The 72089-nt window shown below is 37.9% G+C and overlaps 1 protein-coding gene across 1 annotated transcript; it reads left to right on the top strand.

Moving 5' to 3' along the window:
• Positions 1 to 12582: 12582 nt before the first annotated feature.
• TFEC (transcription factor EC) lies at positions 12583 to 48410 on the top strand. The gene is made up of 8 exons (XM_009887085.1): positions 12583 to 12615; positions 13124 to 13375; positions 15640 to 15735; positions 33615 to 33729; positions 34594 to 34650; positions 38973 to 39048; positions 47148 to 47295; positions 47782 to 48410. The coding sequence occupies exons 1-8, from the start codon at positions 12583 to 12585 to the stop codon at positions 48160 to 48162; spliced, it is 1158 nt and encodes a 385-aa protein (XP_009885387.1). The 3' UTR covers positions 48163 to 48410.
• The last annotated feature ends 23679 nt before the right edge of the window (positions 48411 to 72089 follow it).

The following is a 72089-nucleotide window of genomic DNA, read 5'->3' as shown; positions in this document are numbered from 1 at the left end:
TGTTGGTTTTCTGTAAGAAAGCCTTCCTCATTCTGGCAAGCATTTCTGCACCTGTTAATTCAGTGGGGTGGTCCTGAGTGACACCAATGTACGGAAAAATCTGGACTTGATTGAGAAAAATAGCGGTGTTACCAAAGTGTAACCATCTTACATATATGCTCTGCACACAGCTGAGGAAAAGGTGATGAGTCCAAGTAAATCTCAACAAATTGTGTTGTTAAACTACTTTGAAACAGTGCTGAATAAACTGGGACTGTAAACTGGGTTGAGAGTTACCCTAGTGTTTGATGTTGAAGATAATTAGCTCATTCTAGATTATGATAATAGAAGACTGTAATAGGGAGAGTTCTGCCTCTGTGTTTGGGCTTTGTGGCCTTTTGAATGGACACAGTGATGACAGGCTGACAAAATGATTGAAGGAAACTACTTACATGGCCATACTATTATGCTATAGATTTCTTTCAGCATCTATTCTTCAGTTAATAATACATTTAAGACTCAGATAGGAAGTTTCTTTCCTTAAAAGTGCTGTATCATTTCTTCTTCTTTAACTGAAATTCCACCTTAAAAGTGCTGTATCATTTCTTCTTTAACTGAAATTCCTGCCAGAGTTAAGGAAATACCCTTGTGAACCACTTCTTGTTTTTGTCCCTCAAACCAACTGGATGTACACAAACAGTGACATACATTATCCATGGCCAGATTTATACTGGTCTTTTCTTGTGTGCTCTGCTGTGTTTGGGTACCTGGGCTCTGAGGTGATGCTGTTTTGTAGAGGTGATAAAACTGATAGAAATCCAGCTGCTGCTGCCGGTACGTAACTATGCTGGCAAACCAATGTTTCTGCACTTTAACTGTGTGACGAAAATCAGGCTAATCGGTTCCTACTTTATTTTGCACGTGTGGCAGAATCACAGTTTTATCTGCCGTCTTCTTAACGCAGAACAAAGAGACTACCGCTTGCCTTCTTTTCATAACATGGCCTACTGATTATGCTAGTAAATGATAATTAACTCACTTGATAATTAAATAAATTTCTTAATACTAATAAACTCACTTACTATATCTTTATGTTAATTTTCCCAGAACACCACTTTGTTGCAGTACAAACACTGTGACATGTTTTCCTGGTGCAAGTTCTGTAGCAACATACTGAAGACTCTTTAAAATACCGTCATCATTTTTAAATATTCTTACTTTCAGCTAAAACAATTAATTTGGGGGGCAGAAAGATTTCACACAGATAAATATCTATGACAATCATTTTTCTAAGCAATCCTAACTTAACTTATTTTTAACTTGTACATTCCTTTCCACATTAGGACTGTTGCATTTGAAAGACTTGCTCTGTACAATACAGCTTATAATTAATGCTCTTAATAATGACTTACCAGTACTAATCTTTAATTCCATATTCACACAGAACTCTCATTTAAACTGAGTGGGAGTTTCTCTTGATTAATCCCAGAAAAAATCAATCATCTTTTGTTAATTAACATGTTTTTATTTAGTGGATATTGGCTGAAAGCTGTTGAGTAGTTTGAGCTTACCCTAACATCACTCCTCCAGCTCCTATTCTGTACTGTCTTCTAAGTGCACAAGTGTTTGTTGTACCCGAATTGAAATGGAAATGCTGTAAAGCACAACTCTAACACTGAAGGACATGTACTCGTTTCTGCTAGGCTGTCTTTTGATTCTATTAATGCTGTTTTTACAGCAGTTCTTGTTCTAAAGGTTTTTAAAGGCTGATTTCAGAATTGAAGCAATTATAAAAAGAACTGAATTTTGATCTGTTGTACAGTAAAATTGGTATTAATATCTTCTCTTGTGGTTTTGTTTTTTTGGCCAATTTAGTTACTGCTGACTGGAGCATGTTGTGGACTAAGGTTAGTTTAAATACATGTCAAAAGGCAGGGGTGCTTGCTCGGTTCAGTACTGAAAGTACCAATTACGCTATTTTTGTGAGATTTCCAGTCAACTGCGGAGTACAGCAAAACATGTGTCTGGAACCTTGCACTCTCTAAGTGTTCCTTGAATGAATTCTCGGCTTACCTTCTCTTTAGTAGATATTTGTCTGTTAGGCTGAAAAGTATCTTTTCAGACTCAAACAGGCAAAACTATAGTTCATAAAAAATTCATCAAAATAAGTTATAAAATTGTAAGTAAAAATTTATATTCATTATAATTTCTGGTCATAGTTGATGTTTTCTCACTAATGGCTAGGCTTTTTATTTAAATCTTATTTGTAAGAATAGCGGCAAAAATAAAGCCTACAAAATTATTAAAATATTTCAAGAACCACATGATAACTGCAGTGTAAATGCACTGTTACTACTCTCAGAACGTAAGTGTAAGGGTATTGCCGAGAGAATATACTGATTTGTAGCTGGTGTTCAAGTACTGAACTTGGACAAGTTGGCTAACCCCATGAACAGCATGCCGACAGCATCCTGAAGCATGAGCATGGTCAGGCTCATTGCCACTTACATCCATAAAACATATTTGAAGACAAAATGGACCAGGTGGATTTAAAAAAAATGCTTGTAACAACTGATATGAAATATTTTTTGTTACTTTTTTTTTTCTTCATATAGCTGTCCTTGATGTGCCGTTCCTGTTTTTGACGGAAAATGTCACCTACTGCTGTCAGCTAACCCAATCTGCTCACCTTGTATGAAAGCACACTTTGTGGCCAGATCCTAAGCTGGCTCAAAAATGATGTTGCTGCCTTGATTTCACAAAAATCGTGTTGTGAAGCTGAACCTAAGATGCCTACTTTGAAAGCTTCCCCCCTTGCCCTCTATATCATTCTGAGATGGAGGAAAGCAATAGAAAGCACATTTCTTAGGCTGAAGCTGGTTTTGTCTGTGTCTTTACAGAAGCTGTCACCCTTCTCAGACTTAAAATAACTTGTCAAACAGATTAGCCTCCCTGATGTGACTACCTCACCAAACCACTTTTATGCCACCAGCTTTGTTTCCTCCATTCTTGCAGTGCCTGGGCCGGAGGGTGCACACCTCAGTATGGTTTGTTTTCAAAACGAGGGAGGACTGAAACACACAAAAAGGGGTTAGGAATAAACAGAGCAGTCATCTGGTGGTGAAATCGTTACCACTTTTAACAAATGGATCGTGCTTTTCAACCAATGGGTTTCATTTTTAGGGGGAAGTTGATGTTGGCATACAGTCATGACTCTTTCATATTAGAAATAGGCAAAACCAATGGTTTTATCCAAAATCACTAAACTTTTTGAACTTACTCTATTCTTGAAGAAGAATAGCATGCCAGAGGTAGGCTTGCTGTGTTCAGGTGTCATTTTCTTCTTTAGCTTGTGCTGCCAAAAACATGTCAAAGTTATTGGAAAGCACATTATAAATGTGATTATTTGTGTCCAGACACTACTTGTCCAATGGAATGAAGAAGTAAGGACAAAAAGACATGTCCCCCCTAACCCAAAATATCAGTTATACCCAAATGCCAAAGTACTATTTTCTCTTACAATTTTACCTTTAGTACTTTTTTCCACATTATATTTGATGTCCATATCCATACATTACAGGAAAATGCACTTTCTAGCTCTAGCTTCTAAGACTGTTTTGCTGTCTGTAACTGAACAGGAGGGATACTACTGCCATCATTGAATCTCAAATGATACGGCATCTGCTCACCTGGGGAGCCAGACAAAATGTGTAACAAACAATGAAAAACTTGTTACGTCATGCTCCCTCTTCACAGTTTTAAAGGCTGACTTCTCTCTGAGTTCTCTTAAACTTTACAGTGAGATACAAGTAAGAAAACGATAGTTGTCACATGAAAACAATTAGAAATCAAAGAAAAAAATGAGAGTCTTTTGAAACTATTAAGGAATTTACTAAAGTAGCTGTGATTTTTCCTCTTTTGATTCATTGATTTTGAAGTTCAGTCACCGGACTTTCTCATCTGCATATAAAGATAGTACACATACCTACTGGTTCTCTCCAATGTTAGACCTATATTCCAGACTTTATTTACGGATAACAAAATAGACTATATGGATCTTCCTAATACAGTTATCTTTTGTCTATTCTGAGTGCTTTCGTCTGAAGTTAAATAGTTAAAAATGCTGACATTAAAATATAAACTTTCACATCTGCAACCATTTTCATTATTCCCAATCCCTGTATCAGCCTGTGTTACATGAATTTTGGAGTAGATTTCTTTTTCATGTATGGTATTTTTCAGAAAACCTTGAACCTCTGAATGAAATACATCGTTCTAGTTACGGATTTCCCTTGCTGCTATAAGTGTAATTTTTATGGATCTGTGTTAATTGTTGCAGCTGACAAATGCAGAAGAATTTTTAATGCTGGTGTTTTGTTTCTTCTACATGGACCGAACAAACTGCACTGGTGAAAGTTCATTAGCAGATGATTTTTTAACTAAAAACCAGATAATTGTACTTTCCATATTCAAAACTGCGTTTCCTTGAATACGTATGTGATAGCCTCTTACTAAAAACCAGATAATTGTACTTTCCAATTTGTACTCCGTTGTTAAATCATCTTATTATCTTATCATCGTTAAAGCATCTTATTCACTGACCTAATTTGAATGAGTTCTGGAGATGGAGACAAGTAGTTAAGTAAAGGTATCAGGTCTTAGTTCTTTCAACATAGCTAAGCCGTACAAAAAGTTTCTTTCCATTCTTCAAATGCAAGAGTCACATTCGTTGTCCTTTAATAACACCAACAATAAAGAGGAACTGGAACAGTAAAGTTTTATTATATTCACAGATCTCATGAATCCATGAGAGCATGGACAAGGTCACTGTGCAGAGTCAAAATAAAGATATTAGCTGGGGTTTCATAATTTGATTGTGGTCCGCTGTTATGCTTGTGTGGCCTGTTAACTGTAGTGGTTGGTTTTATTCACAGTTTAGATTTTCAGCTTAAATTCTAACTTAAATCAAAGGGATAGTTTTGTAAAAATACTTCCTGTAGTTTGCTTTGCTTAACTTTATAGGCTGTTTTTGTAGTGCAATGTTAAAAACTTGAGTCTTTTCTGCCAGCAAAGACCACAAAGTCATCGAGACTCATTGTTATTTTAAAACATGACAAGCTGACCTTAAGACCTTAGGGGTCCTTTCTTCAGAAGTCAAGCTGGTGATGGATAAGGAGCCATCAGAGCTGTGTGTATCTTAACTGCAGGAGTTCAATTAAGAAGCCAAGAGTGTCTCAGGTATACTGGCGCAAATGGAAGTGCTTGCTTTGATAATGTTTCTGTAGCTGCTTAGTGAAGGTAGTTGGCTTCCCCCAACTCATTTCTGATTGCACAAGGAGGTTAGCACAGAAGAATACCTGAAAGGGCTGAGCTCCATCAATGCTCAGTGAGTGCTAGAGAATACCACAATGGGGAAATGCTATCAAAATCCCTGCGTCTGCACGGGGATTTGACAGCAAATGGCAAGCTGTAAGATCCAGCCTCTAATAGCCCCAGCCCTGGGAGCTCTGCTGCCTTTCTCTCCCTGAGAGAAACGCTGTTCTGCTGCCTACGCTGTGCACAGAAAGTTTCCTTACCCAGCACTGGTTTCTGCAAAGTCTGTTCTGCAGTTCTTTTGGTCCCGCATTCCTCTTGCTTTTCATAAGGCTTGCCAGTGTGATGGAGAATTTCCGATTGCTCCCACCCTACCCAACATTTATAATTAGCAGCTATTTTTAGTCATTGAGATACCAAAATACAGAAGCAGTAGTCATTGTTGAAGACACGGCCTTTGTCAAAGAACTTTAAAATGTTTCTTCTTCAGTCCCTTCACCCTTGAAAGAACATTCACAAGTTCCTGACGAATATGATGTCAAAGGTTAAAGAAGATGAAAAATAGTGCATTAGAGTCACATGAGAATTTTTTCTTAACTTGAAAGCTACTGTAAGGCATCAACTAAACACAGCTGTGAGTTGGAGACTGGATGTCTTTTGCTTTATATTCTCTCTTCATGCATATTAATGGAGAAGGTCTCATCTAGTCAGATCAAAGTTCCAATAAGAAAAATATTCACATTAAAAAGTTAATTACTGTGTTTAGCTTAAGTTATTAATTGACATAATCACACATGCTTTTATAAACTAAACATTAAAGTGAAGAGCTACATTATTTGGTGATAGTTTTTAAGATAGAACAGAAATGTATAATTGCTAAGTTAAATTGAAATTTCATTTTATTATGAAATCATTTCACAAATACGCTTTTCTCAAAAAGTTTAATAGAGAGAGTAGGACAAACAAACAACTGATGTTCATTTGTAATAGAAGTTAAAAAGGATTACTTAATCACTAAAAATGTGTTTTCTCCTAACCCTCAAAATCCATTTGAAATTCCTCAGAAATAGAGCTAAAATAGTCTGTGTTGTAACTGTGTTTCTTATCTTAAAATGGAATTAGACTTTTTGGGTACTTACAGAACATTTTAATAATTAAAAAGTTCATAATTACATGCTTATTTTCTGGTACAGTGGCTGAAAAGAACATGAAGCCCCATAACTCAAACAGTTTCAGAGAGGTGTTGCGTTCAGGACTAATGATAAATTGTGTGATCCCATCAGAGAGAGAAATTTTACTTCAAAAGCTATTAAAAACACTGGAACAAATTAACATCCAGCATAAATGGCAAACCGTAATGAAGTCCACTGAGTTCTGTCCAGTATACTATGACCCTATTTAAGCATTTATTTTTTTTTGTAGCAGACATTTCAACATTTATTAAATTCAGAGTGAATTTTCATCAAAGAAAAGGTTTCTGTTATAATAGCTGGTTCTCAGATCCAAACCCCCATAAAATTTAAACACAGAAAGGGCTATTAGACCACTCCTTCTAATTCCTCTAAAATCACAGGCTTTTGTATTCCATTGTTATTATCCTAGTAGTCAGCTTTGAGTCCAAGAACGTCTTTGATAAAAACATATCTTGGATTTGGCTAAGGCATCTCTTCCAGAAAGTCATCGACCCTTAGTTTGAAGGAAACAGCAGTTGCAGCATTTCCTTTTGAGTTTTTCGCTGTTTACTCACATAATTTCCGATATGAGCTTGCCTAACATCAGCTTGTGGCCAGTGGCTCTTGGCATGCTTTCTGTGTTAGCTAAAAGACCCTGTCACATTCAGCGTCTCCCACAAATCTCACAATTTTCAATTTGACATCAAGAATATAGCTGAGGTTTTTTAAACTTTCATTTAAACACCCTTTTCTTGGTCTTCAATTACTTCCATAGTTCTTTTCTGCATCCTTTCAATTTTTTCAACAATGTTTTAAAAATGTTTGAGGTAGAAATATTTTTAGGATTCCATTATTGATCTCTCCTGAGCCATAAATAAAAGCAGAGTAAAGCCAGGCTCCTATTCACTACTTCCTTTATGCCGTTTTCTCTTTCTTCCTGTAGCATCACCTGGACACTCCTGCTGAGTTGCTGTTTTATTATGACCTCAAATTCTTTACAGGCTTGTTGCTTCCAGTGCTTTCTCCATTCAGTTTTCTCCATTGTTGCACCCCGTGTTTCTTCCTCCAGCATATGCAGATGTGTATTTGACTGACTGCAAACACATTTTCTTTCAATGGGGTCACTACTCTAAAAAAGATTTACTCTTTTTTAGTCGGTTTTACTTTTCATTAGTCCCAAATCACTGAGGGAAATGTTGGGTAGAACAAGACTGAAGAGCCCCTCTTTCTGACGCCGAGCCTTTGCTGATTACTTTCTTATGCATGTTCGTTAGCCAATTCTTAATCCAGTTAAAACATGCTTTATTGATATTGTGTAGTGCTATATTTTTAATTAGAATATTGAATGATACTAAGTCAAAAGGCACACAAAAGTTGAAGTGTATTATACCTACATCGTTACCTTTGGCAACCTGACTTGAAATCTCATCAAAGAACAGAAGTAGATTTGTTTGACAAGGCTTATTTTGCACAGAACTATGTTGACTAGCATTAATTATATTCCTACCCTTTAATAATTTATTAATTGAATCTCTTTCCAGTTTTCCTATTATTTCTCCCAGGACTGATGTTGGGCTAAGCAGCCTGGGAGTACAGGTATCACCTGCTCGCCCTCAGCAGAATATCAATACAAGATGTAGCACTGCTACTTACTGGAATATCATTGACATTGTTCATGGCTCTTTTACATCCCTTAAATATACCCTCTTTCTTACTTTTGACATGCTAGGTATTCTTTTACTAATGGAAAAAAAATCTCATCAGCAAATGTGGAAATAAAATAATTTATGGAAATAAACTACTGAAGGTCTAGTTACGCCATTGTGCAATATATCAGAAATGAAAGTAAAATTAGTGTGAATGTGGGAAAAGATGTTACACAACTCTACCGCAGTTTTTCAACATGATGATATGCACTCAAATTAGAAAGAGCAACTGAAAAACTTTGAATATGCAACTGTAATTCTGAAAGGCTGTTATGTTCTTGTTCTCAGAACTGGCTTGTCAGTGAGATATAAAATAGAAATAGGTACAGTCAGTTACATGTGCATTGGGATCTTTTCTGGATTAAAAAATCCGTCTCAAAGTATTCATTTCTCTTCTAGCTTTGTTCTGGTGGAATTATAATATTTGAGTTTGGGCGGAATGCTTTTGGCTCCCTGCATGCTTGATGTTTCTGGTTCTGAGTAGGCTTCAATTTCACCTTGATTAGGAAAGCCAGATAATAGATAAAAGCGGTGCCTAGGAGGGAGCAGATAATCTGTGTTCTGTTGAACTTTATGCTGTCCTTCACTCCTCAAGTAATCTCAAATAATTAGCATTTAAAGTAGATGGGCACAGCCACTGCAAGAGAATGCCTGGGAGGAGAACCAGCACTTCATCTGCACAAATTCATCACCTTGTTACCTCTTGCACACACAATCATCAAAAGAGACTATATAACTTCAGGAGCATTTGGCAGGAAGGGTCAGGTCACTGACTATACTGAGAGCTAGAAAAGATGTGCCAGTAGGACAACACTAAGTCCTGAGCTGTGTCCGAGGCTTGTCTGAGTCAGGATCTGGTGCCTGTTTCTGCTAGGGATTCTCAAAATCAGGCATGTCGACAAGTAAGGTCATGCATTTCACAAAAAAATAGGAAGGCAGAGAGACATTTAATAGAAAACAGTCTGCTGAGAGCTGGAAGATATGCTTTATTAAATCACACTCTCTACTTTGTGTCAGAGGTGAGAACCCAGGTTCTACAGAGCCTCCAGCTTTTTGGGTGCTCTACCCTGAAAACCATCTCAGGGTCTTCCTTTGAAGCTGTTCTGCTTTAAACAAATGGTTGACCCAGAGAAAAAAAGAAGGAAACCCTATATTCAGACTGTTGTGGCAGTAAAGGGTGTGTCAGCATCAACATTGCAGGTCCCTGGTCCAAAGAAGCTTTAATGATTTTATATATGGCAGGACTCCTAGACTGGAAAGATTCAGAGACCCCCACCTTAAAATTTCACATAGTCTCTGACAAAATGTTCTCACAGACACTATGTCAACTCCTAAAAAGATGAGGAATTGAAAAATTAGTGTCCCGACACTGTCGTAGGGTACCATACTGGGATTATTGAGGAAAATAAGGATGCTTCTACTCTGAATTTTTTTTTTTTTTTAATTTCTGTGGAAAGACCTTATCTGGTGAATCTAAGACATGCACACAGTGCAAGTCTCTAAGCACCTAAGTGCAGGTTGATCTGCACTGTTTTGTTTGTGGGATTACTTAAGTGTGGGGGTGATCTTTCAGTTCTTTTGCTTTCTACATTTATTTCACTGAACTCCTAACCTGATATCTTTTTTTTTTTTCACAGATTTAGTAATGATTATCCAGAGTTTCAATATTTAGACTACCAATTCAAATTTCCCTCACTATTTCTAGTTTTCTTTTGCTTCCTCAGGTGCTCAGGTCCTTGTCCAGTCAAGTTTTGAAAATCTCCAAGGATGGAGATTCTGCAACCTCTCTGGGCAACTTGTGCCAGTGCTTAGCCACTCTTTTTACATGGTTAAGAAGAAGATCAAAACAAAGTCCATGTTTAATGTTTGTAATTATGGTAATAGCCATTCACAAGAGTTTACATCATCTAAAAATTTCAGAAAACCTAAATTGAAACTTAGCTTAATACTACTGGTATAAGATAACAGAAGTCATCTAGCATCCCAGTGGAGAATAAAGCAATCATACTTGGTATTTGACACTGGACTATTTGGTTTCATAAAATTATTAAGTTTTGAGTTTCTGCTCCTATTTCACACATGTTGCATGGGCAGTTTTAACAGTAATTTCTAATTTTTGAGGTCTTGACTTGCGATCTTACCATTCCGTTAGCATAGCATGACTTTTTTTCCCCCCATTTATCATACAGTAGCCATATGATTATAAAAATAGGATTCCAGCTCTGCTTTGTCTTTACATAGTGGTTTGACTTTCAAAAATGCTTTACTTCTTATTATTAGCATTGACTTGTAAGACTTATTTAGATACATAAAGGTGATCGGGGATTGCAACTTTAGCTACTTGTTGAAAATCAGGACATAGATTCATTTTTAGCCTCAATGGTTCTGCTTGTAATGACTGGCACAGTAAAGGGGATGGAGAGGTTTGCAAAACCATAGCAACAGATCTCATCAGTGAGGCTTTAAATTCTTTTCCTGTTCGTGGAAGTTCAGGACAGTACTGACACAATATAAGCACTGGAAGAATATCATACAAAATAAGCACTCGTGACAAACTTGTTTTTTGACGTAGTCAACAGTTAGCTGATTGTCTTTCACAGATCCTCCCCTCACCCCCAGTGGGATGGTCCTGTGGTGGTTTACTACGAAATAGGGCTGCACAGTGGTTTCAGTCTGCCACTGGCAATCTGAAGTCCAGAGAAAGCAAAAAGCAAGCCATTGACTTTTCAGCAATATTCTTGTGGCAGAAACCACTTCCTTATTAAAATTCCTTATTAAAAACAAACTTTAAAATGAGGTAGTATAGACTTTGGACACTGTAAATTTCTTACATTTCCCATTTAATTTGAAGATATTTGATATTCTGGATTTCATGCTTCAGGTAGACCTGTAGAATTTCTAAGACAATAATTTGTTGCTCATTACAGAGTGATCATTGGCTTCATTTAAAAGAAAAAACTAGCTGGGCTGAAATGCAGTAGATGCATTTGTAGCCTGTGCATTGATCCCACTCTCATTTATGCCACGCAAAGAAACTGTGCCTTCAAAGCTGTTGACTGCAGTGCTCTGCATTGCTGGAAAGAGATCTTCATCAGTTTAGGCAGTGCAGGGGTGCAAAAGGTACAAGCATGAAGTGTCTTTGGGTGCCCTGAAACAGCAGCAGAAAACAAGGGAGCACAACAAATCCCTGCTCCAACCATTAAATGGGACATATTTTCCTTCCCTCAACACATGGCATTTCGCTTACGATCGATGCTCTTGTTAAACCGGCATGCAGTAGATTTCATGTGTGGATTCTAATTTAAGAAACTGCTTCAGTGTCTGACTTTCAATATGAGCTTAAGTCTTACTGAAGCTGAAGGAGTAAATAGATGCATAAGAATCTGAATTATTTGGGATGGTTTTACATGTATCCGTACACATGATAAATCAGAGCTTAATTTAATAGTACATTGTACACTTTCTAAAACAAACACAAAAATCTCAGTTAAGACAAGTAATGTCGTGGTTTAAGCAAATCCCAAATACACGTGTAGTTTTTAAAACCTTATATGGGTTGCATACCTTCCTAATATAAACCAGGGGAAAATCTACACAGTGTATTTAAGATTTTATATCAATATTTTAATGCAATATTATTTAATAACTTTAAGGCTTACATTAAAAAAATTAATATTATATTTATTACTGCATGGCTTATTCTTTTTTATATGACTAGAAAATTAGTTTAAAGAAACATAATTAAAATAATTCTAGACATGCCACCATAACATGATTAAAAATAAAGTAGCTACTGCAATATTGTACAAAAATATAGCTAATTTAAATGCAAACCCCCTTTATGGGCTATTTATCTCTGCTTATGTATGTTAGGGGAATTAAAAGAAGTTTGTTTAAATGACTGATTTTTTTTGATTTTTTTTTTTTGAGAAAAAAGGGCTGCAAAGCAAGTCTTGCTATTATTTAACATATATTAATCATGCTTACACAGAGGCCACTTGAGAAAAATTTATTACAAGAAATTTGTGACCAGTCATGCTATAGGAAGAGGAGAAAGCCACAGGGCTGAAATGACAGTAAGGTTTGTGTATGCAGTGCTCCTCTGGTAGTTAAATTGCAGGAATGTGACATTGATCTGAAATGGGAGCTGTTTGAAGTAGCAACTCTCAATCTCTGTAATCAAAGGATGGCCCAAAGTCTTACTCAATTAGCCATTTTGGCATGACCACTCAGTTTATAAAGTCCTACCAACTCCAAAAGTGATCTGTCCTCAAGAGGCACTTCGAGAAGACTGCGTGGTTTGAGCACAGTGAACAGTCATCCAGGATTATAGTTTGGACTCTTTATTTTTGGTGGTTTTGTTGGTTTGTTTTTGTGTTGTGTTTTTTTTTAATTTTTACGAAAGTGCAGCAATGCCTCATTTAACTGACTGTGCTTATTACAAGGTGAGCCAAATGTGGATTTAGGTATGAGTGACTGCTGCTGTTGATATTACTTGAAGTTAGCTGGATTATGTTTTTCTTTATACATTTAGTTACTCTTTCAATTACAAAAGAGTAAATATATTGTGATGTTAATTTTAGAGTACTTATATATTTATAGATTTGATTTTAATGATCAGTGATTTCAACAGAGATCATTCTTAAGTGAGAAGAGAAAAATGTGTAGCATAGTTCTGGTCTTTCCTCAGGATCGTGTTTATCTTTTCTAATTCTATTTTTCTTTGATAATTATTCAGAAGGTTTATTCAGCTGTGTTAGGGGAAAATGGTAAACAAGTAAGAAGTGTGTAAGTGTGCAAAAGTGGGAAAAAAAAAAGAATTAAGGTCAATAATATACCTATCCAAGTGTTATTAAAGCTGAATGTATTGTTCTGAAGTTTTTGAAGTGAACGTATGGGCAAATACTTGTACGAGTTACTTGAAACTTAGCAATTATTTCCATTCCTTCCCAGGTACAAACACACTTGGAAAATCAGTCTAGATACCACATACAGCAAAGCCAGAGGCACCAGGTGAAGCAGTACCTGACCCTCGATACCAAGCTGTCCAGCCAGACGCTCTCCCTGTCCCACTCCCACACAATCCAGCCCACGGGAGTGACCTCCATTTTAAGAAACGGACACATGCCTCCTGTCAGTGATATTGGCACACCAGAAAGCCCCGTTACCAAGCTGCTGGCCCTTGGAGGAGAACATGAAAATGCGGTAGGGCCGGGATGGTGAAAGGAATGGGGAAATGGGCTTCTTGTGCTTCTACAAAAGCGTTTCATGACCCACACTGTGTTGGTAGTGAGCAAGAGATGACTTTCTTTACTTTCATGGGGCCTCTGGTTGCAGCACTTGCACCCTGAATCCTTTCAGATTACGTGGGTGATTCCCTTGAATGCCTGTGAATAGCTTATTGCATGATCAGGCTTCTAAATTACTGCCAGTTAAAATGTACTGTTGCATCTTTTTATCTATGTGTCATATATTGCTGTACATTTTTTGAATATGTACTTTGCAATGCAAATTCTTTTTTTTCAGAGGAGAGTTATTTCTGTCTAAAAGTATTATCCTAGCTGCATAACAAAGTTAAATACGGATTACCTTAAAGACGTAACTGAAAGAATCTCTCATTCATTTTTCAGTTAGCTGATATATTTATATATGGGTTATCTTGGGTAAATTGGTGTAGATATGCTAACTTTAGTGCCACCATCGATTTTAATAGAGGTACAGCTATTATACAGTGTCAGATTCTCAGCCAGTGTGAGATGTAGATCATTATGGCCTTTAATACTTCAATAGATTTCAAGAGAGAGTGCTTATTAGGTAAAGGGGAATTCCTAAAGAAATAAAAAATGGAGATGCTGTATAATATCCTGGGCTTTAACAGAACAGAGGAATCTTACAAATACACTGTGACCCATTTGAGCATTTGGACATTACAGGGGAAACTGAAAAAAATAAATCCAACAAAACTTCTTGGAGAGCTCATCTGAGGCTCCTCTATTCCTTATGCATTGATAACTGACATTTTATGTCAGGTTTATCGATTATTGGTGCCACTAGTATGCAAAGACTGTTTTAGATGGCTTTATGGAGGCCTCTGTGGTCACCTCTGTGCTGGCAAGTACCATGTGTTGGAACCATTCTCAGACACTTTGGGTGTCTGACCAGGAACAACCGATGCCCGCCCTAGTACCACTCTGTCCTCGAGAGTGAGACGGCTGCTTGTAAACCACTATCCTCAACTGTGCATGGTGATGACTGGGAGAGTGATAGTTGGCACAGGCCAAAGTCTTTGTAGGCATCACTCTTGGATAATCCCATCCCAGAGCCTCAGGGAGATGCCTGGCACAGTGCGATTTCCTAGTTGCGGATGTGCCCTGTGGTTCAGTGTAGGCTGTAGGTATATTAGCAGATAACACAGAGCCAACGCACAGGTTGGTGCACTGAACTGTATTAATTCATAGTGACTAATTGCTGGTGCTTCCTGGCATCCTTTTGGCCCAGAAAGCATTTTCCTAAATAAGTGTGGGCACAAGTCCTTGGACAGCACGTGTCTGGTTTTTGGAGAGGGAGAGGAGCACGTGTATGAGCTGTGCTGGGCCACATGGCTGCATCAAAAGGTCCCTGCCCCGTGTGATGCTTTCTTTCATTGCATAGGACGCTCTGCATTTCCCTCAGCTACAGCCCTTCAGACAGCTCCCAAGAGATGCTTGAAAAGCCTCAGAGCATGATTCAACTGCTCCTGCAGATCGTAGAGTTAACAATGACAGGTTCATCATGAGATCTGTCCCAGAGTTATTTTGTGAATGGAACCAGACCAAAATTGTCATTGAACACTCATGCTGTATCTTGTCCAAATCTGTATATGTCTATATGTTGGCAAAGTCTTCACTGTTTCATCCCAAGTAAATAATTAGTGATTCCACCTGCTTCAGTAGCTTTTGATTCAGATTAGAACAAAAGCAGGACCAGAAGGCTGGCTGGAGAAGTGTCCACTGTACTGCCAAATGCAACACAAACCTCTGCCTGCTGAATCTCGGGGGCAGTGTGTAACACCAAATCTTGAGTGACTCATGCTCTTGTGGAACCACAGGTTCCTTTCAGCCTTCCTGCACCGAGGCAACAATACACTGTGGATATGACAGACCTGATGAAGGTGATAGATCACAGTTACAACTTAGCAAAGCACTCCTGTCATCTGATCTTGGTGTTCCAATAAGGGATTAAAAAAGGGGAATGGGCCAGTGTTTGGCAGGGAGGAAGTGACTTGCTAAACCACTACTGTTTTCACAAGAAGTAAAAAAAAGTGAATATTGTGTAAAAGTGCTTGAATTATTTCAACTGTCAGATGTAAACTTCTGAAATTCAGTTTTACTTATGTAATTAATAGTCAAGATTATTTCCCCTGTATTTTCAGAGTAACGTTTTTTCCATTATGATTTGTAACGTTTTGTCTTAAAATATTTTTTTATCAGATGGAAGAGGTGATTGAAGACATAATCAATATGGAATCAAGTTTTAATGATGAAGGGATAGGTTGTTCTGAAACTCCTCTACTTATGCAAAGAACTGTAAGTATTATGTGGAATTCCATCTTGCTGTTTGTAACAGAGAATTTCATTGAGTGATTCAAGCACACGTCACACTTCAGAAGCTAAAACAATACTATCAGTGGATTATTCTCCTTACTCTTCAGTTGCTTGTCTTTTTGTCAAGAAATGTTACAGGAAAGGGTTCCATGTGATGGGATACAGCTGATTTAAGTGGTCTGAATAGCATTTGGGATTCTGGCCCAGCATCAGGTCTGGTGCATAACCCAGTGGAGGTACTAATTCCCATACAGGACTATGGATATGAGGAGTAACAAACTGTTATAATTTTGTAAGATCTTTTTGTAAAGATATTATTATTGTAAAGAAATGACAGAGGATTAACAAAGGCTACTTACATTTCCATATAAGTTACATGTTTGAAGAGGAAGGATGGACCTTTTCTGGACACAACACCACATAAAGCATTATTATTTGTGAAAATAACACCTATCAATAACTGTAATGCAGCACACTTTATAGAAGGGATGCTCTTTATTCTCTCAACCCTGATTTATACTAGAAACATTTTTCCCACGGATTTTGTCCTTAAAATGGGTGCTGATAAAGGCAGAATTCACGCTGGTGCAGGCTGCAGGGTTTTCACAGGCTTTGACAATCTACAAAGTTCATTTCAGAATACAGAATCAGGTGCTTGCTCATAATCACCCACTGGAGGAACATCTTTTTCTGACTACAGAACATCACTGGCTACAAAAATACATTAGGAGATAAGTTCTCTACGCCCCTGTGTTGCCCACTACACAGTCCAGTGTTAATGGCAATTAATAGTTCCATGAATACCTGGCATTTGCATGCCAGCTACAGAACTAATACAGTCAGTCTGATTTATACATATCTCAGTACAGAACATAGCAAAGAAATGCTCCCTGGGGAGTGAATTAATATTTTGGCTCAAATTAAGAGGAGGCAGGGGAGGATCCTTTCAGATGTGGTACCGTGGGATGGCGATGAGAGGCATGAATTCTGGGTTTTGGATTAGACTCACACTCCCTCAACACCTTTTAAAACTGGATGATGTTAATCTATGCTAATTCCAGCCTCATTAGCCTTTATCTTCAGCCATGAAGGACATATCTTTCTAAAATGTATTGAATACCCTGGCAAGCATGGAAATATGTAGTGACTTTTAGGCCTAGCTGGTGTCTTACTTGCAAGGACTTGAGACTCCTGCAAGGCCTGTGGGCCAGGTAATTGCATTTAGATTTTTGTTTGTTCGGAGGAAATCACCAGGCTGCTAGGCAAGCCAGGGAATAACATGTATTTCCAAATCTCTCTGTGGGATATTATGGCAAAATGAAGCCTGACTTCAGCAAGGCATGCGAACTGTGCCAGTGTGGAAGCAATCAAGCAGTGTCTCTGTCTCTTCCGTCATCTCTTTTGGCAATGTGTACTCCAAAAATATATGAAAGAAATAGGCAGACGGAGGTAGTTTCAGGCAGTTAGCTTGTGACTCAGGGGTTTACGGCATTTTTCAAGCAACATCCTAAGCCTGTTTGCGAAATTTTGGCCATAAGCTGTGCAGTAGAGAAAGACAGAGAGGCAGGTAGAAAATATGTTCTTTAGATCCAGTTTTTCATCATCACATTAAACATAATGATATTTTGTTTATCTGAGTTTAAAATGTATATATTGCAACAGTGTTGCACTAGGAGACATGATCAGGAATGAGAGAACATCTAATTCCCCTGAGAAGAGGAACTGGGGTTTTGCTGTACTTAAACAGAGATTCATATTACTTCTGCACAAGGTGCCTGGCTATGGTGGCCACCATCAGCACAGCATAAGTGAGATCTCAAATGGGTCTGAGTTGCCCATGTGCCTGGCTGACTTGGTGTTTGCTTCCTCCTTACACTTCTCCAGTGTAATGCTTAAGTATTTTTAGGATTGTATCTTAGGTTATTCCCTTCTTGGCATTGCCCTGAATTTGTCCAAAGTGTGCAAAGTTGTCTCTCTAAAATTCTGAAAAAAATCTCAGTCTTCTGTTTTTCTGAAAATGGTATAAGGCTTGGAGTTTTTTCAGCAAAATCTTTTCTTGAACAAGCCAAATTCATGAAGCCATTTTCTTCTCTCATTTTTCTCAATAGTTAGTGGCTGAGATTAGAGACTTTACAGGGCTACCTGTTGTGTGTTGCAGTGAATTAATGTTTGCTTTAGTTAGATGCATCCATGTACCATTTCAATGGCACATTAAATGAGGACATTGAATTCTGTGTGAGACTACTCATGTGAATAATTGCTCAGAGGCTCATTGTCTGACCCTGAATTAATGAATTACAGTAATGTATTAGTAGAATCAGAGAAGTGAAAACAAGAACATCTCTCCATCTCTCATTAAAATTATTACAGGTTCTGAAGAGTGGATTGTCTGGGTTTTTGTGTGTTTGGCCCCAAATTCATAATTTTTTAAAACTCTCTGCTTCTGGGTGGCAACTTAAGAATTGCTTAAAGTAGGAAATTCTCTGGCTGTGTTTCTATTGCTCTTAACAGTACCGTAATTGTAGAAACCTACTTATTATAATTATTTTTTAGAAGTTGAGTTAAAATTTAAGACTAGGTCCTCCCTATATGCAAGATGTTCTGATTCTTCTGAAAGTATTTTTAAACTCAGTTATATACTTGTCCAGAAAGCATAGCTGAAATCAAATCATAACTATACTTATGAACTATCACTTGATGAAAATTATTGGTTCACCATGGAGAAAGTAGGATTTAATATCGAAAACTTGAAGATGACACCAATTTAAAGTAATTTTTTCTTGTCACAATAATTTAGTCTTATGAAACTCTTTATTAAGGGAGAGCAACATATTTATCTGTATTGCAAGAAATCAGTTTCTTCTCCTAGCATATCAGGAGTGACAAGTTTCTTCCTGACCTTATAGGAATCATTGAAAAAATGAAACAAATATATGAGTGAATATGAGCTAAATAATGCTAGGTATGTCAGATATGGTGACAGACATTTGAAAAGTAAACATTTTTCATTTTTATCAGACTTTCATTCTTATTCAAAATCCTCACAGTCTATTTAGCATTCTGTAATGAATTTAAAGTTTATTAACTTCCAAATGCTCAGAACGTAGGAAATGTAGATGTGCAGGTCTGTTAATGTAAAACACATATGACAGCAACATTAAAAGTTTGAGGCAAGTTCTGAAAAGCTATGGTTTACGTTCCTTTAAATATCTGAGAAAATGAAGTTTAAGAAATATGCTGTATCAAAGGAGACGTGGAGAACATTAGTCAAAGTGAAGAGAACCAGAAAAAAACGGAGTTAGAAAATAGGATCTCTGTGCTTTTTAGGGTTGGATTTGACAGTGTGTGACCTAGTGAACCTCTGCTTGCTACTGAATGTTGTTTTGTTTTGCTAATATATGTATACAGCCCTAGGACTCACCATAAAACCCAGTAATTTAGCAAGCACAACAGTGATCTCTGTGAAAACATTTGGCATTTTACCAGTACTTTCATTCAGAAATAACTGCTGTAGCCCAAATAATCACTGTACAGCTACTGGGATAATGTCCTCTGCTTGACATGCAGTCCACTAAAACTTACATCGAAAGCATTAGGAGATTAACTAGCTTGGAATGAGAATAAAATGAGAGGATATTACTGTTCTGCAAGGGCACAGGTTTTTCTTGCACCGTGCTGGTTGGAACAGGCCAGAAAATAATTTGATTTTGTAAACATTTCCAAAGATTCTAAGTTGTCTTTTGTTCTGGGGCAAAAGAAAACAGGAGCTTTCAGAAGTATTCTTGAAGAAACCCAGGGAGAAAAACTCTGTAGCCACTAGATGGCTGGTGGTGAAAACTAAGGGGTAGTGCCGAGTAATGCTTAGGGCAGACCACTACCATAAAACTGGACTTCAAAAAATCCACTGCAATGGCCCAACTGGTGATCTGTTGAACTGGGTGGACTCACTGTCACTGGAGTAGTAGCTACGGAATGACTAAATACAATGGAGCAGTTACTTTCAGTTTTCTAGGGAGAAAATGTAATGCTTCTCTATGGAAAACCTATTCATTGTGGTTTTGGTTTTGGTTGTTTTTTTTTTTTTTTACCATGTCCAGTAATAAACAGAGCCAAGAAAAAATGTTTCTATCTTGATTTATTCATAATATTTAAGAAACGTTTTCTTCAATTATTCCCCTGAATGCGCTTGCCAGCAGGAAAAATTCCTGAAAGCAATGGCTTCTAACCAATGGAAAGCACAGATTTTATTATTATATATGGATAAATGTACCATAAGCGTGATCTGAAGAATTATTCTCACTCAGGGAATAGAATAGCCTTGGTAGTCCTAGACGAAGCTGGAAAAATAGCTGTTAAAACAAGTTATTTAAAAAAAAAAAATCTGCAAAACATTTTCCAAAATTGCTCTTTGCTTTAAAGGAAAGAAATACTTAAAGATTTGAAACAGCGTTAGTTCCTTCAGCAGCTCCAGCTCTAACTGCATACTGAAATCATTATGGTGTCATTGGCGCTTTGAAGTTCACATCACCTCGGAGATTTAGCGCTGTCACATGCAATGAATCTGCTGTTGGGAACTTTCTCTATTGTGCATCCAACCAAATTTCTTCAGTCCTTTGAATGTGACTTGATGTATGTGGTATTTATATGCTGGGAAAAAGAAAAATTAAAACAACAAACTAAACATTATTGCTGTTTGTACCTTTTTAATGAAATGGTACTGCACCTCACTTGAAACTTGGTTTAATATCAGGTGATCAAAAGATAGGTACATAACATTAAAACATTATATCAGATAATAATCTATTATTATTTGTTCTGGTTAGAAGCAACAGCTAAGGGGCAGCAGATCACACAGATCCCATTGCTAATCATCTCCTGGTTGGGTGGTGTAGGAAGAAACAGAACAGCAGAGGTCTGGCTTGTCTTGTACTTCTGGGTTTGAATAACGGTAAAAAGAAAGAATGAACTACCTGTCGTGGTTTGTCGGTTTGCTGGGCCCTCTCCATACAACTCTGAATCCCAGACAGCCACTCTTTTCCTCTGCATGCTAAGGAGCTCCCTGTTGCCCACCAATGTAACGAGGGAAGGTGTAGAGAGATTCTTCTCAGCTTTCTCATCTACTTTGCTCCCTCTCCAAGAACTCAAGTGGCTGTCTGTAAGATAAAGGGGCCTCTAGTGAAATCATTAAAAGGCCTCTGTAACTGGCTGGGTGTAAAGACTGGGAGAGAGAGGAGTCGCTAACGGAGAGGGGAAGAAAAGCAGCTGGGCATGCTGAAAGGCAGGGCTTTTGCTGGGTGCTGGATGTCAGGGCTGAGCCGGTGGGCCAGCTGGGCATGGGGAACGGCAGCTGCCATGCAACGGGTCCCCTCTCAAGGGGTCCTGCGAGGCCTCGCCGCTTCACTTGCGTCACTTCATTTTAGATGTTCACAGCTCACTATGTCACTGAGATTGGGAGCTATGGGCTGCTTCCAGTCCACTTTGGAGTCAATTCCATTGGGATTGCTCCACTTACGTCACTCTTGCAGGAAAACAGCTTATGGAGAAAATCCTGTTGCCCTATGGTTCACTTGTATTTGGTCGGCTCCTTTGGCATTTGAAAAAAAACCTTGTGTTGTACAGGCATGGACTAGAGGTTAGATCAGGACAGGACAGGATAGATGTTTTCCTTCTCTAATCTTCATGATTCTGTTAACTACAGCTGGTATAAAGTTCTGATTAAATCTGTTAACTCTGCATTTCATTTCATGGAGACACTATTTATTGATAAAAGGACAGTGCAGTCTGTCTGAGAAATCTCACTGCTATTACAAGGTCTTTGAGGTCACGGTTTCTCATCATGGCATTAATAATTTGTATTTGTATTAATTATTTGTCAAATACTGATGGTTACCATCTGGATGGATTACAAAAACTGCTGTCTGCCCCATTCCCAGAAATCATACAGAAAAAAGAAATTCAATAGGTATCCTCCAAAGTATTTTATTCAATAATTGCTGTGATTATTCAATCATGAAGTAAAACCAGGTTTCCATTAGAGGTGCATATAGTATTGCTGATCTAGGCAGCCCCCTGCTGCATAATCATAAGCATTTTTTATTTAGCGAATACCAATCCCATTTGGCAACCTTCATAAGTTTATAAAACCTGCTAAAGTTCAAAACCATTTTAGAGAAAGGGCCAGAGTAAACATTAACAACCTCATTTGCTTAGGTTGGGTAACTTGAAAAGGCTGCATAACATCAATGAAAATGCTTTGTCAATCACATTCTACACTAGATTAGTCTTAAAGTCCAAGGAAGAATCAAAGTTCACCTAAGTATATAAACTTCTGTCTAGCACTCCCTGGTATCGTTTCCAAGTTTAACGAAAAAGAAAAATGAAGGAGAAAGAACAGTCGGTAGCTATTGAGGAAATAATTGACTCCTCAAAAATAAAACTGGTGAGCAAATATTTTCTTTGTCTTTTTTTCGATAGTATAAAAGTGCTAGATAGGAAATTTTGTCTTTCAGTTGTAGAGAGCTAACAATGAAATGCACAAACTGACAACTCCTCAGGTCTGTTTTCTGCAGCTGGAGGTGTCTCTTGGTATCACTGCCACTACCATTTTGGATCATACAGATGCCAGATGAAGGTTTGTTATAAGTATTTCACACAAAATAGTAGTTTGAGGCTGAAATGGGCAGTGTACAGCTCTCTATCATGCTCTAAGTACTCCAAATAGACTGGGTATGAGTGTTTGCAATTTACCCCATGCTGTAGGAAAGGACTTCATAGCACAGAGCATGCAATACTTTGGGTCAGCAGGACTGTGGTCCACTTTTAGATAGCTGCGCAAAATGCCCAGATAGCTCAGCTCTATCTTTAACACTGTGACTGCACAATGTCTAATAACCTGTCTCTATTTTGAAGGTAGACCTCTCAGGCTTCATGCAACTGGAGTAAATTTTTTCATAATTATGAAATGAAGGAAAGGTTCCTTTTTTCCTCTTTGGTTTTCTCTTTTGGAAAGGTAAATAGACATAAATGGAAGTATTATTCTACAATATACAGTCGTTTGTATATTGTAGAATATATGGTCAGTACCTCTTACAAACATGATCTTCATCTCAGAGCTTCACACATGTTGAACAGAGGTAGGAGAAGAGGATAGATAAAACACATTTCTAATTCTCCTAACATGCTCATTTATTTTTAGTAAGAATGTTCTTTGATAACATATCCTGATCTTTTAGATACACTGAATATCTCTGAAAGCCTTTGTAGACTCTCCACATTGGAAACAACTCATAAGCAAATTTTAATGCTCTTTAGCGTTATACTAACTTTGAAATCAATATTGGCTTATGTGGTCCCTCGTTGAAAGAACTAGCTGGGCCTGAGGAAACGTGGCAGTGATATTTTATTGCAGAAATACAAACCCAGGATCTGTTACTCTTACAGAAATCAATGATTTATCAACATTTGATTAATTTTATCTCATTATTAACTGGTAGTCCAACAAATGAGGATGCATTCATCTCACCTAACCCACTCACATTTAGTTGCCTCTTCTGCAACTGAACGCCTCAACTCTTATCTCAATTACTATACAGAGGCAACTTCAGCCTGCAATTTATCTCACTGATTTTAGATGTAACATTTAGTATGAAATGAGTAGCACCGAAGAAGCCTATATTTCCCTCCTTGAATACAAAACAGAGGTTTCTGTCTTCTTCACTATAGGTAACCTCAGTTTCCTCAAGAAATCACAGTACCTAAGAATATAAAAATCAGCATTTTGGAGTAGATTCTGAAGTGGTGGACAAAGGAAAGGATTTTGAATGTGTGTTGTCATATTACAGTTTGCTTTTGTTGATGGGTAATAAGTTTTTTCAATGATGTCTGAGCACTCCTCGCTAATCCTATGCTCCTGTGCAGCAGGATCTGCAAGTAAATTCCTGCTCTTTGGGGCCACCAGGTAGATTCTGTCTTACCCCAAAGCCCTGATGCACAGCCTCTGCAGCATGTCTTGTGTTGTTGTATGTATGAAGCAATGCAAGATCTGAAGTCCATAACAGATGACAGATAATAGAGAAGGTTACATTAAGCTCCTTCAGGTCTGTAAGGTATAGGTTATGATCACTTCTGGAGCTAAACTTTATGAATTTCTTTTAATGGCATTTACATAGGTAGAATAAAAGACTTGTGAGCTCAGAGGGAACAGCACTGGCCACTTTGTTTTCCAGGCACAGTCAAGCATCTTACTGCAAAAAAAAAAAAAAAGTTGTTGTTGGAAGCAGGAATTAGTGCATTAGCCGGTGTTACTAGTGAAATAATCTTAGTAAAACAGCTAACAGTGTTGTCATGTAATTGCTATCTCTGAGTTTTGGACCCTGGAGATTAGTGGGGCAGTACTCTTGTGACATTTGATTTCCAGCTGCCAGCTGGATAATGACAGTATCACGACAGCACTTCGCTTTTGGTCTGTGTCTGTTATGTTAGTTTTGTAGCCAGAAAAAAACAAGAAAAGATAAAAACATGCAGTTAAGAGATGATAACTGAAAGAACAGAACTCGTCAGCAAAAGGCTGATTCTCCAGAAAATTCGTTTGCTTGGTCATATTTGATCAGACATTTATCTAGACAATGGACTTCTATGTATATGATCAGGGCAGGAATGTACTGTAACTGCGAATATGAACAGAGTTCATTTTTCTCTGATGAATAATGAACCAGCTTGATGATCATTATTTGAAGATAAAAAATGAACCAGTTTTCATGCATAATATATAATATGTATTATAATATATCTGAACATTAAGTCCCTGGTTGAGCAGTGTGTAATTATGAACCATGTTAAAGATAAATATAGAAGGAGATACAATTTGTTCTAAGGAAAACAAGTCTGAAAAGGGAAGCATTTGCTTTTCTCCTGTTCTTTTTAGATAATAAAAAGATGAAGTGGAACATTTGGGTGTTAGTTGTTACTAAAGACCATCTATTTTCAAACATGGGTATTTTGCCTTGCAATTACAAAAGGACCTAAAATATATAGCTGTGAATGGGATCTTCTTGTTCCAGACTCTGAAAACAGTATACTATGACTTTTTTGATAGTTGAGAGTGTAAACACACCTTCACAAAGAAAAAGGATATCATGGTTTCTGTTGTTCACCTTTCTTCAAGCAACACAGCAATTGTAAAAGAAAGCCAGAGGTTCAACCCCAGTCTTCTGAGTACAGGACTGGTATTGACCCACAAGATTAGTCATCCTGTCTGCAATACCTGTGAATTAGATGAAAAGTCCCAATTCACTAAAACATACATTGAAGACACAAGAATTACCTCAGTTTCCCCATTGTCAAAAGTTGGAAATACCAGATATTACAATGTAGAAAATGGTTTTGGGTTATTATACACTTATTGATCTACTCCTTATTTGGCCAAATTCAAGGCACATTTTGGAGTTCATCTGTGAACTTCAAAGACTGCAAAATAATTTTATTTACCTGTCCTGAATAAACAGGGAAGGAATGACAGGGAAATAAGTATGTGTTTTTTATTTTTTTTGTATCCCAGTAATACAAATACGGAACAAACTGAATTTTACTTAATATGTAAAATGAACTGTGGAAGCGGTTCCAAATGTAGATTTCTACATTTGGGATGCATATGATATTAGTATAAAAACTTTGTAAAATCCCTGCTTTGATTTTTTAATTAAAATGAATAAGCAAGAGCCACATTGAAATGGATGGGTGCTGACATATTTTTTGTGTCTAAGAGGGAGAAGTAGCCTCATTTTACAAAACTGTTCTTTGAAGTGATGCTATCAATTAGGTTCATGAGAGCGTTATTTAAGTGGGTTATATTGAGGGGTGGGAAAGAATAAAGTATTGTACTAATATTTCACATGTGAACACTTTAATCCAGATGCAGTCTGTGTGGGTACGGATTTTTACCAAGCACCAAAAGAAATTTGCTCTTGCAGATATAGTACCCGATCTTTCAGGTTCTATATAGTATCTTCTTGTGACAAGTAAAGCAGCATGTGCTATGCTTCTCTATTATTATTGAGTTTGCCAAGTCTGTAGGTGCAGTACAAGCAATCTGACAATGTGTAATAGGGCCAGTGACGATCCTCAGAATGGTCTCTAATCCACATCAGCTACTCTGGATATGTGCCATACTTCTGCAACATGCAGAAAATAAAGGCATGTAGACAATCTTGGTGAGTTACATGTCTGCAATTATTAACCCTGGAAAAGAGGATAGCAAAGGAAGTTTCTGCTAGCAGGACTATCCCTGCAGCTTGCTTCCCGCTTGCCCTCTTTTCATGGACTCTTCCAACTGGGGCAGAATGAAGACCTCTGGCAGAGGCAGTCTGATCCTGACCCCTGTATTTTCTGGGCACAATTTCTGGTCATAAAATTGGGCTTGCGAGTGTGACTGGGGAACTAAGACCCTGGGAGAAATGGTAGCTGGAAATAAACCTCCACCAACAGGACAGTCCATGCTGATGCCTGTTCTCAGGTCCCTCAAGGGAAAGCTTGCTAGCTGATGCATTGTTCTGACCTGCCAGGACCGTCCAGATGCCTTTGGTGAAAAGCTCTTGCTATCCTAGGATTTAGCCATTTTAGGTAACTAGAACATGTAAGGCTTCTGCTCTGTAAAAATGTACATACCCTCTGTCACTTCCATGATCAGTGACATCCTTTTGGATGTATGGAGAGCTCTTTGCTACTGTAATTAGTCTTTCTAGCTAGTCCTGCATATCCAGGGTTTGTTGATTGTAGCCTTCTTTTATGAATGCATATTAGTAAAACGCAATACAGATTGTATAGAAAGAAACTGAACAGGATTCTTTTCAGGTTAAGGGGCAAGCTAAAGAGATGACAAAGATATTGTTAAAAAAGAAGATATTAATGAAGGGCTTCAAGAATCAATCCTCAGTCTCAGTTTATTTAATATTTTCATTAGTGACCTTGGTACAAAAAATATGTTTATGCTGATGAAATTTACTGAGGTAGCAAAAGTAGAAAGTATTGCCAATACAAAGGAAGATGAGGATATTGTAGAGGAAGAATTATATGACTGTGATGACAGAATAGTATAAATGGAAGGAATGTAATAGTACTGAGTGCAAGGTCATTCATTTAAATACTAATAACAGGAATGTCTGCAGTAAGCTGAGAGCTCATTAACTGAAGATGACAGAGAAAGATCTGGTTACATTAGTTGCTCAGAGAATGACTATAAGCCATCAAAATGATGGGGCTTCAAAAAGGAGATAAATATGATCTTGGGATCCATCACGAAAGAGATTTCCAAGAGATGCAAGGAAATATCCACTGTGGAATTCACTGGTTACACAACTTTGAGAATGTTGCAGATAAATAAAGTTGTCCACCCATCAGAAACACTAATTCAAAGCAGGAAAGGTAGGGAGAGGCCTGTTAGGACAAATCATAACATAGGAAGTCTGGCTAAAAAAACAGGGCCTGTTCAACTTGGCAAACCAAAGGCTAAGGGAGCTATGGTCACTCACAGTAATTACATGGAGAAGTTAAAGATGAACTTCATACATTAAAGGAACCCAAAACCAAAATAAAATTTGTCTAGGAATGGAAATAAAGAGAAAGCTTTTTAACAATAGTTTGCTATCATTCAACCTTTGGAACACACTCCAAATAGAAATACTGGAGATGTGAAACTTAATTGATTTTAAGACAGAGCATTATTGGTTTATGAAATGGATTATGTGATGATATGTTAAATGAGCCCAATATCCAGGAAATGCTTTCTAGTCCGGGGTCTCTGTGTCTGCGCATTACCACATTCAGCAGAATTTTTAAATGAAGAAAAATCTTGTTGACTTTGCAACAGGGTGAGCTGTTATTTTCTATCTGTGCAACATTGACTGTGATAGAGCCATGATCCTTACAGACTTGAATGCTAGTGTAATATAAATACAGCATGCAAAGATTAGCCAAAGTGGAAAAATACTTAAATAGTATGTGATCATGTAAGGGAACTCTATCGTGACATAGAGCTGTCTAGGGACTACAGGTGAACAGGCACAGACAACCCTATCCACGTATTTTATTACCATATTAAGAATCCTCCTCTTTCATTGATGGAAGATATGGAAATGTTGCTTGGTTTAACCCTTCCTTGAAATTACATGACATTTGCCAATAGCTGCCGTGCTATGGGATTTGGAACACCACATCACTTCCCTTAACAAGGTGATGTTTTTCCTGGCTTAGTAATGTTTTCCTTTAAAAAGAAGGATGATTTGGTATTAGAGACTGCAGATTGTGATCACAGCTGTCCACGGCTAGACATCCATGTGGGTAACGGACCCTTAATATTTGCCACACAATCCTGCCCGCATAGCAGTTCAGACCCAAGTATTGACTATAACAAGCTCCTCTGGATGAGGCCTTTCAGTAGTTGTCTTGGACACTGCCAGCAAGCACGAGGTCACAGGCTCCTGCGAGGTGCGGCAGTGCTTGAGCCAGGCACTTGCTCAGGTGCTTCAGCTGAAGTTTGCTTTTATAATTGGTCTACGCTTCAAAGTTGAGCATCTTTCAGGACTGAGCCCTGTGAATGGAAATTCTCATGTTCCAGTCTTTGCACACAGGCATTGAAGATCCCCTGACACTTCATACAAAAGGAAGAACGTTAACCCCAATGTCCTTGCCAAATGCTAACTTCGTTAATTACAGCCTGCTTTCTTTAATTCTCCTTGCAGTTTTAATTAGATATGGTATTGTTCTCTTCCTGTACCACATTGTCACTGGTTATTCCCACTTAACCATTTGCTGTGTTAAAGGTTGTTAATCTTTTGTCCAAAGCTGGCTGCATTTTAGAAGCAGGAAAAAATGGCTAATTATATACTGCTATTTTTACTGTGTGTGCTCACCCCTTACGAGCCACTTGCATCTAAATTCTCAGACACACATACATAAATATGTGTATCATGAATGGAAAGGTTGGAAATTATGTGACTTACCAGGACTTCTCAGAACAACACAGGTGTGAAACGATATAGCTCATGACACCTGCAGGATAAATAGATTCTTTCCTGGGACTTATGAATTTTCATACCCAAATGTCTGTGTTTCCACCTCCCTAAACAGAAAGGAAGAAGATGCTTTTGCTGCAGTGTAATCAGCTGGAGTTTTAAAGTGCTTTGGGATTCATCAGATTTGACAGTGCTGTGTAATTGTAAGATCATCATTGTACACATATCATGTAATTATGCCATTGCAAATGATTTGTACTTTTAGTAAGACTGCATTGGATTTTTGTAAGATTATGTCAATGTATATATTTATCTTGTAATGTAGAACTGGAAGCTATTTGAAGCCTCAGTACTGAAAAAAACTTTCCCTGCTTGCATGACATAAAGAAATAAATTGTGTTATGGTGTATGGAGTTTTAGAGCATATCCGAACAAGTAGATGTATTTTGACACACAATTTCTATAATATATTGCACTAAATATTTTAGTTTTGACTTTGTAATTTAAGAATCAGTTTTTTCCCAGACTTTTAAATTTCTAAAATAGCTTCCCACTTTGATGGACAAAAAAAAAAACACCCTAGCTTTTCTCACGTTATATCAAAATTGGCAAATTTGTATTTTAAGATTTTTCTCACTTTTCAGTAACATCAGCAAGGAAATTCCTTGGGATTTTCCATGCTTGATATCAATGCAGTGCCAATTCGGGTAGTGAGTTTCAACAAAATACTTTGATACATTCTTGATTTGTATTTTTCAAACTCCCCCATAATCAGAAATGTGAATATGTATCAAGAAAGATCCAGTGTGGTTTGCTTTGTTGTTCTAATGTGATTTTTAAAGTAAGACTTTATTTGGAAATTTTCACATTAGGAGCACAGTTAGGTTCCTTGAGAAGGTACATACAGAAAGTCTGCAACAGTCACCCCAGGCTTTCTTTAGAGTCAATAAGAAGAAACAGAGGTGTTACAGTTCACTCTAAGTGTCCAAGACAGGACAGATTAATCACCCCCTATTTCTTCTCCTGATCCTGAATCCTGACATTGAGAGTTATTCCTCGCACACTAACTCATAGCAGATTTTTCCACGTGTCACCATTTCTGTAGGAACAAAGCGACTGTCAAAGGTAGTCTAATTTACTGGTGCTTTGTACCCACTTTGTCCTACTTTAAGTGTGAAAATGCTGTGCTGGTTAACTGAGAATGAAGGCAGTGTGTCAAAGGGAGATCATCAGTGGTTCTGTCCACAAAGAAGTCACATATCCATCATAGTGGCCAATACAATGTACTTGAGATTTCTACTAAATGCACAGGAAGAAAGAGGCAGTTGATAGTGTGATTGGCACAACTGCTTTTGTACTGAGCAGGATCACCCAGACAAATGCTGAAGGGAGACAGCAAACTTCAGTCTGGATGGGGTGCAGGTATGAAGAAAAGAACCTTTTTTGTATGTGTCCTTCCCATGGCCAGATGAGTCAGCTGTTTCTTATTTAATCCTTCAGCACACTGAGTGAGATGATGGCAGACTTAAGGAGGGCTAAACCTACCTTTTTCTATTCCCCAAAAGTAACGTACTTGTGGATTGTTAAAAATGGTTGTATTTTTCACACCTGTTAATGTTTCAATCAGAAAGACAGATTCTGAGGCCCAGAAATTAGTGCTTTCAGATAGGTAAATGAGTGATAATTTTGTAGGCTCTCGGTGGCAGTGCTGTTGAACAGGGTTATTCTCTGATGTCCATGTTCTGGAGAATAATTTAGGACAGTTAACATTAAATCAAAGTTTCTCTTTAATGGCATGACAGAACGCTGGTTTTGACACTTAGTGATTAACATATGTGTGAATCATTCTAATTCGTGAGGTTATAGGATTGTAGCCATCAGTAGATGAATAACTTGGGTTTGAGTTTCATTTTCATCATCTCCACATGGGAGTTATGACTCTGCTTTCCTAATTACTGATAAAAATTGCCAAATAATGAGGGGAAAAATACTGGAGACCATCTGTGTGAAACAAAGATGATATGGGACATTTGGGGAAATATTTCATGCCTTTTGCTGCTCGATGGAAGCATTAGTGCAGCCAGACATAGACCACGGACAGATACTCGCTTGCAGCCCTGACTGTGTGGGATGACACTGCCCCAGCAGTTCTGCTGGTGGAAGGAGGCACATGAACTCATCACTCCAGACAGTGGCAACTGAGGTAGATGGAAGGACCTTCACCAACTGTGTAACCAAATTCAGCTGAAATGCCTACCTTTGGCTTTAAGTTGAGTTTACTCACCCTCTTTTGAACCCTCCCATACTTCTGAACCTTCACTTGTGTCAGTATTATTTTTTCATTACCAGATAAGTTGGCCACTCATGACCTTTTCTCTTGATTTTGGGACTTGTGTTTGAATTCACGCCTTTGTGAGCAGACTATAGGAATTTAACTGTATTTCAAGGATAAAGATGAATTACTGCTTGAAAATTAGAAGTAATCATTGATGTATCTCATGTGTTTGTGTCAGACTGTTTACAGTTTGTTTACATGTTTACAGTTCTGATTTTTTCCTTAGTGGTATTTATACTCTTATAAATTAAAAAGATTACTATCAGATTCATGCAAGTTGTTGAACTTACATGCACAGCTGTGTGAGATATGTAAAATATGATAGATTACATGCATTTCTCATTTGCTAGATTATTTATTATATTATTTTCAGTGGTTACTATTTCCTAATATTTCACAAAAAAAGTAGCTTAAACCACATAACAGCCTTGTCCAAAGTCTACTAGAATAAGTGTAGGAATCACATTGACTCACATTTTTTTTATTTCAGCATTGAATATGAAAGTTCTGTTTTCATATCATTTCAATTTCATTTACATGAATGTAGGAAGTCATAAAATATGTGTCTAGAGCTAATATGAGTTCAGTCTTGTAATATAGTTATACTGTCCCTGGAACAAAGAAACGCAAAGGTAAAGCTGCAGTGAATTCTGTAATACTTGTCAGTTTACCACTCTGGAATGAAACAAAGGTGCTTAACCTGCGAATGCGCTTAGCATTCAAATCCTGCATACTAAACATAGCTTGTTCTTGAGTAATACTCAACTGAATTCCAAACATTCTTTAAAAAAGTATTTTCATTGAGAGATCAAATATGTAAGAAGATTTTCAAAACTGACTTGGTGCTGTGATTTCTAATGGTATTTAAGAATTATCAGTTCTCCTAAGTAATAAACCTCTACAAATTACTTTAAAAATGAGCGTGTTATTTATGTGTATTCAAAAAGATTCCTGATTGCTTCATCTCCTTGTGGGTTATGCAACTAGGAGAATTTAACACAAACTAGGTTCTTAGATAATTTAGTGAAGTTATTAGCTAGTTTAGTAAAACTATTATTTAAAAATAAAACTTATTTACAATTTCAGATTTAATGTAAAAGTATAGTAAGCACTGCCATGGAAAAATTTCACACTGAGCGGGTCATTGAGAAAGTGTCTCCGTTCAAAATAACTTGTGAAGCTCACAGTCTCTACAAGAGAAATGATCAGTCTGAAAAAAAGCTGGTTCCCAACAGACCTATGACTGGTGTCTCAGTGACCTGCCTGAAAAATTCCAGGGTGTTTCAGGGTCCACGGGTGCAGGGCAGATCTGTAAAAACATGTTTTCTTGTCTATGAAAAATAATTTTCTTAAATAACTCCTAATTTCCTTCCTGTCTCAACTCAGTCATTTCACCCACAATTTTCCTCACATTTTTCACCCACTTTTTCCTCCTTTTTGTTTCTTGCCCAGGTGGACCTAAACTCAATGTCTGAGTCCTTGTATGTTGCCCACAAAAAAAAGAAAACATTTATCTGCATAAACTTTATATGCATGATAAAATGAAAAAAAGAAATGCTCTTATTGCCTAAGAAGGCAACAAGAATGTAAATATTTTTTGTGAACCTGGACTTGGACTCTTTTTGTACAGCTGTTTTCACATGATCAGACAGAAATATATAAGATAATGCTGAATGATGGAAGGTTGGTTATATGGTTGTAGCAACTGAACAAAGCCCGAACTGTTCTTTGCTAAACTTCCATGTATTTTACAGTTATTTCAGATATGTAAAATTATTTAAGTAAAAGTAATATTTGGAATTTGTAATTATGTGGAATCCATAGAAACATACTTTAGCCTTACTTCTCTTTAAGTTTATTCTATAGCTTTATTTAAAAAATGTTATATTACATTTTGGAAGGTAATAAGGATAATGGTATACATGATCATATACATTATGCTTGTTAAAACCATTAGGTTATCTGGTCTATCCTGACAACACCACGGTTTCTTTCCTTAAAACGTATACTTTGGTGTTCTGTCCACTCTGATTTTAACTATGGCATCTAACTGCGTCACTGAATCTTTATGCTGCTGAGCTAGGCACACTATAAAGTACCAATTTAGAGTTTAGTGATGTGGTTAAAAAAATCACAGGGGCGTGGGTCAAAACCAGCAAAGTTATTTTTACTTTCCACCTAATTCATGTTTGAAGTGCAGTTGTAGTAATCCTGTTATCAGAAAACACGGTACAGAAGTAACTAGAAAACAGCCACTGGGGGCCATATCCTGCCATCACTCTGCACCTGAAACCCACACAAACGGCACTTAGAAAGCTGCCTGTGGAACAGTGGCAGGCTGTGACCCTTCACTTTCAGTTTTACTTAACAGTACATAATGGCAAACTTTCCCTTAGACACATATACGCAGGCTCATAATCAAAGTTAGCTCTTGGTATTTATGATTTTTTTAATCTCTTAAGTCTTTTACTTATTTTATTATTTTTTCTTATTCTGCTTTCCTCCCCCTACCCATCCAGCTATCCAGCAGCATTTTGGATATATATAACAGTGACCAGGGAATGGCACCAGCTAACATGGGTCTCACAAATGCTTCTTGCCCAGCTAATCTACCAGTAAAAAGGGAACTCACAGGTAAAAGAAATCTGAGATTTTAGTATTTTATTATTTCAGAAGTGATGATGTTTCTTTTAAAAGTTGAATAAATCTTACCCATGAAACAGATCTCTGTAATTAATTTAAAAGAATTTTAATGTTTGCAGTTTCATTTAAGGAAAAGAACAACAACCAAAGAGAAATATTTTATTTCTGTTCTCCTCTTTAGCAATTCAGAAACCATGTTTGCCCCCTGGTTTTTATGAATATCATGCTTCTAATAAACCTAATTATTTTAGGAAACAGTGGATTCTTCCACATATTGGCTCCTGATCAACGGTATAAATAAATTATCATCCATTAAATTTGTTCCAGGGTAGAACAAATGGTTCTTTTAAAAGCTTACAATAAGACTATTCAAGGTAAATCTATATTAGTGGATTAGCAACTTAAAAAGTTACATTCAATTAATCCAAAGAATGCTAACAACCGTGTACAATTTATTAGTGTCACTCAGAGGAAACAGTGAGTTTGTTCAGTATCTTACAAATCTGATTAACTCTTGCATTATGGGATATACAAATCCATATTCACATTAGTGTATTGTAAGTTTTATACAGATGTAAAGTACAGCAAACTGGAGAAAAAATACTCCTCCATAGCATTTCTATGTTCTTAAATAAAAAAATGTGTAATAAAATTCTTAAGAAACCTGCCAGACTTGCTCAAAAATGCAATACTTATAGAATATAGATTTGCTTATGATCTTGTTTAATAATAAAAAGAGTAATGAAGTAAAAAGACTAGAAGCCTGCTCTTTGTGACGAGGCCATGTTGAAAAGGTAAAAGAAATACCGGATTTGCAACTTAAGGACTGTTTTAATAAATGTTACTTTTTGTCAGAAGCAGATACACGAGCAATGGCAAAGGAGAGACAAAAAAAGGATAACCACAATCTCAGTAAGTATATGTTCATCTTTCATCTCATTAAACGGAATGTATGGGGAATGCACAAATAATATACATGAGCTACCATGTCTCTGTTCTTTTTCTAGATCAACATCTTACCAGGATAATCAAATTGAACTCAGTTTGCAAATACAGCCAACCGTGCAGCTTTCTTCCCTGAAATTAATTTCTGTCTTTTTTTTTTCTTTCAAAATACTTCACATATTTTAATGAATGTCTTTATATATCATCTCCTGCTCCTATATTTTTATTCTAGTTTTACACACATCCTACACTATTCTGTTTTAGTTGATGTTATCTTTAAGAATTACAGTGAAAATCAGACAAGAAAGGAGGCAGATGATGAAAAAAACAACAGCAAAGATCCAGCCTCCTCACACCCTACTTGCTGAAGCATCCAAGTGAGAGGCTGTATCTCTCTATGGATGATGGGAAGGAAAAAAACATTTACAGATCATATCAGATAACTTTCAAACTTAAAGTTGTGGAAAATGCATGTCACAAAAGGAGATCGGGGCAGGATCGGGTGAGACACACGGTGCTCTGACTCCGCTCTAATACACAAACCCCCTAACCTCTGTAAGGTGGGATACACTTCTGTTCCCTTTATGGAGAACAGTGCAGCCATGTACAGATGTTAGTCATTTCAGTTCTAGAGGAAAAGTCTTCTCTAGTTTAGGCTTAGAACATAAGGAAATTCATAGTTCAGTGTCTAAATGTTAAACTCATAAAAATAATAATATTTTGGTTTACCCAGAATAGAAAACAAATATTTTTTATTTCTGAAAAAAAAAGATTGTCTATAAAATTAGGTAATTTTTTCCCTCTAAAGAGTAATTTGAAACAAAAATCTGAAACATCGTCTTCGGAAATTGTTGAATAAAGCAATTATACCTTCCAGTTCTTCTTTCCATATTTTTCCCAGCAGAAATAGTCTGTGAATTTAAACTTAATTTGGTAATTATTTAATAGCCACTATTTACATTTTACTTATCTTATTTACATCTTTGTTCTCTGGCTATTCCGTAATCTTAGAGGCATTTATGGCTTTACTTGTATGAAATTATGTACCTGGAAGTATGCATCCACTGGAACGGTGTGTTAGCACCCACCGTGGACAACTTTCTGCTAAGACTTTACAGAAGGCGTCCTCATTTCTGCCTGTACATTTTTGTGGATTACAGACAGACCATGTAGATATTTAAGCTTGCTGCTAGCACATCTTCTCTGAAGTGCCAATGCTGCTGCTGCCCGTCTTGTTTGGGCAGGAATGGGGAGCTTTTGCTGGACTAGGAAAGGCGGTGGGTGGGAGTTGTCTGGAACTGTGAGAAGGGGAAAGATGGGAGCAGGCATACACAAGGGATGCCAGGTCTTACTGTTACCTCCACTGTTTCTTTTGGCTCTGAGATCATCCTTCCTGAACACAGAAGACATGTCTGAGAACTGTTCCTCACCACTGGCATCTGAGCTGAAGGCTGTATGCCGTAAAAATAGCACGCAGACATGTAACATCTCTTCTCGTTTGGCTCCAGCTGCATACTTCAGAGCTCAAAGTCTCTCTGGAGATAGCTCTACTATCTGATGGTGTGGACCTATTAATGTATTACATATAAAGGCGTTATTAGTGTGATTTACTTTTTTATGAGTACCACCTTTTTAGAGATAGTCTGAAAAATCAGGTTTCGGAAGTTGATCAGAATTATACATTCATGTTTCAGGTTAAACTAAGGTCCACATATTACAGAAGTGTTCTTGTACCTCCTCATACCAAGAAGGAACTAAAGAAGTTCCTTTTGAAAGGTTAAATCCTCAATGAATCCATGAAAAACGATTTAGGTCTAAGAAATGGAACCCTTTCTTCATGTAACAGGAAGAGTTTAAACCATTCCTAAATGTATTTTGTTGGTGGGTTTTTGTTTTGGTTTGGTTTGGTTTTTTTGTTTGGTTGTTTGGGGTTTTTTTAATCATTTTCTGGTCTGTCTTTGGTATGATTTTATACTTGAAATATTATTGATAATTCAGGATACCAATGAAACTGTAACAGACATAAATCAGGAAAGCTCTCTTGAAATGTGTTTCCAAGCTTCAAAATTTCCCCCCTAATTCACTAACATAACCATTGGAAGTTTCTTTTCAGGAAAAACTACAAAAATAAATAAAAAAAAAGAATTCTATTGTCTACTTGTAAGGAAATTCTAGTGTTAACTTGTAAGGAAATATTTTTCTTTGCCTTGTTTTATAGGCAATGTTCAGTTCAATACTTTTTGATGAGTATCTTGCAGAGCTTTTCCACACTGTAAATATTAATTAAACAACTATTATGCCATATGACCATAATGTTAATGCACATTCTTTAACTCTGTTTGCCTTGCTATTATTTTGCCGACATAACTGAAATACATCTTTCAAATTGCTCAGTTGCTATGTGCTTGGGTACACTCTGTTCTCCTAAGAGATCTAGCACATTCATGCCAATAGGATGCAAGGGGTCACTTAACGGTATGCTCCAGAGGATTTTAACCCTGTCTCCTGAATATGACTACAAAATCTGGGATGCTTTCTTCCGTTGAGTGAAATTGCTGTTTCTAGAGACAGTAAGACAAGATAATACATCTCACCAAAGCAGAGCATTTCGCCAGGGTAAATAACACCTAGGGAGTTCCCTGAGCTGGAATCAGCTATGAGGAAACAACTGACTGCTGCACAAACCTAAGACCCTCATACAGATGGGAAGAAAAAACACCTTTATGTATTGGAGGAAGTAAAGAACTAAATGTGATCTATGTGGTGGGGCTGAGACTGAAAGAGGTACGCTCGTATGACTGTGAGAAGGTTAAAGTCAGCGTAGGAAGACCCACCATGCCTCCCTTCTTTGCACACTTCTAGTTTAGCTCTACCAGGCTCTAAGAGGCTTTTTGTACTTGCATTAAAAGTTAAGTCATCAAACTTCAAGTGCACATCTACATACATGGATGAGAGGAACATATATTCCTTCTCCCCTTATTCTAGGCTGGCCTACGTGGGTCAGCTCTGGTCTGACATAGTGTCATTAGCATATCAAGCCCAAGGTAAGGTATTCCAAGAAGCAACAGATAACAGAAACAGCCCAATGCAATGCTAGCGATAGGCGATAGCTGAATCTTGTCCTGAATTCAGGAGGTTTGGATTGAGTCAAATTACAACGCGGAGGGAGTGGACAAAAGTGCGAGTTCACACCAGTAGACCATCAGTGATGGTCTTTGACAGCTAACAGTACCACAGCAGGACTACATTCTCACTGCACGTACTTTCTGTGTCACAATTATACACAAGAAACACCCCAAAAAGATGATACATCCTTTGGGCCTATCCACTAGAAAATGTGAGGTTTCTGCATGTAAAAGTAGCTGGAGAAAAATTGGTGAGGAAGCAAAGGAGAATTGTCTCTAATTGTTAGTGAAATGGGAAGCAGGAAGGTGACAGTTCTTTTGTGCAGAGAAGGGGCACACACTCCAATCTGGATACCAGTCCAATGCTGATGAAGTGGACTGAAACCACAGAAAGGGGGAACTAATTTTAAGAGGCTTACCTTCTCTTTTTCATTTCTAACTACACTGCAAGTAAACAAAGATACTATACATACTTTTTCTTAGGAGAAACATCCATTTAAATACATAAAATATTTTTTAATTGTTTAAATGAGGTTTTTCTTCATTTTCTGTGTGTTTTAAAGGTTATTGTAAATACGCTTGTGCTGTATAATTGAAGGAAACCGATGTGGTGGGGATGAAATGTTTCTGGTACGCAGTCTTTCTCAGTTACAGTGAAGGGATATGATTGCAGATATGTCCTATCTGTGATTTGCAATGCTGATAACAGTCGATAAGAGATAGTGAAGCTCTTAACCATGATGGCCGGAGTTGTGCCAAAACATGAAATACTGGATGAGCTATCTTGGGGCCTTGTTGAAGTCATCAGAAAAACTCCAGTAAGCTGAAAACTCTGTTGTGGGGGAGCAGGGTGGAGATAGGATACATGAACATCAGAAAAAAAGAAGCGTTAGCTCACATTGAAGGGATGTGTGACTATTTCATTCTCTGGGATTCTAGTTGTAAATGAGCGGAAAACCTACAGGTAGGGTAACATACAGAGACCGTACTAATAATGGAGTTTGTCCTGAGAGTAAGTCAGGTAAGAGATCACATGGGGACTTCTATTTGAGGAAGAAATTTTCTGTACATTCTCTGACTTGTTTTTAACTAATTAAAATGTGTTATGTTGAATTTCTTCAAGAATATTTCACCATGAAAATAGTAACTGTTTCTTTTTAACAGTTGAGAGAAGAAGAAGGTATAATATTAATTACCGAATCAAGGAGCTTGGCACACTCATCCCCAAGTCTAATGATCCGTGAGTTCAACAGTCTTTCTTATAATAATGTTTATAGTTTAAATACAGGAAGAAAAAAAAAAAAAAAAAAGCCAGTTGCATATACTGCCTATAGGACTGAGTAATGGGATACAAAATCTTCCATGCCAGGTCACTGGCTCAGATCAGGTTGTTACAGTAACAAACGTTTGACAGATTATTAGTGCCTGTTGGGAAAACTTATGTGAAAGGATAATAAAATGAAAACAATTCCAGGGTGTTTAAGAAGACTTCCACATCAGGGAAAACAAAACAAAACAAAACAAAACAAAACAAAACAAAACAAAAAAACCAAAACAAAACAACAAAAAAAAGCCAAAAAGAAGAAAAAAAGAAGATAAGCCAAACAACAGCCAGTCCAGCTCTCTCTCCCTGGGAGCAATTGTGTGGTGTCTCTGGAGAAGGAAGGAGTGATGCTTTCAGCCCTTGCCATGGGCCCTCTAGTGGGATAAAACAAAATGCATGTTGTCACTCTGCCCTTTGCCTAAGGAAAAAGAAATCAGTTCAAGAGTCTGTAAACTGAGCATTTTTCAGAAGTTGTCCACTCAGTGCAGGAAAAAAAAACCAAAAAGTCTTAAAATGCAAAGATAAAAATAATAATTGCTATAATAATAGCATTTTATTCTAATGCATATACCTACAGTAACAAAAAATCCATATTCCTTAAACTGTACCTGAATTCCCTTAAAGCTTATATTTGTCATCAATATGAAAAAAGCCGTCTCTGCAGGAAAGCCTATTGCAGGATTAGCAATAACAGTTCAGTGTGATATTTAATGCTGAACTTCAGCCTTAGATTTCTCATGTCACTCGGGGAAGCCTTAAGACTATGCACTAGCATGATTGTGACTCGCATAAAATTGATTATACAGATTTTGTCTTTATCATTTGCATGTCAATACCAACCTGCATAATACTTCAAATGAAAACTCCTCTTGATATTTCAGCCCTTTCTTTTTTTTTCCTTGGGACTAAGAAACTCTTGATTATATTAAGGATTCCTGTAACAATAGAAAGCTGTGTGAGACTTACATAAGTACAAGGTTGGCATAACAAGCCACTTGGAGTGATATCACCAGAGAGAAAGTTAACATACCACATCCATTTTAGAGAATTCACAAACTCGGCTCCTTCTACAGCATCCACTCAAGATTAGATAAATGGGCATGTTCCTGTTTAATAATATAGAACTAGGTATTACAGCTGAGTTAAAATAAGAAGCACTTTATGTACCTAAATAAAGTTTTGGCCACATGTGATCTGCTGCAAGCACAGACTGGTAGAAGAATTTTAATTTTGCTGGTTCATCTTTCAGTATTCAAGACCATTTGGGCAAATAATTGAAAGATTTCTCAGAAAAACAGTGGATGGCACTGTTGGTTTGCAGCTATAAAGCAATAATGGAAGGAAGTTACACAGCAATTAGAAATGGGCATGAGGTACAAATTCCAGTTGTGATTTTTGATTGCCTACAGAGGTGTTTCAGTTACATGTTTTGGTCTGGATTCAGTTTTAGTTTATGAATGTATTCAAAACATTAATACCTGGAGCAATCACTTAAGCTCTTCTTAAAATGAATGATCTGAGCCTGTAATTTTGCTCCAGTAAGTGGATGATGAATTTTACCCACAGATTTTGGTGTTGTTGCCTCATTAAATAGTTTCAGGTATAGATCCCGAAGACATCACCTTTTCCTGTGTTAGTCTGCAAACCCATGATTGAGTTCAACAGTTACAGCCACAAAGTGGCTTATGTTTACAAAAGCATGAGACGAACTTACGTGTCTCATATTTTGACGACTGTTGTCTTCAAAAAGCTAGTAATCAGTACTCCTTCTGAAAATAGGCCTATTTAACAACTTTCAAGTTCATCTTAAGAAAAAAGAGGCATCAAAAGGTGCAGGATGCTTTTGAAAAACTAGGTTATAACATAACTTTGTTATAGCTTGGTGCCAGATTAAATTAATCCAAAGAAGAGTAAACATTTTTTTTTACATCTGAGGGTAGAAATACATTAATTTGGCCATGTTGTTTTGTTGGCTGAGCAGATCAAAATGATTATTTCTTTCTGGTATGGTCCTGTGTTGACAAATCATAACTCGTGTTCTTACCCTCTGTTTCAGTTCTTGCCTTTTCCTTCATAACACCTTACTGTGCCCCCAATCTGCCCTCTTCTCCTTTGAAAGAATGAGATGTATCATCTCTTACAATACTTTATCTGTAACATTTTATCACACACAGCATTTTCACCTCATATATTGATTTTAGAAGATTCTTCTTATAGTGGGAACTTAGCTGTAAAAGGAGAAACCTCACTAATGCTTGGACTAATGACAGTGAAACAAATCAGCCTTTGCATTGAAAAGCAAATACTACTATAACTAAGCCATTGTGGTTAGCATGCCTGTCCCAGATGGCTTGCTTCAAGAAGATTACATTCAGACTCAGGAACAGAAAAGGACATTTTTGATGCTATTTGGAAACCTTTTATGATTTATATTTCTTAGAAGTGGTGTGTGGGGTTTTTATTTCACTTTTGTTTTGTTAGTTATATAGTGAACTTGTTTGGCTCCTGCAGAGCTTCCGCAGGGACTTTCTTTTGACTGGCTTAAACCCCTATTCTTTTCACTTCTTTTTTTTTTTTTAATTTAATGATGAAAAGTGTGGATTACATTGCTTAAATGAATGGGTGTTTTAAGTTCACTCCATCAGCCTTAGAAAATGGAGATAAGTAGAAGTTGCAAAGAACTTTGACTCTTTTGTTTAATTTTCAATGCTTAGATATCCAAGCGGTAGATGATTCAGAAATGCAAAACAGTTATACAGAATAATTCAAAAACAGGATATAAAAAGGCCCAAAATACCCAGTAATATTTTGCTGAAAAACTCATAACCTGCACATTTAAATATACCTACCTTTCCATTCATGGTTCCTGCGTGTTCAGCCTTTCAGAACCTGGTTTTAGGTGGTTAACAGGACTTCACGTTGTGGTAGAGCCCAGAAATGCCAACACAAGAACTGTTTCATGGTAGCCTACAAGAATTGCCAGAAATACTAAGAAAAAATAAAATCTTTCCTTTAAGAATTCCAGTCATTTTACAGAACTGGGATGTTAAGAGAACCACTGAGGATTTGGGCAGAAGTAGCGGGTTGCTCTCACTCTCCCTCTGCATCTGCCTGTGCCTGACCTTCTGTCTGCTGTCTGTGGACAGACCCTCTAACGGCCAACACGGCCACGTTTCTTGTAAAGGAAAAAACCTTGTGTACACTTATGCTATTATAAAATGGAAACTTGCTGCCCCTTTCAGAAGAATACACTTTGTAATTGTGTAGGTCATCAAAACAAGTACAAAGTCCTTCAAAGTATTTCTTTGAGCAAGGATTGTTTAAAGCTAATTTCTCAGAAACAGGGAAAGAAATGGTCTGCAAACATAGTTTCAACCATACAAATTATTTGTTATTAGTAACTGCTCTGTGGCTGGCAAACTCTGTGACTATCACCCTCTCCCAAACTCTGTTTTTGTAAATTAGTTTTAATCTTAAATCAGATGCTCTCGTCCTTCCGACAAGAGTTCAACTCATGTAAACTGGCAGAGCTCCTTTGACTTCAACAAAGATACCTCAGTGGAAATGAGCTGAAATCAGTCTCATGGCTATGTTTCTTTTCCCCTAAATGAGAAACTCTCCTAGATTGGAGCTACGTGTTTTGGTCTGGGCATTTGAGATTTGTAGAGAGATTCAGCTGCTAGAGTTAGGAGGAGCTAGAGTTCTGAGACCAACAAAATATAATGTGTTTTCTACTTATTTGCTACTTTTCCATGCAAATCATGTTGTGTGGTAGACCTCTGTTAATTAAATTAGATAACATGTGCATATCTTGCTAAAAATTTCACTTTATTGTACCACATGCACACACAATCCTCCTTTGCAGAGGTGGTTGCAGATGACCAGACCTGTGAAACTTCTTACTGCACTCAACTGACTTGTTTCATGTGTAGAGTTTCCCATGTGTCTCACTGTTTACAGGATAGACCCTTACATAAATACAATAAAAATGAAAAAAAAAGGTGGGAGGGAAGGAGGGGGAGGAGAAAGGAATTAATAGACAGAGAAAGAGTAAAATTGAAAAAAAATAATTCTTGTCATCTCCAAAGACAAGTTGATCTATATCAAATTTTGCAGGTTCAAATTTTATGGTTTACGAATGCAACTGTTCTGTCTGGTTTTATACAGCAGTTTCCAATAAAATGACTAAAAACTGTCAGTAGCTGCTCAGTTTTTAAAGGTTCTCAAATGTTTGTAGGCCTCCTCATTTCAAATTTTGTCTCTAGTATATAGTGAGCAAGCACAACATTTAAATCTCTAAAAATCAAACCCTACAGTTTCCTAGTGCCACTTTTATAAGTTTTCAGATAACTTTATTTGCACCCAATTTGGAATTCAGCATTTTCAGAGAAATATAGAAAACCAATAACTGATCAGAGAACTTCGGAATTCTTCTTATGTACTTGCTGTGCTTGGATTTAATCCATCCTCAAATGTTGAGGTGTTTTTTTTCTTCCTGTCATAGTGGAATCTGCTTGCCTGCCTGCTAAGCAGAGCTAAATGCATTGCAGACTACTGCTATACGGGCATTGCCCATGTGCTATTCCCCCCGTTTACCTTCCTCCTCACGAGGAGGAACAGTTATATTGCTGCTCTTCCAACCCTGCACATCTGCACAGAGCCTCTGTTTCTCCATAGCACTGTCCTGTGACTGCTGCATGGTGCTCAGGGTTAGAATGGATGGAGAGTGCGAGGCAGAAGCAACACAGACATCTTCAGTATTTTGTTTTGCTCCTGGTATAAATAGAGAGACGTGGAATGAAAGACATGTTGGCTTCTAAGGTCATCAGCTGATGTGTTGCCTTCAGACTTTGTATACATGAGTAGAGATGTAGAAAGTATGTGGGATACATGCGCATCCACAGAGACACACATATAAAATAAGAGTCTCTTAAATGGCAATAATAACCACAGTATTTTCATCCTAGACCTCCATGATAGTTTTGCCTCTCAAGTTTGTAAATATTACCACAAGAGATATCTATCCATATGTATCTCATGCAGAAGCTGACCAGATCCATCTCTTTCACAGTTTGAATCCAGGAATTAGTCCTCCTGTGAAGATTTGTTTCAACCTATAAAAAAAATATCATTACCATATATGTAAAAATTCGAACTATCAAGGCAACATAAACTAAAAGTGAGCAATATCACAAAGGTTGTCAATTATGTGTAACATGAGTACGTTTCATCACAAAAAGATTCCAAATACAATCATGAATATATGGCTATATATTTATCTGAATTTGATGTTGAATTCATAACATTTTATAATTGACATGAAATTGATTGTGAAATCACTATTAAATATTTGCCAAATATATGATATATGCATATTTTTCTCCTGCTGCTACATGTCTTAATTATTTCTGTTTCGCCAGTCATGGATTAATTTCTTATTTCATAGGGATACATTTTTATGTTCAGACCACCAGTCCAAAACTGGCTTAGTTTTGTCTTGATTACACACTAGGAAGAGCTGACCCCCTTTCCCTAGGCAGATTGTATTTCTCTAGAGCTTATGCTATAGGTTTTCTCATTCCTGTAGCACTTTTCAAAGTTGCCACGAAAATGTCTTAAATCAGTCGTTTTCACTTGATATTAAACAAAAACCTACTGTAAATCTTAGCATATATAGTTCATACTTGAGACGGCAGTGGAGATTCCCAGTTTGAAATGTTGTTGTCCTCCTAACTTCGCTGCTCCTATTTATTCAGGATTGCTCTGGTGTAGACAGACAGGTGCCTCGTTGCCTTTAAACTCCACTTTAAATTCTTTAAATTCAGATATAAATAGGGACCTCTTAGTATTTACCTAACTTTCTAACAAGCTCTGAAGAAAACAAGATTATAATGTGGTGATGGCCGTCAAAGATTTGTCCAGAAAATAAGCATCATGTGTATTAAAAACTTTCTTAACCTTTACAGTTTGAGCATAAGCATCCCACATGTGAGGAGAAAGTCCTCTCCTAGAAGGGAGACAGTCCATGGGACGCTGACAGGAAGATGTTCTGTCCTCCCACCTGGGCAAGAAGTACAGGGAGAGGAAGGAGGAGGCAGAGTGACTAGCGAGAGGTGATTCAGCTGTCATGAGGGACATGTCTGCTCGTGGCTCCCAGTCCCACCTCTGCTTTAGTTTTTTTGACCAGGGAATGTCTAAATGAGAATACATACCCACTTCAGCGAGCAGCCTCTGATGTTTTGGCTTTGCAGAGAGCAGGGCCTGAGACAATAATTATTTTCTCTCTGACCACCTCACCTGATCCTGAAAGCTGTGCATTCCTGTCCCACCTCACTGAGACGACAGTGTACTGGAGCCCTGTGGTTTGAGTGTTGACCAGAGAGGATGCAGATGTGAATTTGAGCCCTCTCTGATCAAAAAGCTGGTTGTCCCAAATCTCTAGCAAATGATCTAAATTGTGGGATACAGTTAAACACCATGATGCTTTATCACAAATAATTTTGTGTATTCTTCTGAGCATCTTTAAAGCTATCAGCTCCATAAGGTTTTATCCCTACTACAGTGCGTCAGGAAAGGCCAGGTAGTCTGGGTCCCGAAATCCTGTACCGGTCTGGCTTTTGCCCTATACATTCAGTAGAAAGACAGCTGCCTCGGTGGAAGTCTCTAAGGGGGCTGAGCCTTGGGGTAAGGAGCAAGGTTTCTTAGGCACTTACCCTGAGAGGCTGAATGTAAAGCACGGACACTTCTGCAATAAATCCAGTCCAGATCACAGTTTTACTCACCATAAGTGAGCACATGAGTAGAAGCAAGTCTCATTAACTAAAGCAACCAAGGAGTAATGGAAAGTGATGATTGATGGGAGTATAATTTATATTTCTTTTTGACTCTATAAATGCCAGCATATAAGTATTTGGAACAGTTACTAAAAAAACCTACTAAGGTGGTTACTTGTCACTCCCAACCTCAGATTCTTACTGGTTTAAATAGCTTTTTCCTTCTCAGAGTTGCTTTATAGGACCAGAACGTCTGCCAATCTTCTGCTTGGTCTAAGCCACCTTGCAGTGAACTGGATAGTTTGGATAAACTCTTCTGTCTGTATATTTAATGCAGTGGGCCCATTCTGTATCGTAAAACACTGAATTTTATTAGGAATTAAACATTCTTAACAAATTTCATTCTTGTTAAAAGGCCTCCAAGACCTTACATAAAGGAATACATGGAAAGTTGATAAATGGGTACATGTAAGTCCTCGAACAGATGCATTTGGATAAGTGTATCAGTGTTAGTAAGACTGCTTGCAAGCTGGAAGTTAAGCCATAGTTCCCTGAATGATGGACATGTTTAATCTTCCTGTTTTTGGGTTGTTTTTTTTTTTGCAAGGCTTTTATTTTGAATTGGGGTGTGTATGTAGCTGCAGATTTTAACTTAGTTTATATTGTTTCAAGATTTTTGAACGTGATTTTTGTCATTCCATAGCCATTATGGTTACCAAAGTGTGATTTGTCTGGTCTATCATCAATGAGGAGTGGCATTCAGCACAGACCATTTTTTTCTCAACAAGCATAAAAGCAACCTCATTAGTAAGTCAGGTAAAAGGAGTAGTATATTCAAAATGATCTTTAAAAATTTAGGCTTAAGTCCTCAGTAATGTATATTTCCTAGTTCATTAATGCAGAAATACTGCACATAGATTTTAATCTTAGAGTTAATAATAAAAGCAATTTTCACTAAAAATATAAAAACTGTAATGGTAGAATCATGATATTGCATTTAGCTCTCCCACAAAAAGTCACTTTATTACTTTCTTTTGACACTTATTTTCATTCTGGGATTAATTTTACTATATAAGGGCTTCTTAACTATTCTATTAAAATTTCCATTCAGAAGCAATAATATCTAAGAGTGAATAATAGTCATGTAAATCATTATTTCATATTAATGTAAAAGATTTTGTAAGTTCTTATGAATTCTGCTGACATGCACAATTGTGAAAAGGTTATCTCTACATTCTGCAGTGATATGCGCTGGAACAAAGGAACTATTTTAAAAGCATCAGTGGAGTACATCAAGTGGCTACAAAAAGAACAACAGAGAGCCAGAGAATTAGAACACAGGCAGAAGAAATTAGAGCATGCTAACAGAAGACTTCTACTCCGAATTCAGGTTTGTATAAAAGCCTCTCCATGAACTACAAAGCTTTCTCAGTACTTATCCCTCATCAAATTTTATTCATCTATATCACTTTTTCCCAAATGGCATTTATTAAAACTGAATTGGCTTTCCCTATTTATTGCTGTGTATATTGGGGAGGGGGTATTTTTTAGATTTCTAGGAAATTCCTTTTATAATTAGACCTCACATAGAGGAATACATGGAAAGTTAATAAAGTATTTGTACAAACAGTTTCCTTATGTATGTATTAGAGCCAGAGAAAGAAAAAAAAAGAAGCAAAAAAGTATATCTCTGCAGCCCAAAATCAATATTGGACACAAAATTCCCTGCAGTATTTCCATTTTCCCTTTGTAACTATTTCACACGTTACACTTCCTTGGGTATAACTTGCCACGTTATATCTGCTTGCGACATGAAGCAACAGAATATGGCTGTCTTTTAAAGTCATTATCTAACTCTTTTTGTTCGAAATTTTAGGAACTAGAGATCCAGGCACGTGCACACGGCCTTCCAGTCATGTCTTCACTCAGTGCTGTCGATTTAGCTGCACAGGTCATCAAGCAACAGTCTTATGCAGAGGAGAACTCTGTAGACTACTCTCAACAAATGCCTCTGGCACATGGACCAAATTCTGACGTTTGCGATGGGTCTACAGCCTTTTCTGATCCACTTTCACACTTCACGGATTTGTCCTTCAGCGCAGCTTTAAAAGAAGAGCAACGGCTAGAGGAAATTTTACTGGATGACACGGTGTCGCCATTTGGAACAGACCCCCTCCTGTCCTCCACATCCCCAGCTGCATCGAAAGAGAGCAGCAGGAGAAGCAGCTTTAGCACAGATGATGGAGATGATTTGTAAAAGCAGAAAGGGCCTCACACATCTCTCAATCGCTTGCTAAAAGACTAAGTCGAACGTAAGCATGGCGTTTGTGCTTATTTTAAATACAAATAAAGGAGAGCCACTGTGAAGATAGTTACTACATGACAAGGGTTTAAATCAGCCCTTCCTTCACAGGAAAGTGAGATGGACATGAACTCATATTACTTTGCCCCAGATTCACACCCTCTGTTCACAGCTGACGTTTGCACAAATCTTTCTTCACTGGGAATGTTTTTACTTTTATTCCATGACTTTTTACAGTACTATCAAAATGGTTACCACAAAAGGAATACCCATGTTACAAATATGTATTGAAACTCCTCTTCAGTCTGCATTCACTATTCTCTGCTATCAACATGAGTTTTAGCAATTTTTTAATTTCTCTTTTTTATATAACTAAAAATTCTACAGAACGTGAAGCAACAGGGAACTATTTAAGCTGGGAACTGTAGATATGTTACAGGTTTTAAAGTCAGAAAAAACAGATGGTAATGCTTTCGCACAAGTGAAGTGAGCATGAAATTTAAACTGTGTAGGCTTCTTTTTAAAAGGAGAAAATCCATTAAGCTTTTCATGGAATTCCATTTTTAAAAAAAATCATTTGTAGGAAAAGAGCAGACAATATATGTTTTGATGGTACATAAGAAAAATGGAAACTAACATAATGACAGAGACTCAAACGAACTCAGACAGAAAAAGATACGACACTTCAGCAGAAAGACTGTATGGATGTACCAGACTCAACAAAGATTCTCCATGTTACAATTAGCACAATTTTAAAAAAACACTGTCGGTAACAGTGCTATGTCAGCTGCTTATTCCAAGAATATTCAAACTGCGTCCTTTTTTGTGTGGAAGAGATCAGAATTCAGACACACAACAGTGTGCTTCTGGACAGTGCCTTCAGTGTCCTTTGGCAGCACAGCACAGTTTTTCCAAAGGGATTTTATCAATACGCATGCCTTTGATCCATTTGGAAATGGAGGGAAATTACAAGATACCCATTGCATACACTTGAAACAAAGAGAATTTAATTTCAAATTTGGCTTTGGATTCACTACAGAAAAGCTGAAAAGGAAGACTTTTCAAACCAAAGGGGATATTCAGAAGTGTTGATGTGATGTATTGCTTCTCATAACTAGTTTGCTAGGAAGGGGCATTCAGAAAACATGTTTTGATGACTCAGTAAAGGCTTGGCAGCTAGAGGGCAGGTAGAAGGCATATAATTTCTATAAACAGTGAAATTCTGGAGAGTGATGTATGTTTCTGGAGGACGTTAAGTGCAATCATTCTAATTGTAATATTAATACACGGGAAAATAAGCTGGCATAGGTCCTTCATAGTTCTTCCTCAACCAGAGCCAAAAAATCATATTAGGGAGTTCTCTAACTATTCAAAATATATTTCAAAAGTGTGCATTAGTTTTTCTGTCTGAGGCTGCCTCTAGCCCCAGAATTGTCACAGGATCAGAAAAAGTAAGAAGAGATTACGATGGATTATTGTTTACATGAATGTTTTCAATGTATTTAAACATACTATCCAAGAACAGAAAAATTGTTTCATCTTATTCCCTCTTCTATTATTGGTACCTGTGTCCTCCTCACAGTCTTTGTGAGGTTTGTGTTCCTCCAGGGCGGTAGCCCATTCCTGACCAACCCAGATACCATCACGATAGTTTCTTAATTGGAAACTGAGTAGTGGTATAATAAATTATGTGTGGCTGGCTATGAAAGATGATGGAGTATCCAATCTCACAAGAACATTCATGTTTTTAGGAAACCCAAGGGTTTATATAAGCCTAAGCAAACAGCTTGTATATAAGCTGAACAGAGCAGAACTGATTGTGTTGCACATGTATGGGGTCCCAGACAGCTCAGCACACACTTGACCCTCAGAAGACGCTAAGATATGCTTCCACTGCATGGTTAAAAATAATAACCACAACAGTCATCTGGTAATTTTCTTTTTTTTTTTTTTTTTCTTTTTTTTAGCATCGAAGAAAGAATGGAAAGACAAATGAGTATTAACCAAAGGTAATTGAACATAGAACTGATCATCATTTTAATTGGAGTGCTTCTATAAATTGAGCTCATTAGAAGAGGAACCACTTTGTCATAGTTTTGCCAAAGACTAGCTAATATTGACATTTGAACACAAAATATGATGAATTAAAAGTAACATTTATGCCCACATTATGTCTGGTGTAGGAAGCGTATTGTCCATTTCAGCTGATGAAAGGAAGGATACTTGGTTGATATCAAATGCCATTTGTCCTTGTACTGTAGTTTCTACTACATTAGTTTTAAATACACCAGTGTGGATTGCTCATAATGGAGAAAAAGAAATTAAATATGAATGTATTACATGATTTTCCCATTGAACTTTTACATGGGAGTTAGACTATACTTCTGAACAATATTGACTTTAAATAACATCCTGAATTTCATCACTTTTATAAGCACTGTTCTAAAAAAACATTATAGTGCATCCATTAAATTTTTTAAAGTTGATTTTCATTCTTCTGACAATTGCTTCAGTCTGAAGCACCAGATTTTTTTTTTCCTCTTCCTGCATGAGAGACTTAACAGAAGATAGTGAATGCTCCTTTTGCAATACACCGTGTTGCATCTTTCATTAAACACATTCAAGCTGCCTTCATTCACACAAAAACCCCAACTCCCTTGCCCAAAACACTAAATGTATCCATACCTGTAGGTGTATATTATGGCAATGTTGTTTCACTACCTTTTTTTTTTTTTTTTTTTCCCTAATAGGAAGTCATCATAATTACTATTTTAGCTAGTAACTAGAACCTGTATTACAGCGTCACCCTTGAAATTAAATGGTGATACAGGGTGCAAGAAACAGTAAGCTAGGACAGTCTGGGGATGAATAGGTGGTACTGAAGGCGTTTAGGAGATGTGTATGCTGGTAACCATATCCCAGACTTTTTGGAGTAAGCACTCCCTCTCCCACCCCAGGTTTGGTGAGGCTGCTGTGAAGCTGAGAGGACTGCTAGATCTGTGCAGAGCAGAGCACGGTCCTACCGGTTTGCACAGAGGAAAGGGATTTCATGACTACAGGGACAAATCCTGACATCCTTCCTCGGGCAGAGTTTCATTGCTGTCGGTGAGAGTTTTATTGGACTAAAACGTGGTGCAAGCAAAATACACTTTTTAGCTAGTTTCTACAGAGATCTGTTTAATGAAATCTCACGGAAGAGATGCATAATATGTCTGTAGCTCTGCACCTATAAAACAATTTAAAGACGTACAGACTTTGACCTCAAGCAGAGCAGGGGGTGAGGGGAACTGGTTATTTTTGTCAAGATGTATTAAATGAGGGGTTCTTGCTTGTTTTCAGTAGCAGCTGTTCAAAGCTGGTGGACATATTCCTACAGAATACACAAAACAGTGGACTGATAATTACACAAAAGGAAAGGGAGTTGAAATATTAACATCCTGTTTAATTCTTAAAATGGATATAGCTACGATACTAAGAACAGAAACATAAATTATTTTGTTGCGCATCGCATGGATAGTGTGAAAAGCTACAGTAAGTGCAAACAGTCTTAACAAACAGGAACACAGCCGCTTTATACAGTAAAATAACTAAATATAATTCAGTCATTTAATCTTAATAAGAACATTGTTATTATAATACCTTTTGACTTTAATAGGGCTGTATATATGAATGGAGGATGTAAAATTATTGTAATTTAAAATTATGTTAAGTCTCTTAGATAAGTAAAGGCATTTACATTACTATTATGAGACTGTAGAATATTTTTATAATAATTGCTATTTTTCATTGTTAACCATATAGTATCTTGTTTTCTAAGTCAATGTATGCAGACAGAATGTACTTTATTACACACTGTACATGCAATCTTTTTAAAATTACATTTTATACATGCTGGTATTTTATGTTTATTATATGAATACAATTAAAGGACTGAAATTAAAACATCTCTATATGTCCCTCGTGAAACTTCACTATCCGGTCCCTCAAAGAATGCCATCACAAGACAATATAATAACATCCGCTAAGAACATCTGAGATACCTAACAGACAAAACACTTCACAACTGCTAAACATTTAGTCCATTATGATACATCATGATCCAGTAGCCTCCCATTAATAAAAATAATTGATACATTCTTTAATATGGTCTCCTGCCATCTGCTTATGCCTGCTGCTAAGGCTTTGATTTATGGAAAGTGTTTTCAGAATGTTGCAAAATTGCTAGCAGGCATGATGATATCAGTTAAATCACTAAGAAGCTCTACAAAAACCTTTTAATGTACTAGATGTTCCCCAGACAATCTAGGATAAACAGAATATTGTATTTTAAGATGTAAAACATTTTTTTAAAGCTGATAATTAGGTAGCATTTGGCACTAAAAGATACTCTTACTTAATGAATTAAGTAAGGATTCGTATTGCATTTTGAATTCCTAATATCAAAAGTGCTGCTTTCTTTAGAAGATATTTGGTGCTTTCTGTACATGAAATGATGCAAAAGTTGTTGAGTAGTAATATATATTTCAGCTATAGTTTTGTAATAGTTCATTGTTTCATGTAAAATAGTGCTCATTGTTTGTGTACATCAGATAAATATTCTATTTGTAATAAAGATGTTCTCCAGGCTCTTTATTTCATCAGATCATTAAGACACTCCCATCAGTATTAAAACAGAATATTATTATAAATATTATTTAAAGTTCAGTGATTAGCCATGGAAAGAAGCTTTGCTTTTTTACATATTTATTATGCACTTAGGATTTGATCATAAAAGGTACTCAGCTCCTTTGTGAGGGACTGAGAGCCCTCTGTTCACTTTGAAGAAAGGCAATGCTCAGCCTGTTGCAGACTCAGACACTTAACGATTAAATAAACAGCACCAGAAAATAAAATCAAAAGTTATTTCAGATATTAGAAAAGCACTATGTGATACACTGCTTGATTAAAAGTAGTGATATTTGCAATTGACAGACAAACAGAATTAAAGTCAACATCATTTGTACTGACAACCAATGGGAGATTAAAAGAAAATGTATGAAGTTGTGATAATAATCAGACCAAAAGTCTAATTATAAAGGAGGCTGCAGCAGTGAAGTATGCTAAGGCTTATTGGTTAAATCACTGGTACCCATCAAGTTAAATATATATCAGTTTCATTAATTGGCAACCACAAGACAAATGCTCTATATTCAGGGTGGTGATGATTTTGATATAATCCACCACATTGTGGTTAAGTATATGATTCATGTAATAAGAAAAAGGTGCCTCCAGGCTATTGTTCCTAGCATGGATTAAAATTTACATATTGCTTCTCCTTATGTCAAAACATCTGGTGCCTGCAAATGCTAACATTTCGTTAAAAAGTTTCACAAGATAGGAAAAGTGGATTGGAAACATTGCATGTGAATCATTCAAGCATTATAATGGAATAAGAGACTGAGTTATGAACAGGCAGATTGAACAATAGGATAGTCAAAGAGATTCATATGCTTATGAGTTTGACAGACAACACTTTGTATAAGAAGGGGAAATGCCCCAAATCATAAGAAATAAACAATATTTTTTTTTCAAATGTCATTCAGATATGTCACCTCGGTTACTTTCCAAACTACATTTTTCCCCCAGATAAGATCCCTGTACCTAAGTATATGCACTTAACGCTAAGGTAATGGCTACATTCATTTCATTCATACACTTTAGTATGTTGGCATCCCTACCAGCCATGTAGTTTCCTCAGAAAATTTCATGGCTCTTTTTTTTACTCTCCTATTTTACAGCATTATATCAGGGTATGGCAGGGTAGATCACAAAATATTTCCATGGCCAGTTGTCCCAATCTTCTTACTTCCTTGCAAAACCTAGCAGTCCTTGCATCAGCACCTAGATCCTAGACTTAAGATCTTTTTCCCTTTCATTTCCAGGTGGGTCTTAAGATGTTAATTCTTACTTATTAAAAAAATATTTTTTTTTGGTGCTAGGTTATCCAGAAAACTACGTCACAGATTGCTGCGATTAGCGGATACATTAATGTTGGAAACTTCCTGCTGTGTGAAAGGAGGCAATAAACAGTGTTTTCTGTGAAGTGCCTTGATTCAAGTGATACTATACCTATTAATTTTCTGGAATCAAAACATAGGCGGGTGTTGTGTTTGCAAAAGAGGAACCATTCAAAGAGTAATGGCTCTCCCAAAGTGCTTTGGCATTTAAAAAACTTACTCCTTGGATTAGAAATTTACTTTCTCTTTTAGGCCTCTGGAGTTCAAGCATGTTACTTTTACGTGCCCTAAGTTGCCCCCCAACAATAAACCAGGGATGTCCCAGGACCACGTGTCTGTGCAACGCAGACAGCAGTGATGGCAATTGCTCTTTTCTGCAACCAGTCCCAGCGCTGGCAGTTAAATGGCCGAAGCCTCTGGTGGTGAGCATCATCCTCCCATCTCTCCAGGGAGGGACACCTCTCCCCAGCCTCACCTTCTACCCAATTTCTTCCTTGGAGCTGGCACAGGTCTCCTAATCATCCTCAAATCCAGAGCAGGTCTGTTAGCAACCGGGCTAACACCTAACAGGTTCAAAATCTGTCAGTACAAATCTGAGGTTACACAACCTGGTTGCCCATGATAGCAAGCAAGGATTTGGCAATGCGCTTGAGCTTCTCTGCAAACCTCCCAGGCTTTCTCCCACTGAGCCTGAGGTGGGTTTGAACAAGGGGGGCAGCCAAAGCCCGGTGTGGGCCAAGAGCTCTCCCCACTACAAACCCTGTGAGAACACTGATTTTGTGAATGGTGGTCGATAGGAGGGTTTTTTTTTTGGAGGGGGTTAAACATTTTACATAAACATGTGTTTGTACGTTGTATTTACTTGTAATGGACTTGCCTTCTGTTACTAAATGATTCTAAATTATATAAGTTTAATATACAGAATTTGGAAAAAAAATCTGTTAGCTAAGTATTTAATATAGTCTCGCAGGAGTAGGCTGAGTTAAAGGAAATGTGTCTTTTTAAAACAAAAGGTGACAGCATTAAAAATTCTTAATATAATATCTTTTAATCAGTTAGTTGATTTGTGGTGTTGGCACCTTTCCTCAACATTAGGGGGAGGAACCTCACCAAAAAAAAGTCCTTCATTGCTACAGAGCCATTAGGAAAGTAAAGTGAATACCCAAAGTTGTTGCAGAAATACCACTCCATCATTTCTGTCGGAAAACAGTTTCTACTGCAGGACAGCTAATATACACAGCCAGCTTACTATAAAAACAAACCGACACAAAGCAATTTAGTCTTACAGCAAAGTAAAGTAAGCATGGTCAACCGTAAACATGGACCAGAGAACCGACTTCTGCAATAAACACTTGAGGGGCATTGTTTCCACTTGGGAATTTATGCTCTAAATTACGCTAAATTTGACCCGTTCTTTTGCAGTGGGTAGAGTATCCTTTGGGCAAGTGAAAGAAAAGCCTGAGACAACTGAGGTTAAGGAGCATGGAGAAAAAAAGAAGGTACATTCTTGATCCCAAAATGTCACAAACGGGATCTGGTGCACCCGAAGGAAGATCTCTGCTCAAGGGCAAATGTCAGCCTGAAAAGAAGGCAGAGGAGCCGGGCTGGGCTCTGGCAGAGCCTCTCCCTTCCTGCAGGAAAAGAAAGGAACTTATTTCAGGGTATTTGTAGCTTCCAGTGGGGTAAGTTACAAGTACATTGCCTCACCTCTCTCACATCATCCTCTCCCTTTTCAAACTGTGCCAAATCTTGGAGGATAAAACACAAATATTCTTCCCTCCTTTCCTTACTGCTCTTCCTCCTCCAAAGGCTGGTGCAAGTGTGAGGAGCATCAGCTCCTCCTGCTTGTCAGAGACCAGCTGCAGCCTCAGCTGAACCTGGCAGATCAGTCAGTGGTTAAACAGGTTGGTAGCTGTGAAACAATGCCAACGCACTACTGGTGACAAGTAATTACGTGGTTATTTGAAAGGCCAGAAATTGTTTTCTACATATCTTGATCCTCAGTGTTACCAAGCATGGGAATAAAATAATCTTATTTGCTCTTTAAGCCTTGCCATTTCAAAGGAACTAACTTAGTTTTGATGCTCAGAGTATTGAAATCCACTATTAAATAGATGTTTCATTCCCTTAGGCCCAAACTGGATGGTTACTGGCGCCAGGCACCTTCAGGGTCACCAGGGGGTGCACATGGCTTGCTCTTGATAACCTTGCTGGTGGGAGCAGACTTTATATCAAGGACCTGTTGGCTTTACTGGGGATTTTCTTCTAAATAAGGGGTTTTATGCTTGAGTTTACAAAATTGTCTTTTTGGTAGGCCAATAAAAATGTGCTTATTACTGCAGCTATCAACCTCACGTCCTAGTTTGCCAGTGCAGCAAGGCAGAGAAGTAAGTATATTTCACATTAAAATATTTGCAAAAATGTGCCTATGTGATCCTTCCCCTTCAAAGCCCACTTTCTGAAGCAGATGTCTGGAGTCTCAATACAGGTTATGCATTACTCTGTTTTGGGGAACTAAATTCTTAAGCAAACTGAGCACAAGTGATTTGGGACCATTCACAGACCGTTTCTGTGAGACTGCAGCTTTCTTATTATTCTTTCTGTCTTCACGTAACTGTATTTTTAAATTGCTTGTGCTAGACCATGGGACCAGCCAGAGAATTTGAAAGCAGAGAGACAGTGATCTGATTGACAGCTATTGCCCAAATCAGATTTATACATATGTACTCTGAAATACGGACACAGATTCTGTGTACTGAAATAATTAAGACCCTCAGTGTCCTGCTCAAATTCAGTTCTGGTATGTGGAGCAAAGATGTTACTTGGAGAGTGGCACAAGGAAATGATCTTGTGGAAAGCATTGCAGTGATATTGCACTTTCCTGGGCTGAGAGACCTGGGTTTCTTGCCTCCTTTATGAAGTAACTTCATAAACATTGCTTTTCTATTCCATTATTGGAGCACGTCTGCTAGCAAGAGGTTGTGGAAGTCCTATTCCTATTTAGCACAAGGTCCTATGGTGTCTTTCTTGTCTATAAAATATAGGGATACTTAGGTCTGTATTATAAATAATAATACATGTATGTGGTGCGTGATTCTAATGATGTAATTCAGTTTCAGGTTTTTACTGCCATTCATAAACTGCTTCAGCAGACTTCTTGTAATTTATGATATCAATAGAGCCCCTTAAATTACATCCTAGATTCTGGCATGTATTGCCCTATGAAAGAAAATGGCTTTGTATCCAATATCACTGTAAGAGGAGTGCTAAAGGGAGAATGAACCAGAAGTCAAGTGCCTTTTATTGACAGCGAATATTGCCTTCACAGTGTGCAATATGTGAGAACTGAACACTTGAAAACAACTGCTGCAATCCTTAACTTAATTGTTTGCTTTGAAACTATGTGGAGTTTCCTTGCACTGATTTGAAATCAGCCTGTCAGGGTCACAAGAAAGGTGAGGCCATCTTTCACTGTGCTGTACTTTTTGGACCCACAGCCCTGTCCGGGCCAAAACAGCTGCTGCAAAATTTTGGCATTGTCCAGTCTGACTCAGGAGCTTCTTTCTCTCATCAGCAGCTGACTGTCATGCCAGGACCCGTTCCCTGGCTGAAAAGATTGGTCCTGATGCCCACGTTGCCCAGGGTAGTGATGGCATTTGTACAGGAGCCAAATGCTCGTGGCTGTAGCATGAATCTGCACCGGAGTTTTAAATATTTCCAGTCATGACCCAGGTAGAAGTTGTCTCTTCTGTCTTCGTTAGGCAAGGGGATAAATCCCAATGCACCCATTAGGAGGTGGATCACAGCATAGTAGACTGTTGCCTCCACAGCTTTTTTTTCTTTGTTCCTCTTCCTCCTATAAAACCCTCTAAGGAGGTCAAGAGCTGCAGGTGGTGAGGGGCTGGAAAGGGGACTCTTCAAAACTAACCAGAGAGAACCGGCCAATTTAGTACTGAGATATTTTAATTCAAGCGCTTTCTTCCTCTGCAATGTGTAAACCTTCCTTGAGCAGAGGAGTCCTGGGGGCAGTGGCTGGAGGGGATCCATCACTGTCTTGGCTCCATCAAAGCCCTTCTGGGGACAGGGAGGCAGCGTGGAGACACTGAACCTCGCTGGGGGACAGCTCATGTAGTTTCCCGTCACACAAATGCTTTATTCCTGCCTAAGGAATGATCTACTACTGCTAAAAATCAACAGAAGATAAAGTTGCATAGAAGCTGTACTTGCAGAACCAGCTAAACTTCTTCTGATTTCGCAACATTCAATTCAATCATTTGCTGTGTTTCAGCAACAAAAGCCATTTGTATAACATATTAAAGCTGGATTCAGAAGAAACACTATGACCAGTATACTGGTCAAAATACTTGAAATGTTAATAGGATTTTTAATAGTTTATTTTTAATACTTGCAGACATCTCTGATTTTTCAAAGTATTTAAATGGAAGTTGACCTTGATTGTTACCTCTGAAGGATGGTGGATTTAGAGCTGTTCTCTTGCAGGAGGTGCAAAAAACAACCTTAGCTGGTTTTACACATGTAGGGAAAGTTTTGGGAGCAGTTCAGCAGATATTAAGGGAGAGTAATCAGATTTATTTTCTCTAAACAACAGAGGAGACCTGAAGAAAAGACTTGTTCTAAACATCCCAAAAGTTTAAAAAATACTTAGTCTTGGACTTAACTTTGAGTATTAAACATACCGATACCTGAAGAGCAGGAAATGCAGTGGAGACAAACAAGACACAACGTGTGAAAATTTCTTGGCTTTTTAGATAGTCCCCTAATCCTATGGTAGCTGTACCTATTTATATAGGACAACATGCCAACTCATAGGAATGTTATTTAGACTACCTTTTATCACATTTTCTGTTTTATTTTATTTCTTTCTTTTCTTTTTTTTTTTTTTCCACAATTTAATTCCAGTGGCACTGTGTAATTTCCATCAACAAAAGAAATGAAATGTATACAGTAGAAAATGGATCCTGTTTCAAAATACTCAGACTTGTCAGGTGTCCATTAATCTATATATCTATATATATTCCATGTAGGAAGTAGAAAGCAATATGAGTTTTCACATCCTTTGTACTTAATATTTACCTGTGGGCATGTATAAAATAATTCTAATAAATCCACAGCTACTTACAATTTACAGAAGGGGACTAACGCTGGTAGTTGATCCTAAACTGACACAAACCAGATATTCTCTTAATGTTACTCCAAGGAATTTTAAACTGACTGTGTTAAAGCCAAGGTTATTTGCCTTGGGGATGCCTAATGGAAGGGTTATTATAACACTGTCCACAAATAGGTGTCTTGAGAGAGCCAGGGCCATAATACTTCATTGACAGCTAATAGATTGTGCTATTGCTGTATCATAGTGATCTTTGAGGCCAAAGGTCATACCTCTTCCTTAATATTTAAATAAAGATACTTGACTAGAGCAGAAAACAGCTTATTGCCAGTGATGGCTGCTGCTCAATTTACAAGAACCTTTACAAAGTCATGCTAATTCCCGGCCTCCTTAGAATGCACGATAACCTTTCATAAATCCATCTTTTCCAGATGTCCTTGGAAATGACAGTTATAAAACTACAAATGATTTGTAATGCAAAATGGGACTGACAGACTTGGAGATTAGTTCTCAATGTACGAAAATGACTAAAGACTATAGCTAACAAAAGACTTAAAATGCATCAATAAGTATCTGCCAAAACAGCTCATGAGTATCTTAAACATTCTCAGTAATGGCTGGAAAATAAGAAATACTCATGATTGTAATATGACAAGTGGCCATTTTCCCTCTAAGGGTCTCAGAGCAGAACTTTTGTTTCTGTGGGTCAATCTGGAAGGCAGATTTCGAATTGCTCATGCTTCAAATACAGCATTTTATTTGTCTGTATCATCCTCTTCATGAACAGGACTGTTTCTGAACCAAATGGAATTGTTTATGAGATCAAATTCTACTTAGACTTATGCTCATCACAGTTCAAATGGATTATAAAGTGTATTTAAATTTACAAACTGTTACAGTAAATAAACTCAGTTAAAATAAGAAATACTCTTTCAACATTTAGGGAAAATATTCTCTTCAAGATTTTGAAAGTATATATGATCAATGTCTCTAAGTTTCACTGAAAATATACACTATAACTTGTATTTACAAATAATTTTGGTTTTTGCTACTTCAAGGGATGATTTATAATTCAGAAAAAAATATGAATTTTTAAATAGACCTATAAACAATCTATGAATTCTTCAGTATTTCCAAAAGTCTACAGAAATCAAAAGAAATAACAAATGTTGACAGAGCTCCCTAGAAATACTGTCTTCTAGCTAAGACAAAAAATACTTTGTAATACTACAAAAAAATAAGAGGAGCCCACCGCAAGGCATATCTGCACCCTCGCACTCAGAAATCCCTTGCAGGGACTGCCTGGCACATAAAGCATCAGGGTGATGGCAACAGCTCATAGAACCAGCAGGACATGCCGTGGGAGAGCATCCTGTGTTCACCACCCCTCTCTTCTTTGATTTTCTTTCCTACTTTCAATGTACTTGATCAATTTTTTTGTTCTCAGATCCTTTGTCTAAAAGACTTTAACCCTGAGAAATGTTACTTTTGGAACTTGGAAGCATTCACTGAGTTAATGAAGTATTTGATGAAATAAATAATAAATGGTATCCGTCATGCTAAGGAAGTATGTTATTATGAAATGGTCATTTTGTTCATCTTTTCATACTTTTAAAGCTACCTGGGAAAACGATAATATATATTAGAATCAACCACATAGCTTAATTTGTCACAAGTGTGTTCCCAGCTTTTGCTCATTTGGGAATTACTTCACAGTCCTGGTTTCTGCAGAGGTATTTTTAATTCCCAAGTTTTATATGGATTATCAAAACATATTTCAGCCAATTGTCCATTCATACACATTTTACCTCACCTGTACAGCATTTCCTTCATGGCAATGATTGTTTGCCAAGATATAATGGTATTGTTCCTGCTCCTAGATTGAATTAGTGAAAGTTATTAATCAGTAACTCCCTGGTTTATGCACAAAAAGCTATTCGTATCGATATTAAGGAATGACATTAATAAAGAAACCCATTTGAAAAACATAGCTCTTCAGACTTTGATCTAATGCTTGTGAGCCCAGTCTTGTTTTCCTCCTGGCTCTATTCTGTTTATTTTCGTAAAAAAGTCTATTTTTGTATTCTGGAGCTCAGATACCAGATCTTTGATGTCGTTTGTCGTGATAAGTCAAGGGAGTAAGGGAATAAAGCCATGGTGCTCACTGCACCCTTGTGCAGTGATAAGTTTGCCAGATTTTTTCATTTTATGGGATAAGTTGACCCCAGCTGGGAAGTCTTTATCAGCTGTCACTATTTGTTCATTCTCACTCAATGTCCTTTCTCCTCTTTCTCTGGGACCCTTCAGCTTGCCTCCCCATGTCATTTATTCCTTCCCCAACAGGCTGGGGCACCTCTGGGCCTGGAACCCAGCACGGGGCTTTGCAACGATGTCCGCAGGGCCTCCAGCTCAAACTCACTCTAACAAGATGAGGGGGAATTAAGCACCTCAGGGTAGGGAATCAGGAACCAACTGACCAACACCAAAGGAACCTACCAGAAAAAAGGCAGAACTTCCACCTTTTTTCTGTGTGCCTGAGTGATGCAATTTATTTTGTTCTTGCTGCAGCCATTAATTTTTCCCTGGCATGAGGCATTAGTGGCATTTAGATGAAAAGTCAGAACAAGATCTAACCACCAAGCCTTCCTCAGCAAAAGAGTGGCTTAGACTGAGGACCACCAAGACTTTGGTAGTTTTGTGTATGTTCATGAAAAGAAACTGTGTGTAGGCATAACCTTGTTTGCAAAGTGGCTACAGCAATGTGAGATGCAACGACAACATAGTCGTTGGTTGTCGCCTTTCAGATTTCATAATGGGGCTCTCCGATGGCGGACTCCACTGCAAGGAAAACCAGGATCACTGGAGTGAAACACTGAAGAGGCTGTATTGAAGGTGAGCAGCATCAGCCTCAAAAATGGAGCAGCTATGTATATCTTGCAAGCAAATGTCTCACCACTATGGTGCAAGCACGTGAGACATGTGCAGACCTGGGAGACAGGTGAGCAGAGGTTTGTGAATGTCACAAAATGTTGCCCAGATGTTTAAAGAGAAATTTAGGTGTCCAGTAAGACAAACATAAATTCGATGATTACTGAGATATTCTTTCACGTTTACACTGGAATATTTGTGTCTGGTGGTTTGTAATACTGATAAAAAGGTTAAAAATATTTCCTGGTTATTTGCCCTGATAATTCAAGAAATGATGATGTACATGGTTACTCTGATTCCCAACAAAAAGTATACTCCTAAACATATTTCTCTCCTGTGAAGGATATAGGGATAGAGTTTGTTTGCCTGTACAGATGTACTCAAAAAGTAGGGAAAAGACTTCTCTGACATCTTAAACTTAGAAAGTCCTACCTGTTTGTATTATAAGAAAATGAAAAGTAAAAAGTGAGTAAAAATATCACAGTGGGAAGATTCTGTAATTTGAGATCACTTGACTCTTGAAAACAATCTCTGAAGTTGCCAGATGTATTCAGGAGATTAAAAAGAAAGGGAGTACGTATTGGATGGCTCTATGTGAAGTGGTTTTACTCTGCCAACCTGTCCTTAACCAATAATTCAATTTTAATAGGAAAATTGAAACCATGTGTCTCTCTTTATAGGAATGATTGGTAAATTACATTTGGTTAACCATTTTCTTCCTACTTGTTCCTAATACGGTACACTTCTTCAACTTTTTTACCTTTTTGCAGGACTAGCAATGAATCTTTTCATATTTAAAAGATCAGCACATATTTTATGCACAAAGGTTGCAATGCCAAATACATCTCTGCAGCAGACCACCTCCAGCAATAGTCTAAATAATGTTTAGAGAGGAGTCCACCTACAGGGGAAAAGTAGCCCAGACACCTATCTGATGAGAGATGAAGAGGCAAAGATGATGTTCTTCACTAAAGTAGACCCCATAGTTCTTCTACCATCAGCAATATATTCAACAAACCGATTGATAAGGCTTGTTTTCATGCAATGAATGTCTGAAGGATGAGAAAGGAAAAATGAAGATGCACCATGTAAGCGTAAATGTGATTGGAGCACAAAAGTGGGTGGCTCAGAAGAGATAATACAGCATATAAACTGTACCATTAACTCGCCTATTGTCTTCCAAACAGAAAAAGAAAGCAAGGAGTAAAAAAAAAATGTAAAAAGAAGAAAAAAGACAAATTCAGAAAGAAGGAATCAAGCTTTTTCTTCCTTTTTTAGTAATGTCATTGCTTACTTAAACTATGTACTTATTCCTTTCCCCAGTGATGTCTTATTGTCACCTAGAAAACAAAGCTATATGAACAAATTTTATGCTATTACAGTCTATTGAAAAAGATAAATGCTTTCACAGCAAATTCCAAAGTGCTGGTTGTCCGATTCATGGGCTCGCTGAATTACTTACGCACAAGTAACAAACAGGTTTCCTCAGCAAATTGCTGAGAACTGGTGGTAAAATTCCTGAAAGAACTGTGAATAACCTGCGTGATGAATGGGGTCGAGAAATCTCATCATCTTCACATATCTGAGGAGAGCTTAATTAATTCAAATGAAGAAATTAAAGGTGTATGAAGTGGATTAAGGCAAAAGCTGAAAATAAAAATAGATCTGCAAAATATTAGATCTTTCCTAGCCTCAAAAGAGATCAATTAAATCTTTACAAGAGAAAAGGCACTGAAAAGATCTCCTGTGGGGCCAGCAAAAGTCTGAAGTGTAATATTTTGGAAATGCCATAATTTAAGGAGAATACAATGTGTTATTTTTATATGCTGCAGAACCTCACAACTCCACCTCCATTTCCCGTTAAAAATGCTACCCAGCTAGCTTAATACTCACAACTCTTTGACACAGTGTCCTGGATTTTAACACTTTCTGCCTATTTTATTTTCCATGTCTGCAGCAGTTCCAGAAGTCAGTCACCCCAGTGCTATTATTCTCCATAAATCAGAGAGGAGTGATTGATTCCTTTATAAATTATGTGTACCGCACAGGAGACTGCCTGGTAAACACTGCGATAGTAAACAGGCCTTCTCTTTATACATACATTTTTGAGAATCCTGCACAAAGAGTTTAAATTTCTGATGAACTGCTTGCTCCATCTCTAATTAGCATTAACACTAAAAACACTATTCACTATTCATATTTGCTCATCTCCTTATCTTAGATTAACCACTGTTTAATATGTGGTTAAAATTATTCTGCACATCATCAACTGATCTATGTGAAACAGCACAGAGAACAAAAGAAGCTTAATCTTCCATGAAGCTTCAGTCAAGTGAAACTGTACATAATCCAGAGACAGTTTCTTTTTGATAACCTGCACTTAATACACACTGCATGTCTCCCCTCTCTCTGCCCCTGCATATTTCGAATCTGCTTATTAATATAAAAAAATAGCCCTGATTATTACTAGGTTTTTGTGCTAGATTTCACACACTTTGGGCCTAATTGTGCAAACTCTTTGCTTTGGGCACGATGGTTGAGCTGTCCCATGGGCACGACAGTTGAGCCGTCCCATGGACACAACTCTGTGCTAACAGCCGTGATACCAACGGGACCACTTGCAGCAACATTACATCCAGGAAAAAAGAAGATTTTGTGAGCTGAGGCTTTAAATAGCGATTGTAGCTGCAAATGACTTGAGACAAATAGTTGCCATTTGCTCTGCTAAGGAGAAATAGAACTAAAAAAAATAAACAGGATCTCTCTCATAAAGTAAGAGGACATTAAGATACCGAATTATTAAGGTGTGACAGCAGAGGGTAGGTTCTTGTTGATGAGTAAGAACATCAATTGCACCGCTGAATCCTGTTTTTTTCCAAATTACTCACCTAAGTTAGTAAAAGAGGACAGTCACAGTAAAACATGCCCAATTTTCTCTACCTTGAAATGTGCTATATTTTTTAAAAAGAAGCCACCTGGGAATTACAGCAACATTTTAATTTTTACTACCGCGTCCCCCAGCCTGCTGCTGCGTAACGCGGTAAATTAAAGCCTGCAACGGAGCGGGTTTTGCCTCTTTCTCCGAACCGTCCCCCCCGACAGCAGCAAGATGCCGGCGGGCATCCCCGCAGGGAAGCGCGGCCCCTTCCCTTCCCCCCCACCTCGCCCCCGGCCCCTGCCCCGCAGCCGCTCTCCGCCCAGCGCCGGGCGCGGAGGGGCGCGGAGAGGCGCGGAGGGGCGACGGGGTGGCGGTGCGGGGACAATAAGGTCCTTTGCCGGGCACTGACGCCACTAGAGGTCTCTCTCGTTACAGCTTTGCCGCTCCCGCGCTCGTTAATTATTTTACTCAAAGGAACAATTCTGCCTTTTAGATTGGAATGCCTCACTTTAAGTGGTGTGCTAGAGAAAGATATAATGCCTCCTTAGCTTGTTCTCCTGCTGATGAGTAGATGTTGGGTTGACTGAATGAATCATCCTGGATATTTTAATACACAATGGATATACTTTCGCAAAGAAGTTTGAGCTTTCACCTTGGCTTCCAAAAGGTTGAAAATTTGACCAGATAAAACAATATGCTACAGTAAAAAGTGCCTTACTACTGAGAGACAGACAGCATTATACTGCAAACTCTCCTGAGGACACATAGGATCTGGTATATACTTAGATCCCATAATTGCAAACGTGAACTCTTTTACATTGATTTCTATTTCTTTTTGGTAAAAAAAAAAAAAAAAAGAAAGAAAAAAAAGGCGTATTTTCCCATATGAGTTGACAGTAAAGTCCTAGTGTATAACTACTTCCACTTTTTCATGCATTTTTCTTTAAATAAAAAATGGAATATTAACTGTGGTAGTCATCTTTTTTATTGTAACATTATTATGAAAAAAACACCCCATCAGACTTTTGTTTACCATGTTTTGACTGTTTTAAAGTCTTGTAGGGTGTTGTTTCCCTTACACTTGCTACACAGATGAAACACATCATTCGACTTGTATAAAGTTGCGTTCTTCTGATTAATAAAAGCAAAGGACACAAACGAAATGCAAACAGAACCCCATCCTCATAAACAAGGCAAACCGTGTTTGAAGAAAGTATGGCAAAGCACATTGATACCAGTTAGAAGGCACTATAAGTATCCATGGGATAGAAAGAATTTTCCACTTTCCAGGGATGATGGAGGAAGACGGATGGAGAGCATCTCTTTAGCACAGGGACTTGCATGTACGAGGTAAAGAACATACTCCAGCAAATCAAGGCCAGTGCCATACTGAAGGAAGTCAGAAGGGAAGAGGTTCTCCTGTTAAATGGAGAGGTAGGCACTGTGCAACAGTGGGGGAAAACAAAGGGGTTTGCATTTGTAGCAGTAGGGTGCCACAACCTGGGCAAAATTAGGAGATGAAAAAAAGCCAGAAAGTTATGGAAAAAAAGACACTGTAGCAAAAATTACTGTGAATTGAGCAAGAAAGCACTGTAAGGGAATATTATGGGGCTATAATCACACCATTTAGGCTCTGCTGGAAAAATTCAAGCTGAAGCCTATTTCCTACTAACAAACTGCGAAGTGGAGTTACAGCATGAGTACACACTCCCCACAATATCATATTGGGATTGTTAAAACAGTAGTGTAGGTCCAGATTCTGATTTCACTTATACTACTTTCACTGTTGTGCAGTTGGAAATCTCGGTGGAGTTACTGCTTATTTACAGTCCTGTGAGATCACACTCAGTGTCTTAAAAAGCAAAGACATTCTCGGTATTCCTTTTATGATTCCAAATTACTTGTCCAGTAACAAAAAAACCCTTTCTCCTAAAGATTTTAAAAGGCATGGTTTTCCATTTCCATCTCCTTCGCTGTTCCCACCTTTCCAGAGGGGGTGTAGAATGCTACCTTCCCAATTTTGCCTCTTGGCACCCGCTTTGCCTAAGCACATAAAGCTACGCAGGTGCTAGGTAGTAGAAAACCATGCAGTTATAATCCTCAGTATAATTATGTTGTTTAAATGTTTAATAGACCACACTTTGGACCACGATACTACTAATACATGGTTTTACACGGAGCCAGATGCCCTGAGTACACTAAGGTAGGATTATATGTATTGTGGGACTATTGGCGTACTTTGCTGAAGCTGTTGGCACCTGATGGGACACGTGTTTTACCTCTGCAGAGGGGAATGGCGATTGCCTAGCTGCCAACTTTCGTGTTTAAATTGTGTTGTCAAAGTGAAGAAAGAAGTAGGTTTTTGAAGTCAGAGAGGACAATACTGAGGGTAAAACCAGTAGCCTGTAGGAGAGCGAGATCACTGAACCCGGAGGTTTCCTGCAAGCAGGCAGCATCTCCCCGACTCAGTGTGGTGAGGGAAGTTCCTCCTTCCCAGACTAGTTTAAATCCTGGGAGGCTGAGAAAGCTGCACAGTTCTCTCAGCCCAGTGGATGCAAATGTCTTTCCATTATGTAGGAGGAAGGTGGAGGTAAGAAACCTTCTTCATCCTCTCCTCCTGCCTGAGGAGGCCATTTTTGTTTCGAAATCCTGGTAGACATTCAATGGAGTTAATTTCTCCATCCTTTACAGCAGCTCCACACGGATCATTGTAGCCTGAGGGCTGTCATTACTGCTAGGGCTTACAGAAGGGGAAAGAAAGACCAGATTCATTATTCATTTGTTCTGAAGGGAGAGGGAGTGAATCCAGAGAGACAGAGTGGTCATACACTGAACCCAGTTTTCCCGATTCACGTTGCATCCACTGGGCTATGCTGCCTTTGGCATGCGTCAGGGGTAAGAAATGCATTAAGTACAAGTGTCTGTCCAATAAGCTGTGTAGCTCCTACCCATCTCCTGGGGCAGAGCAGCCCCCCAGCACTGCTTTGGAGTAGGGACTGCAAAGTCACAGCTAAGGCTGAGTGCCGTTGCCTTGCCTGTTTGGGAAAGCATCCCAGCCTGGTAAGTGATGGGGAAGGGCTGTCCCGTCCTTAGCTGGAGCTGGATACGGCTGTAATGGTGATACAGAGAGAGCAGCATTTTCTTCAGCTCATGACCCAGAGTATGTGCCCCTTAGTTTCTCCCGTAAATCCATTGCTGCTAACTGCTGCATTAAATAGACCCATGACCCCAATATTTTTAGTTCATCTTTTCCCGCACTCTGGCTTGGCTATTACTATAAATTAGGAAAATGAGAAAGGATTGTATTATCTCTGGAAGTGTCCTTGTTCTGCAGACCCCTCACCTGGTGTCAGGAGTAGCTACAGCTTTCAATTAGCCTGCTCCTGCGATTTGCAGGTTTTTGTTGTTTTTTTGTGGGGTTTTCGTGTTGTTTTTTTTTTTTTTTTACATTCACATAGGACAAAAAAATACATGGTCAGCATGGGCAGTTTATAGGTGATGTTCTTTAGCAGCAGTGCTAGCCAAATTGTCATCCTATGTTACTTCGGCAAGATGTTTCTCTGCATGTTAGACCCCACAATGGCTTTAGTGGAGATTTCTGGCCAAGGCTGCAATTGTCAGAAAATCCAGTGGCCAAGGATGGCTTCTGAGGAGAAGGCCACTATGCACCACGAGAGGTTCATTTTAGCCAGAGTGGTTGACTTCTGTATTGAAATATGGGTTAAGCTTTACAATTGCCAGCCTAGAAAAGGGAAAAGCCTACGTGTACAGTAGCTCCTTTGCCTGGGAAACACTAGGTGTAATGGTTCTTGTGTAGCCACCAAAGGTCCAGGATCAAATATCCATGGAGAGCAGGAGAGAGAAAAAGAAAGAAAGAAAAAAAAAAGAGCGAGAAAGAGAGAGAGTCTATTTTAATCCCTTTTGCTGAAAGTATCAGAAATTTTCTCACTAAGATAGATTTTTTCATTGCTGTTCGTTGTTAAAGGAAGGTCTCCATTCTACCTATGCAAACCAGAATATCACCTTCTGGTCACATAGTTACATATTTTGCAGCAGCTTATAAGGCTTTTGAACTTTGTAACTTCACCAGGACATATCAACTATCAGTCAGTATATGTATAGGTCTGCATAGTTACTAAGAGAATTATATTATAGTGAGGTCCACTGTGAGTCTCAGGAAACAAAATTCTCACGATAATATTAACTCTGACTTAAGGGAAATATTTGGAGCCAGCTCCTTTCCCTGTAAGAATAGTACTATGGAGACTCCTCAGCCATCTCATTTGCATTGTTTTCATGTTTGGGATATTACCACTCTGTTGGGCTGGCATTACATTTCTGTTTATGAGGAAAGAGAATCAGACAAAAAACAACCTCTGAATTACCATAGAAACATTTCTCTTGAGCTTGATTTCAACCCAAAAAAGTATAAAGAATACCAGCATACTTATTTAAATTGTGGATATACGTCTGTGCATTTGTTGGGACTGAGCTTTCAAAAAACTCTTTGTCAGTAGCCATCTGATACATAAATGGCTTTGTTTACAGCAAAACGCTGGCATAAATAAATAGGAATATTGAACCAGAACAATTGCCTTTAACAGCCAGTGCTGTAAATCATACACAAGCTGTCATCATGAGTTGAAACACGTCTGCATATTTAGTACCATGTTTAGCTTGCCTAATCAGAACAATATGTAAACCGTTAGTGCACATGAGAGCTTGCCAAGCCAAAAATTATTTACAAGTTGCATTTTGTGTTTCTGGAAATTTTCAGCAAAGAGGAGAGGAGAGGAGAGGAGAGGAGAGGAGAGGAGAGGAGAGGAAAGGGAAGGGAAGGGAAGGGAAGGGAAGGGAAGGGAAGGGAAGGGAAGGGAAGGGAAGGGAAGGGAAGGGAAGGGAAGGGAAGGGAAGGGAAGGGAAGGGAAGGGAAGGGAAGGGAAGGGAAGGGAAGGGAAGGGAAGGGAAGGGAAGGGAAGGGAAGGGAAGGGAGATTTTTTGGTTTTAAATAATAAAAAATACATTGTGTACAGTGATCAAGCAAACACCGAATGTTTTCCTTGACAGAGCAATAGTGTGGGCCAGATCCCCAGTTGATATAAATCAAAATAGTCAGTGAAGCTGTATATATTTATACCAGCTATAATTATGCCTGTTAAATTTTTAGTTTCTGTTAAATTTGGAGGAATATAAACAAATAATTTAAAGCCATATGTATTTTTCAGTTTGATTCCATTTGTCAGACTATGGTACCTTAATAATATGTATTCTGACCCTAACAGTCCTTTCAGCCTGTAGATGGGTATAGCCTTTAAAGAATATGTACGCTGGAGCAGATTTTCAACTGGATACACTGGCTGTTTGATTTGAATTGCTATTACTTTATATTTCCAAGTCTCTGTTTACAAGAAACAGTAAAGTTCCTTTATTTAACTGAGAGTAATAGGAAGCATGAGCTGCCCAAGTTCTCGAGATTTGTTCCTCTCTGTACAGCCCTCAGCTGTCACCTTAAACGCTGCCCCTGACAAGGCGTTGGGAGTATATGGGTTTATCTGGATGCCCCTTGCATTGCTATTGATGAGAACACTTTATAGGGAAATTCCTCCATTGAGACAAGATTGTGTCTTTAGCACTGCTGGGGGACAGTGACAAGGAATAAGGGTGCTACTACCAGCAATGTCTGAGGCAAAGTGTGTCTACAGTAGTTTTTGATGGCCCTTTAGAGTCTATATTAAAGGCCTTATTTGCTGCCTGCACCACCAGAAGAATGCGGCCCTTGGTTCAGGCAGGGCTTGTTCCATTAAGAGGTGCAGCGAGGCTGCAGCTGGGCTGTGGACCATCCTTGCCACTGGTAAAGCCGTGCAGGGAAAATGGACAAGAGATGTCCGCAGTGCCTGCTCTGGCCATGTGTCAACTGCTGAACGGGGAGAGCCAAGACCATCAAATCCAGGAGTGACAAAGTGAATGACATGCACTGGTTCAGGCTTTGGAGGAGCAGAACGTATTCCTCTATACAGCCACCCAGGTCAACTGGAGGAAAGCGGTATTTGGGCTTCAGATTGGTTTGCCTGATGTTGGAGCTTGGAGAGAAGTGCGAGGAAGGGAGGTGAAACTTGCCCGCTGTCATCAGCTGGCACAAGGACAAGGCATTCATCGCTAGACAAAATAATACGATCAAGTACACACAATTTCCACTGTTATGCGACCTGAAGAAAATTTCAATAACCACTCTCATTTTCATATGATAAATCTTCATCTATTTTTACGGACTATGAGCACAGAATTGTAGCACAGATTCCTGCCTTAAGTATTTGCTGTTTACAAATCGGATTTTCTTTTGTTTCTGAGCATGTTATTCCAGCAGAAAATCCTTTGTAAATGCCTAATTGCTTTGTAGGCCACACACTATTTGATCCTGGTGGTCTATGAAGAACAATAAAGGTAGACTTACAATAGCCTTCTTTAAATCATGCTTGGCACTTGACCATGAACACGCATGTATTCTGAGGTTTCCATTTATTAAAAATCCAGCACTTTTTATTGAGCAAATTAATGGTTCAAAATCACAATGAAATACCACTATTACAGCTGATCTTACCTAGAAAAATATGGCACTAAACCTAACGAGAATGAACTGTTCTCTCTCCATTTTACATATGCTGCCGACATCCATATGTGGCGTTACAAAAACTGTCTTTGGCCTTTTTAGAAAAATCTTAATGTGTATTTAAATGAAAACATAAGTGGGCTACAATCCTCTGAAGTACTTTTTTCAATTAACTCTTTTTTTTCTTTCCTCAGTAGAAAGATTTGAATTATTTTATATTGTTTTGCTCCCTGAAAGTCTCTAGTGTGATTACGATGATGATGCCATTTGTGCCACTCCGGGTACATTTATGTCGTATTTTTCATTTATAATTCCTTGATTCAGATTTTTATGATGAAACCATTA

This window comes from Charadrius vociferus, unplaced genomic scaffold (assembly GCF_000708025.1).
Source record: "Charadrius vociferus isolate BGI_N301 unplaced genomic scaffold, ASM70802v2 scaffold906, whole genome shotgun sequence".
NCBI lineage: Eukaryota > Metazoa > Chordata > Aves > Charadriiformes > Charadriidae > Charadrius > Charadrius vociferus.
This window is presented reverse-complemented; position numbering and strand designations above follow the sequence as displayed.

What these genes read in the sequence shown, in the direction of transcription:
- TFEC (XM_009887085.1), top strand. Translation starts at nt 12,583, where the DNA reads ATGCCTCATTTAACTGACTGTGCTTATTACAAG. An exon ending in GAGGAGAACATGAAAATGCG is followed by an intron (nt 13,376 to 15,639) that starts GTAGGGCCGGGA and finishes TTTTTTTATCAG; the next exon opens with ATGGAAGAGGTGATTGAAGA. An exon ending in AAAGGATAACCACAATCTCA is followed by an intron (nt 34,651 to 38,972) that starts GTAAGTATATGT and finishes TCTTTTTAACAG; the next exon opens with TTGAGAGAAGAAGAAGGTAT.